This window comes from Chiloscyllium plagiosum, unplaced genomic scaffold, assembly GCF_037043375.1.
Source record: "Chiloscyllium plagiosum isolate Xiang-an unplaced genomic scaffold, Cpla_swu_hap1 HiC_scaffold_26, whole genome shotgun sequence".
Taxonomy (NCBI): Eukaryota; Metazoa; Chordata; class Chondrichthyes; order Orectolobiformes; family Hemiscylliidae; genus Chiloscyllium; species Chiloscyllium plagiosum.
Window position 1 is genome coordinate 8,652,789 of NW_028270164.1, and position 72,089 is coordinate 8,724,877.

The 72,089-nt window shown below is 43.8% G+C and overlaps 2 protein-coding genes across 5 annotated transcripts in view; both read left to right on the plus strand.

The window, feature by feature from the left end:
• Positions 1 to 710, plus strand: part of LOC122563051 (lamina-associated polypeptide 2, isoforms beta/delta/epsilon/gamma-like) — a 70,785-nt gene extending 70,075 nt beyond the window's left edge. For all 3 annotated transcript variants that reach the window (XM_043716390.2, XM_043716391.2, XM_043716389.2), the window contains exon 7: positions 1 to 710. This exon is cut by the window's left edge and continues 3,689 nt beyond it. The gene's annotated coding sequence lies outside the window, so the exon portion shown is untranslated.
• Positions 711 to 17,768: 17,058 nt separating this feature from the next.
• On the plus strand, positions 17,769 to 57,758 carry LOC122563050 (kelch domain-containing protein 8A). Of its 2 annotated transcripts, XM_043716386.2 has the most exons (7): positions 17,769 to 17,836; positions 45,667 to 46,164; positions 48,090 to 48,254; positions 50,924 to 51,139; positions 52,311 to 52,412; positions 52,697 to 52,756; positions 57,040 to 57,758. In XM_043716386.2, exons 2-7 carry the CDS (start codon positions 45,789 to 45,791, stop codon positions 57,231 to 57,233), a joined length of 1,113 nt encoding a protein of 370 aa, XP_043572321.2. In that variant the 5' UTR covers positions 17,769 to 17,836; positions 45,667 to 45,788; the 3' UTR covers positions 57,234 to 57,758. The 2 variants fall into 2 exon arrangements, with proteins under 2 accessions (XP_043572321.2, XP_043572322.2); XM_043716387.2 differs by lacking the exon at positions 52,697 to 52,756.
• Positions 57,759 to 72,089: the final 14,331 nt, after the last annotated feature.

A 72,089-nucleotide genomic window follows, 5' to 3' on the forward strand; every position in this document is an offset into this window, starting at 1 on the left:
TTTATTTTTATTTTTGCTATCCACGTTTATACCTTTTGAAAGATAGAACCATGTTTTATTTGGAAACGAGATGAGAATTAAGTTTTCTCTCCAAGTTAGAGATTTCAAGACAACGCCAATAGGAATCTGGTATTTAACTCTGGGGGTTCTTAGGATACAAATTTGCATTCTAGAAATGGAGAAAAAATTGCCATGATTAATCTGTGCTTCTTAAAATGTGACTTTTGGACACTTCAACTCTGGATGTTGGTCGACACCTGAAATGGACAACTGTTTCCAAATACACTGCTTCCATATTGTAAGCTTTCTGCAGTTGTTCCTGGTTTCAAAACTATTTTGAGCAGCTGAAAGATGCCTACTTTTAGCTCCAGTGGATAATTGGAAAGATATATCTTTGCAGACATTTAATGTATATGTTCATAACCTGAACTAAAGGAGCTCTTTTTTTAGGCAACTCTGTGGCTATGTTTTCTCCTGCTGTGGAAGTTTGGTAACCTCAAAGCCCACAGTCAGGATCTGTGAAATACCAACTATATCCATAAATGGTGTCCAATCGGCTCAAAGTTCTCATCTGTTTTTCTCATTTGGTGATGTTTCTGTCTCGAGTGCTCAGTTTTGAAACTCTTTAAATACTAGATCTTGTCTTAAATGTGCCTTATTTATTAAAATTCTTTATCCAAAGTTAAATAAAGTTTTGTATGTTTAAGGTGTACCTTCATTTTGTGTGTATGTATTTGATTTGATTATTATTGTCACATGTACCAAAACACAGTGGAAGGTATTGCTTTGCTTGCTAACCAGATAAATCATATGTTACAGAAGTACATCAATGTAATAGAGCAGAATGCAGAATATAGTATTACATCTATAGAAAAGGTGCAGACAAAGAGCAACTCTAATATGTGAGAGATCTGTTCATAAGTCTGATAGCAGGGAAGAAGCTTTTTCTAAAATCTATTTGTACAGGTTTTCAAACTTTTGTATCTTCTGACCAATGGAAACAGTTGGGAGAGAATTTAATCGGGCTTTGGTTATGCTGGCTGTTGTCCCAAGACAGTGGGAAGTGTGGAAGGAAAGTTGGTTTGCAGGATGGACTGGGCTGCATCACAACTCTTAATTTCTTATGGTCTTGGGTGGATATTTGCCATACCAAGGTGTGATGCATAGGATGCTTTTTATGTGCATCTGTAAAACTGGTAACAGTCATGTGGACATGCTGAACTTAGCCTGCTGAGCAAGTAAAGGCATTGGTGTGCTCTCTCTCTGCTGTAGTGTCGATGTGGACAAACTTAGACAAGTGGAAATTTTTCATGTTGTCATATTTTAATAATTTTCCTATATTAAGCATTTGTCAAAACATGGTCTGTGCTTCTGACTCCCACCCCCTACCTCCTGCTTGGAAGACTGATTTAAGCTGTCATGTTCTTTTAAAATGCTTTTGAAGTAGCCTTTATTTTGCATCATGTTTGTTTACTTAAAGCTTGACTGCAGGAAAGCTCACTTCTACTTGCCTGTCCTGTACTGTGCTTTATGTATTTGCTTTTTAAATAGCACAATAAAATTGATATGAACATGTAATTTTGAATAAAATTGGGGATTCAAATGATATTTCCCCTCCTCCCTTTTGCGTTTTCTTTTGCAATCTTTGCCCTTCACAGTTGCTGGAGATTTGACAGTTGTGCTCAAACTCCTAACAGTCCAAAATTAGCTAACTTTGCATATGCATAAAATTAAAATCAGGACCTTTCTGCTTCACATGAGCTACAGGTCTTGCTGTCTAATAAGTAAGATAAAATGCCTATGTAGCTAACAATATTGCTGAATTTTATGATAATGCAATCTTGCTTTAAAATTAAATCTGTGTAATGGGTTTATATGTAAGGCACAGTCTTTTAGTTCAACAGTAGAAAACTGAAAACACAAAATTGGCAAGCTTCCAATCATACAATGTGTTGAAAGAATGTTCTACATTTGAACTTGCCATGATCCAAACTCTTTAGATGTACTGAATAAGACGGAAACTGAAGTTGTTTAGTCCTGAATCATTCAAATGCCTAGCATTCTGAATATCACACTGAGCCAGGGAATGATATAGGACCAAAGAAGGGAAAGAAGTAAAAATTGATATGTGCTACAGTTAAAGCTAATATTAAAGTCAGGATTAATAGCTTTTTATAAAGAATTACTGGCCTGTCTTTTGGCATACAAACATTTCATATTTTCTTAAAAATGGGTGTCTAGGTGGCCTCAGCACAACCGTGTTTTTAAAGAAGTATGATAAGCTAGCATTTCTTGGTCTAATTGCTATTCAGAAATCTATTGTGAAAGTATAGTAGGTATCTTAATATTATTGGGTTAGGGCAGAATCAAATTTGATTCACCTCAATTGTTGTATGGCGTAACAACTCATTGAGGGTTAGATGTGATTGGAGCCATTCAGGTACGGTGGAGGATAATTAGTATCTCTGGAGCTGCAACCCGATAAAGGGTCAGCATCTTTAGGACAAGTGAGAAGTTTAAGTTCTATGTACCCTGACCACGTACATGAAAATCTCAATGCAGACTTAACCTCCATGCTTCTGGTTGCAGGGAGGATGTCACCCTTGTGCTGCCTGCAAGTTGATACGTTTGCAACCGACATTAATCAAGCTGTTGGGTTGTTACATTTCTCAGTTGGGGGTCCTAAAATCATGTCATTTTAGCACAAGTTCAAGCCAGCTGGTACTGTGTAAAGCCTATTAAAGAGGGGTTGCACTTTGGCTGTGCCTTTATAAATGATTCTAACCTGAGCGATGTGTAATGTATAACATGAGAGAATGCAATGGGGGCCTTCAAGAAAGGGTAGGAAATATTATCTATCCACAGCAGAATTCCAAGGCAGATGTCTCAAGCAACGGGACCAGATAATTGTAGTTGTTGATATCAAGATTTAAGACCCAAGCATATAAATGCAATTTTCCAATGGCTCAATGACTTCACCTGAGGTCAGGGCAAGTGCATGTACCTTAAAATGACCAACTCTACCAAATACATGACCAATCTCAATACTATTCAATGCATTACATATCTATCGTTCGTCTGACAATCAGGTTCATAGCTTCACTTTACCTTTTCAATAGTTACACACTGCAGTGAAGATTGTAAATTTGAATTGGCACAAATATGCACAGTGAAAAAATGGACCATAAAGATTGGTTTCAGAAGTTAGAAGAGAAACAATTTATAAACTCAAAATAATAAGAATTTACATAATTTAGTGCTGAGATTTTGTGAACAAACCAAGAGATGGGTATTTTTACAATTCAAGTTGATTAAAAGGAACAAATTGTGTGTATAACTTAATACTTTAAGGCTAATATGATTGTACAAACTAATTGCATTACAAAGATGTTGCCCTTTGCAAAAGTGAAACTAATTTTATGGGCTATAACTAATCTAGATTAATCAAACCAGTTAATGGTTTGGGACTTTTTAGCCAACTTGAAGGAATGTGAATTTAATCTAGTAATAGCAGTAATGAGGGTATATCTGGGAATGGAAAAATAATTACAGTGAAACTATAATTAGTAGAGCTTATAAAGATGAGAACTTTATTGTAATTATAACTTCAATGATCACTTCATTCTAAATTTTCTTTATTCATGTTATTTTAAAACTGACATTTGCCTGGGTTTTTTTTCATAATTCTACCCTCCGTGCAGTTTCAGCTAGGGCTAGGATCGATATATTAATGGCTCAAGCATTAATTTACTAATATAAAACTTATGTCATCTTACTCATTTCTCTACACTCCATGTTTCTGGCAAATGAGTAGCATTTCAAGAACAAGTTCAATATTCTTTGAGGGATTACTTTTCCCTATTGTACCAGGTTGCAACTTCCTGTGTCTTTCAAAAGATGTTCTACTTGGCCTGAGTATTCAAGATCCAACTTTCACCATCAACTCTTTCTCCCCCCCCCCCCCCCCCCCCCCCCCCCAACCGGTGACTCTGTGTTTTTTAATTTTCTTAAGATGTCTTCTGATCTGTTTCTTTTATTTCAAACAGAAGATTATTTCTAACATGCTTCTCCACTAAACAGTAATCTAGGTTTGTTCAATATATCATATCAGTTGCATGACACGATGATCTTGTACTGTAAATTCTGTGTCTTATGATCCAGCTCCACTAGCTACCTGACAAAGAAGCAGTGCTCAGAAAGCTATTATTTCTGAATAAACTTGTTGGACTATAACCTAGTGTTGTGATTTTTAACTTTGTCCAGCCAGTCCAACACTGGTACCTCCTCATCATCTCCACTGCAGTCATTGCTTTTGTTCAAACAAAAAAGCTGAGTCATTGGAAAGACGTGGAAACTGTAATTTCAGTAGGTTTCTAGTTGAGTTTCCCCTGGCCATCAGATCACATTAACCTTTCAGAACGGAGGTGGATGTATGACTTTATACCACTTTCTGGAATAAGTTAAAAGTAGTATTTCAAAACATAACTCTCAACCTCCAGCATTTTTAACAAAGGTTTTGGCCTTCTAAAGTAGCTGCTAAATGGAAACTGAATGCTTGATCAGGAGGCGGTCAGGTGAGTTAGCCTCCTATCATCTGTAATTGGAGAACACCACACTGATGAAACAGTTTTTACAAAATTACTCTGAATTGATCAATGTTACCATAATAATCTACAATATTTCAAATACGTATCTACTGACATCGCCATACTAAAGTCTCTATAGGCTCCCTTTAGTGGGGTGTACCTAATGGCGTAACTTGTTTGAATTAAAACTGTTTAATCAGGACATCAAATATTTTTGTCTTGGCAGTGGAAGAGTCTCTACCTACTTTTTAATGCAGTTAAAATAGAAGATCAGGGCTTGCATTTATGGTTTTGTGATATAAAAAGATTGTATTGCACTTGCTGTGTCTCCAGGGTAATTGTATTTCCTCATTTACAGTTGTTGCAGGTGCTAAGTCTAACAGAGTCCAGTAAAGTTATGGGGACTCTGGTAGTATGAAGCACTGTTTTTGTAATAAGTCAGAGTCCCTGCTGTGTAACTGGTTGATCTTTAAAGTGAGAGATAACACTGCATAGTATTTATCAATTTTTATTTTATTCTATCTCTCAATGTTACAATTTAAACAATGGAGAAGCCACAAAGCAATGGAAAGATTTAAAGAGAGATTTTCTTAGCGTGTAGGCGTCACAAGATATTGCATCTTAAACATTTGCAATTTGGCAATTTCCTGTACATTATGGTTTTACAGACAACAGCCTTTTTATTTTCATACTTTTAAAACTGAATTTAAATTCTCAAACCACCATAGTGGAAATTTAACTGATACTCTGGAACATTTGCCTGAGTCTAGGTTGTTCATCTATAATATATGCATTCCATCATGACATTAACTAATAAGATTTTATTTATTTATTGTCACATATAGTTACAAAATACAGTGAAAAGTGTTGTATAGTGTCAACCCTCTCCGGTGCCATCTTAAAGCACAGAAAAATAAGCCAAAACATAGAATAACATAGAATATAAAGGCCAAAAAATGAAGAAATAAAGTATCCAAAATGGATGCACAGGATATTTGCATTGAATTGGTGTTCAGTTTGTAAGTATTTTAAGCTTATATTTTACCTGGATTTCTGAAGCAGTGAATGTTAACAACAGATCAACTCTGGTCACAAATGCTGTCCTGTACATCTCTCCATTGGATCTCAGTAGCAAAGTGCAAATTCCTAGATACTGAGTTTCTCAAGCATTTCTTATCCTTAACCAGGGATTTAGAATTTTTTTTTTAAATCTCCCTTGAGATCATAATAAAACAAATTCTAACAAAAGTACAATTGGAATGTGACTTGTTGAATTTTGGCACCACACCCTTGGGAGAGTGCACAGATATTGAGCTCAATTATTCATGAAGTTGTCACAAATGTGAAAATGTAAATTACCAAAATACCTAACTTACCTTAGTGACTAATTTTAAAATAAATACCAGTTATGTTGTCAATGGTTTCAGTAAATAGTTTTTTTTAATTAAACTGATCATCTTAATCAGAAAAGTGAATTGCTATTTTAGAACGCATGTAAACAGACAAACAAAGAGAAATAGACTTGGCGTAAGTATTATGGGTGGAAAAAACAGTTTTGTTATCACAGGCCAATTAACAAAACTGCAAGGGTTATTTTCACAGTCCTTTCGAGTTTTTGATAATACATAAGTCGCACATAAATGGTCAGTCTTTAATTCACTGGTTGGTTGGTTAGACCTGGGGTCTTTTCCTTTGGATTTTAGAATTATTTCTTTCAATGTCTCTGAATGTAATTTTCCTGTTCTTTGGCAAAAGATTGAAGAGAGAAATGTTATAGAGAAAGTGGACCATGTAGCATCTCTGAGAGAGTGGGGTTTAATGTCAGTGTACCCAGTGAGTCCAAGACATTATTTACTAAACCATGTGATGATGTCAGATGCTAGACTGTGAGGCAATATATTCATATATTCACTGTTCTTATCTATCCAGTCATCATCAGATATCTTCTTGTTCCCTTATAGTAGATCTATGGTGGATCTCCCCCATAAGGATCTATCTGTCCCTTTTACTTCTCATCTACATGTTGTCCTTTGATAATTACATACCATATGTGATTATGACAATTTTGATTCACCTCACTGTTTTGGCATCTGCATTTTGGCTAGTCCTTCAGACTGTTGGTTCCACATCCGGTACTGGAATGAGCAGAAATTTTGCTCAACTAAATATTGGAAAGCCGAATTATAATCTGTCCCTGTCATAATGTCAGCACACTTGCTACCAACTCTATCCCCTTCCCTGGCAGCTGCCCAAGGCAGAAACAAACCATGCACAACCTTGGTAATTTCACTTCAACATGAGTTTCCAACCACATGTGCTCCATCATCAATGCCCCCAATTCCACTTCCATAATATTACCAACACCACCTGACTTTAACTTGTCTGCTAATGAAACTCATCAATGCCCAGATTCTCTCTCCACTCATGCAATGCACTCCCGACCAGGCTTACAGCACCTATCCTTCGTAAATTTGATCTCATCTGAAACCTGCCTATATTGTAACTTGCATAAATCCCATTCATTCATCATCCCTGCATTTGACAACCTATATTAATTGACTTGTATTCTGACAATATCTCAATTATTTTCTTTCAAACCTCTACATAGCCTCACTACTTCGATCTCTGCAACCTTCTTCAATTCTACAAGTCCTCTTATTCTGATTTATTGCATAATTCTGGTTTAATTTCTCCATTACGATAGATGTAACTTCAGCTGCCTGGGTCCCAATGACTGGAATCCCATTTCTGAAACTCTCTACCCTTCCTTCCTCCTTTACAACAGCCCTTGAACCCTTGTTTCTAACACCTTTGTGAATTACCTTTGTGCATTACCTTTATATAAAGGGGCTAAACGAACGTGAGTCATTCTGTGCACATTGGCAAAGACAAGTCAAAGGGAGGAGGTATTATCACGAGATTTAAAACATACCTACATACTAAGAGGTAGTGAGATGCTTTATGGGGAAATGACTGAAATGGGAGACTATTAAATGTAAATAACTAAGAGCTTGGATTAAATGGTGTGCACTAAATAGGACAAGAGGACAGGAGAGTTGTGAGTATTAAGGCACAATAAGGACAGGGAAACTTTAGTGATGGCAGTTTGATTTCCCTATAAAGGGGCAGAGAAAATGAGGTGCTGAATCTTATGATATTTTGGTGAGGTGTCAGTTTTGTGGAGTTGAATGGAGGATTTCTCTCCATGAAGCCTAGCGAGGTTTCCTGCTTTATCCCAAACTCTCCACCTTTAAAAGACCATCGTGCACCCAGACATGAGCATTGCCCTAGATGCGGCAAACATGGGGAAACTGGTGCTCTGGATTGCTGCCTGAAGGTCCTGACGGATAAGGTGGTGCAGAGAAGGATCGTCCTCCTCCAGAATTGGCAGAGGATGCCACAGTATCAGACCCTGCCAGTCTTGTCTGAAATTGCCACCTGAATCATTTAAGCTTCTGAAGGAATGCCCAGCAAAAAAGAGGGAAGGACCTTCTTTGCTCTACCAGGGTAAATACTAACTTCTTCTCTTTGGTCCTTGTATTCACTCCATCTCTGCTACTACACCACCTCCATCTAAGGTTCCTGTCCTTCCCCCATCATTGTTTCAAGCAACAATTGCCCACACTTTCTCTCAGCCATCCCAACAGCCCCTCTCTCCTAATCCTGCATGACCTCTGTGCTACCTGCGCTCACACCCGGGCCACCTCACCCATCTTTTCACCACAACAGCACCAGAGTAACAGGCACCCACTTTCATCTCACATGGTCCCAGCTGGAGAAAGCAGGCCACATTACGGCAGAAAGAGACAAAGTGGGTGATGGACTGCCCAACTTTTGACTCCTCACTCCTTACAAGAAGAACATCCTGAACTTGTTCACCCTAAATGGCTGATTGACAATGCCCAAGCCTCTGGATGGATATTGGAGGCCAATGTACCAGGTTGCTTGACTGAAGGCTGTCTCACTTGACTTGACTGCTGTCAATCATAACAAGCACCCTGGCTTTGTGTCTGTGCAAGGCAAGACAGAAGCACTGTGAGTCTGCTAGCTCTGAAGGGGAGGGGAGACATGTGCCAAAAGACAAGGTAAGGCAAGGCAGAGCAGGAATGCTGTGAATATGCAGATAGGCTCAATAAGAATGAGCACTATGAAAGCAAGCAGACAACCCTGAGATGCAGCCTGCTTTATAAACTTAGTGCCTGTTCCTTCACACAATGTGTCCCTATAGCAACATATCAGTGCTAGTTGCTGGTGTGCCCCAAAGTGTGTCCTGTTAATAGATCAGAAAGGTGCCCTGAGGGTCGTAGGGAGGCTGGCAGAACTGGATGCTTGTATCCGTGAATGAAGGTTCAACGCAGCGGGTGACCTGAGACATTGTTGCCGGTTGACCAAGACAATGATGTTGAGGAACAAGGTGAGCTGGAATTGCAGGTAGCCATTTTGACTCGTATGTCAGAAATTGACAACATCTAGTTTCCTTGCAGAAGTTGCAGGTCAGGGGAGGGAAGTGGTCAGAGCGGAAGCTGCATATTAATGAAGTGAGATTTGCAGTTACTGAGGCCAACAATCTCTGTTGATAGGTATTTCTCTCTCTGTTCCCTAGTGAAAATCTCATTTGACATCTAGAAAACACGAGTTGTTCTTGATGTTGAAAGGCCTCACCCAACTTCTCACCCAATTCTCCCAAATTCTCGACGTAACCCATTTCATTCAGGCCCATGTAAGATTTCACCTGTGCTTTCTGAAAGGTGTCAACTGCATTACTGGGGGAGAGGGGAATCTACCTGCATGTCGGTCAGTCCAGTATTGCTGTGATGCTAATATCATTTTATGCCTTTGAGAGGGTAGTTTGCGGGAATGTCAATGAGAGAGCAGACAGAAGCAGTAACATCAGCTGTCTGTATTCAAACCATTTCACAATTTCTGTCAGTCTTCCAATTTTCTAGAAATTCTGATGATTTCCAACATCTTTTTTCCTATTTATATCAGTTCTTTGGGTGGGGTGATGTCATGGGGGATGGTGGCATGTGGAAATTCAGAAGCATTCTGAAGATTTGTACGTGGACTGCAGAAAGGATGTCCTCTGTGATGTACGGTACTGTGAGCACTGCAATGTGGTAATGAATGTCAAGCAGGAGAAGAAAATGCAGCTGATCTGGTTATCCAGACAGCCAGAACAACCCATGATCTGTTATTTAATGTGTATGTAATGTAGTTGATGGTGGATAAGGTGTACAGGGCTTTCTCACTCTGGGTTCCAAGACATGAAGCATCTTTAGATTAGATTATTTACAGTGTGGAAACAGGCCCTTCGGCCCAACAAGTCCACACCGACCCATTCCCCTCATTTATCCCTTCACCTAACACTATGGGCAATTTAGCATGGCCAATTCACCTAACCTGCACATCTTTGTGACTGTGGGAGGAAACCAGAGCACCCGGAGAAAACCCACGCAGACACAGGGAGAATGTGCAAACTCCACACAGTCAGTTGCCTGAGGCGGGAATTGAACCCGGGTCTCTGGCGCTGTGAGGCAGAAGTGCTAACCACTGTGCCACCGTGCCACCCTTAAGTAAATTTTTGCAAAAAAATGTCTATCTCTGTAGTTCAGCAAGCTGATTGAGGAATCATGCATTAGTCACAGACTGATGATGGCTCTGCTCGTCATATAAGGGTATGGTCATTTTAAGAACTTTTAAAGAAATTTGTACCTAAGGTGGGACCAGGTTTATGCCAGACTGGTGCACATAATAGGGAAAATTCAGAGGAGGCACGGGTGGTGATAGGCTGGGAGGTGAGTATCTATCAATTACATTTTTATCATTTTGCTTTGTGCTATGCGGATCAGAAGCTGTTTGGAATTTGAATTGATCAATGATGGCTCCACAATGAGAGGATCCTGTAAGACAAGGTATGGCATCATCAAGGCTGATGTTATGTGGCATGGTGAGAGAAGGAACTAATGTAATAGCTTTGGCCCTGGGACTGGACTGGACTGGATTGTCAGCCTAAGGTTCCAAAATTAGAGCCCACTGAAACAAGTTGTCTAGATTCAATTTGTAATATTGGAAATTCGTGGGCTGACATCAAAGTACTGTTAAGATTGCAACTGCTTCACTAATGGCCTTCAGAGTGGGGAAACTGATCTCCCCCAATAGCTGAATGTCACAATGAGGGGGGGAAGAGAGATGTGTTTAAGAGTCACTCTAAATTTATAAGATAAGATGGGTAGAATGGCCTCCTTCATGTGTATTTAGTTTAGAAACTACTATGTATGTTTACTTTTGATTTCCTCATAATGCTTAGCACAAATAGTGTGTATTTTTACTTACAAAGACTGAACTATGAATTTAATTTATCCATTATTTAAGTAGCAGCATGGACTTATTTAAAGTAAATTAGTTAATGTCTGTTAAAATAGATGGCAAAGCAACTTGCTGCAAAGTATTAAGTGTTTGTACAGGAATAATGCTTTTCATCATTTTTGAGCTTGTGTAAATGTATGAAATAGTGCAAAGTCTGCCTGTTTGGAATGCATTTAAACATAGCTCCAAACTTAAGTATATTATCATATTCATACAATATTATTTCACGTTTTCCATGAGAAATGTTAATGAACTTCCACCCACTCTCTCAGAATAGCACTGACTGAGCTACTAATGGGCTGAGGATATAAGTGACTCTGATTCTTGGCAATATATGTCTCCTGGGATCTAGTTCAAGGGCACTGATTTGTTATGCTAGACATTCTTTTGAATCCTACTGTGCCTTAAGGCAGACAGATCTTAATTATATAGTGTCTAGCTTTCCTTTCCTATCCCCAGTCAAAGATTATTTATACACTTATTCATTATTTTGCTTTCATTGTTTAAACAAAATGAGCTCCTGTGTAGCTGAGCACCCTTTGTTTGTGGTTTGTGGTATTGTGTATGTGTTCAGAAGAATCCACACTGACTCAAAACGTTAACTCTGATTTCTCTCCACAGATGCTGCAAGACCTGCTGAGCTTCTCTAATAATTTCTGTTTTTGTTTCTGTGCGTTATATGATTTGGACTGTTATTTTAACTTCATCTGATTTTTGTTTCGAATAGGCAAAAGCAGAAAGGAGACTGGACATTGTCTTAATTGTGAAAGTAGCTTGCTCACAATTTGCCACATATTCCATTCATTAGATCGTTTTCCCCCACCTCTACAGCTCAACAGAATATTACATGGAGATTGCAGCAAGTCTGAGATGCTAACAGAGCAGTGAGAGGAACAGCGCATTGAGGATTTTGATGGACCTAATAGTGACATTTAAAGGTAGTTTAAGAAGCAGAAATATAATGGGGAAGAAAGTTTCAGTGAATAGAGTCAAATGCGTACAGAAAAAGAAATAAAGAGAGGGAAAATGGGATGGGCTCCTGACAAATGGTTCAGAGACGAGAGATGCTGAGATAGACTGAGAAGTTAAAACATGAGTATGTGGCACTGGAAGGCAAAGGAAGCATAGGCTAGACAAGAAAGAATTGAGCTGGGCAAGTTGTTGGAGGGAATCCTGAGGGACAGGATGTACATGTATTTGGAAAGGCAAGGACTGATAGGGTTAGTCAACATTGCTTTGTGTGTGGAAAATCATGTCTCACAAACTTGATTGAGTTTTTTGAGGAAGTAACAAAGAGGATTGATGAGGGCAGAGTGGTAGATGTTATCTACATGGACTTCAGTAAGACGTTCAACAAGGTTACCCATGGGAGATTGATTAGCAAGGTTAGGTCTCATGGAATACAGGGAGAACTAGCCATTTGGATACAGAACTGGCTCAAAGGTGGAAGACAGAGGGTGGTGGTGGAGGGTTGTTTTTCAGACTGGAGGCCTGTGACCAGTGGAGTGCCACAAGGATCGGTGCTGGGTCCTCTACTTTTTGTCATTTACATAAATGATTTGGATGCGAGCATAAGAGGTACAGTTAGTAAGTTTGCAGATGACACCAAAATTGGGGGTGTAGTGGACAGCAAAGAGGGTTACCTCACATTACAACAGGATCTTAACCAGATGGGCCAATGGACTGAGAAGTGGCAGATGGAGTTTAATTCAGTTAAATGCGAGGTATTGCATTTTGGGAAAGCAAATCTTAGCAGGACTTATGCACTTAATGGTAAGGTCCTAGGGAGTGTTGCTGAACAAAGAGACCTTGGAGTGCAGGTTCATAGCTCCTTGAAAGTGGAGTCGCAGGTAGATAGGATAGTGAAGAAGGTGTTTGGTATGCTTTCCTTTATTGGTCAGAGTATTGAGTAGAGGAGTTGGGAGTCATGTTGTGGCTGTACAGGATATTGGTTAGGCCACTGTTGGAATATTGTGTGAGGCTGAACAGGCTGGGGCAGTTTTCCCTGGAGCGTCGGAGGCTGAGGGGTGACCTTATGGAGGTTTACAAAATGATGAGGAGGTAAGTAGGCAAAGTCTTTTCCCTGGGGTCAGGGAGTCCAGAACTAGAGGGCATAGGTTTAGGGTGAGAGGGGAAAGATATAAAAGAGACCTACGGGTCAACTTTTTCACACAGAGAGTGGTACGTGTATGGAATGAGCAGCCAGAGGAAGTGGTGGAGGCGAGTACAATTACAGCATTTAAGAAGCATTTGGATGGATATATGACTAGGAAGGGTTTAGAGGGATGTGGGTTAGGTGCTGGCAGGTGGGACTAGATTGGGTTGGGATATCTGGTCGGCATGGACGAGTTGGACCGAAGGGTCTGTTTCCATGCTGTACATCTCTATGACTATGACTCTATGCAAGGAGCTCGAGAAATAAGAGAGATTATCTGAGGGCACTGATAGATTTGTGGGGTGCAATATTATAACTGGGTGTTTTCTGAAAAATGGGCAGGATTGGCAGCTCAGCGTTATTGGTAATAGGATATTCAGGACTGTTGTCTGGGCTTCTTGGAGGTGCACTGCAGAATATTGAGTCAAATCAGCTTGTCTCTCAGCTCTAGGTCTTGTCATCAAAGGGGCTGCTACTGCACAGAACCTATTGTCAACTACTATTGGCAGCTATTCATTCTCCTGCACTGACCTTTACTCAGTCCTTTGCCTGTCCCACTGTGTTTCTCTCTCTTTGGGCTCCATCCCCAATTATTGTTTCCTCCTCCCCCCAGCTCATCTACTGGAAATATACCAGCTTTTTCCTAGCTACCATCAGTTCTGAAGAAAGGTCACCGGACTCAAAATATTAACTCTGCTTTCTCTTCATAGATGTTTTTCAGCAACTTCTGTTTTTGTTTCTGATTTCCAGCATCTGCAGTTCTTTCATCTTTCAGCTCCTCATGCTAGCCCAACTGGATGTTTTGGTTTAACTAACATTAAGGCCACAGTACAAAAGACAGCCCTTTCAAAGCTTCCAACTTCATAGAATTTAAGCAGGAGCACCCAGGAAGTGACATAATGGAAAGGATTTGAAAATGATTTGTAACCAGTACCCATTGGATGAACACAAAACTTTATTTCTGGTTTCGGCATTGTGTCAATCCAGGGGAAAAGGTTGAAGGCTTCTCTACTTCTAAATCGTTCAGTTTATACTAGGAATTCACCATCAATGTAGTTTCTATAATCCATAATTTGGCAGGAAGAATAGAGGCATAGACTATTTTCTAAATGAGGAGATAATTCAGATGTCTGAAGTGCAGAGAGATTTGGGAGTTCTAGTCCAGGATTCTCTCAAGGTCAACTTGCAGATTGACTCAGTAGTTAGGAAGGCAGATGCAACTATGGCATTTATTTTGAGAGGACTTGATACAAAAGCAGGTATGTACTTCTGAGGAGAAAGTGAGGACTGCAGATGCTGAAGATCAGAATCGAGAGTGTGGTGCTGGAAAAGCACAGCAGGTCAGGCAGTATCCAAGGAGCAGGAGGATCGACATTTTGGGCATAGACCCTTCATCAGGAATAGACCAGAGCCTCAGGAAGGAGAAAGTGAGCACTGCAGATGCTGGAGATCAGAATCGAGAGTGTGGTGCTGGAAAAGCACAGCAGGTCAGGCAGTATCCAAGGAGCAGGAGGATCGACATTTTGGGCATAGACCCTTCATCAGGAATAGACCAGAGCCTCAGGAAGGAGAAAGTGAGCACTGCAGATGCTGGAGATCAGAGTCAGGAGTGTGGTGCTGGAAAAGCACAGCAGGTCAGGCAACATCCGAGGAGCAGGAGAATCAACATTTCAGGCATAAGCCCTTCATCAGGATCCTACACTCTTGACCCTGATGAAGGGCTAATGTACTTCTGAGGCTCTATAAGGCTCTGGTCAGGCCACATTTGGAGTATTGTGCACATATCCCAGAAAGGATGTACTGTTCCAGGCATGTTCAGAGGAGGTTCACAAGAATGATCCCAGGAATGAAAAGCTTAACATATGAGGAATGTTTGAGGACTCTAGGTTTATATTCGATGGAAGTTTAGAAGGATGAGGGGGGATTTAATTGAAACATACAGAATATTGAATGGCCTAGACAGAGTAGATGTTGGGAAGATGTTTCCATTGGTAGGAGAGATGAGGACCCAAGGGCACAGCCTTACAGTAAAGACCCTTTAGAATGGAGGTAAGGAGAAACTTCTTTAGCCAGACAGTGTTGAATCTGTGGAATTCATTGCCTCAGAAGGCTGTGGAGACCCAGTCATTGAGTTTGTTTAAGACTGAGATAGACATGCTCTTGAGTATATAGGGGATCAAGAGTGACAGGGAGAACGTGGGAGAATGGAGTTGAGAAACTATTCAGCCATGATTGAATGGCAGAGCAGACCTGATGGGCTGAATGGCCTAATTTCTGCTCCTGTGTTTTATGGTGTAATGGGATGATAATCCAACTCCCTATCCCCAGACCCACAAGACAGCCCATCTTACCACATTTCAGTAAATTGTCCCTGTGTCACAATTTTTGCAAACTTTGATTTCATATTGAAGATTTTAAACAGGAAGATAAAAATGGACAACCTCCAGGATTTATTTGACAGCAAATGTATCATTGTGAGAGATGTGAGTGCAGATCCATAACCAACATCCATCCTAATAGGAAAAATATAACATTGAAAAAATCACACCTCAGCAATGGAAATTCAGTGAAATGGAAACCATCCTGTGAATTCAAAACAGCCGGCTTGAAAATAAATACAGCACATGGGGTCAAATAGAGACAAAAATATCCAAGCTGATTTTATATTTATCTTTCAACATTCTCCAAAACTTGTTCAGTTTTTAAGAAGAGAAAATGCAGAGACCGATGCAAAATTAAGTTGGAGCTTAACGTGTAATATCTGTTATTGCCTTAATAAATATTTTAGCAAGTGTTTATGTCAGTATTTTCTTGCCTTGTTTGGACATGTTGGAACAATTTTCTTGCAAAAACAAATGATTTATTTTCTCTAATTTGTGTTTAATGTTCCTTTCCTTTCAGCCTTGCTGTAGGCTATCCATTGGTCCCCAGTGGAAAGATTTTAATAAAGGCTGGTTCATATTTCTGACTTTTAAATCTTCTGCCTCCGAGAGGCAGGTACTTTATCTTCCTCTTGTATAACCCACTTTTACATGATCAAAACTCCTTTGCAGGGGAAAGTGAAATTAGAGGAGGAATGTATGTTTCAACACCAGCTTTCACTGCCTCGTGATAACCAAAATCATTTACCTCATGGTTCTTTCATGGGATGTGAGTGTCATTGGCAAGACCAGTATTGGTTGCTCATTCTAATTGCCCGGAATTGAATGGTTTGTGGAGTTATTTCAGAGGGCAATGAACAGTCAACCACACTGCTGTGGGTCCGGAGTGACATGTAAGCCAGACCAGATAAGGATGGCAGATTTCCCTTCCCTAAGGAGCCTTATTGAATTCAATGGGTTTTTACCACAAGATAACTTCATGGCACCATCACTGTCGCTAGCTTTATACTGCAGATATATTTATTGAATTTAAATTCCACCAACTGTCATGTAAAAGACCTCCACAGAGGCTGGTCATCAACTCACCACTTATTTACAAATTCATTGTACTTGACACTGGTTCAACTAATTCAGACCAGCTATCAGAGTGAAGAGAAGATTTTCCTGTTCCTCGGATGCTGCCTGACTGGCTGTGCTTTTCCAGCACCACTTTAATCTAGACTCTGATTTCCAGCATCTGCAGTCCTTACTTTTGCCTAGAACCTCTGACACTCCCATTCCAGAGGAGATTTCAAAAGAGAGCTGGATATATATTTGAAAGGGATGAAATTAGAAGTCTGAGGATGTAGGGCAAGAGATTGGGATTAGTCGGTTAGTTCTTTCGGGAGTTGGTACATAAGTTCATAAGATATATAGGAGCAGAATTAGGCCATTTGGCCCATTGAGTCTGCTCTGCCATTCAGTCATGGCTGATATACTCCTCACCCCTGTTTTCCTGCCTTCTCCCCATAACCCTGCAACCCATTACCAATAAAGAATCTCTCTAACTCCTCCTTAAATTTACTCACCAGTCCCAGCATCCACTGCACTTTGGGGGAGTGAATTCCACAGATTTACAATCCTTTGGGAGAAATAGTTTCTCCTCAACTCTGTTTTAAATTTGTTCCCCCTTATCCTGAGACATGATGGGTCGAATAGCCTCCTTCTGCACTGTAGGATTCTAGAAATGTCAGGTGGAGCAAATGACTGCAGATGCTGGAACTCATACTGAGAACAACAAATGTTGGAGTACCCAGCCTTGTCAGGCAGCATCCATGGAGAGAGAGAAAGCTAACGTTTCGGGGCTAGATGACCCTTCATCAGAGTTGAGGTGATGTGGAAGGGATACCATATATGCAATGGCGGGGGAACGCTGGAGTGCTGGGGGGGGAGAAAGACTGCTGATAGTGCAGATTAAGCGATCAGAATATGATTCTCACTCTGCCTTTGTCTCCGCTGAGTTTCTCCAGCGATTTTCTGTCAACACTTCCTTAAATTTCTCCCTCTCTGGGATCCTCCCGATTTTCCTAATCTTTCAGTTCAGGGATGCACAACCTCTGAGCCCACAGCCCGTGCCCAATAGTGGGAGGAGGGTTGGTTCGGAATGATGGGCAGGAGTTGGACCGTCCCCCCCGTCCCCCCCAGTCCCTGGGCAGGGATTCTGTGAGATTTCACAGCTTGTGCCTGATAGGGTAGCGTCAGCCGTGAGGAAGCAGCCTCACACTGTGTGGACCAGAGAGAGAGAGAGAGTGTGTGTGTGTCTAAGACCAGGGCAGTCTGTCCTCAGTCTGAAGCTGCAGAACTTTCAGGTACGGAGCTATTTAAACAGATTTCTCCCGGTTACAGAGATAACATTCGTTTCATGAAACGGGCATTAATCCCTGACTGAAAGGAATGGAGAATGTATTTACGGGGTTATTGTCTCTGGGATGGGGAAGTTTTTGATTAAGACTGCGAGAGGTCTCTTGTTGGAGGGTGGAAATATTTGGAGGAGGGGGCGGCTGTGTTTCCCCACCAGCCCAGTCTCTATCCCCCACACCCCCACCTCTCTATCTCTCATTCCCCCTTCTCTCCCACACACCTCTCTCTCCTTCAAAATCCTCTCTCCCCCACAACCCCGTTCCCCCATTTTGCCATCTCACCCCCCTCTATCCCCACCCCCTCCCCCATTCTCCCTCTGTCAACCCCACCCTCCTTTCTATCCCCCACTCTACCCATTCCCTCTTCTGCCCCTTTATTACCCTTGCCCCCTCTATCCTCACCCCCTCCCTCCATTCCTCCCTCTGTCAACCCCACCCTTCTCTCTATCCCTCACTCTCCCCCACAATCCCCCCTCTGCCCCTTTATCATCCCTCCCCCTCTCTCTATCCCCTACTCTCCCTAATCACCATTGCCCCCCCCCCCCACCCCCCACCAGCCCCCTCTCTCTGTCTCTCCCCCAGACCCTCCCTCTCTCCAAACAATATCGGTCCCAGTCCCAGTCTGCAACCATTCCCCAGGAGCTGGGTCTCTGCAAAGTTCGCAGCTGCTTGTACGGGGCAGGAGGCGGTGATGGTCGTGTCCGTGTTTGGGGTATTCCCAAGGGTGGGCTTCAATCAGGAGAGTGGGGTATATACCCTCGGAGCCTACAGCCCGGGCACCCCTGTATTGCTCTCGTTGCAGAGTGAGGGTCACGACAGAGACAGCTCTCACCTCTCTAGTTCTGTTTAAAAAAGAAATACGTTCAAAAATATTACTGCACTATGTACAGATGTGGGACGTGAACCCAGATCTCCTGTCTCAGAGGCAGAGACACTACCACTGTATACAGCTATATTGTCAGCTTAAAGCAACAGTCAGCTACCAATGGGGAGTCAATTATTTTAGATTTATGCACAAGATTGTTTGTTCCCTCTCCCCAATTAGAATCTTGTTCACACGGTTTGATGCCAATGTTGTCACGTCGCATCGGGAAAATGGCACCACTAACAGTGCAGCATCCCCTCAGCATTACGCTGGGAGGCTCTGCTTCAACTCTGTTCTCAAGTGGCTGGAGTGGCATTTGAATGAGCTGAACCACCCACTCGAGCAGCAGAGAGTTAATAACCTGGTTTAGTGGTGAATCTCTGAACCGTGCCTAAAAACTGGGAATGGTTCAATGATGTGCTATCACTGCCTTGAAATGGAACAGGAGGTGGATGAGACTGGGATGCTCCAGCCCATGGGGGTCTAGCGCATATTTGCACTCAATGTTGAGATGCTTTTCTCAGTGTCAACACTCACCATTGCTTAATGTGTTGCAAGAACCTATTCACTTATGATTGTAAGGAAGTATTGCTGTAATTGTACAAGGTACTGGTGACATCACATCTGGAATACTGCATAGAGAGTGGATCCCCTTCCTTGAGGAAGAGTATAATTGCATTGGAGGCAGTTCAGCCAAGGTTCACTGGATTAATTCCAGAGATGGAAGTTTTATCTAATGAAGAGCGATTGAGCAGTTGAAGGCCTGTACTCTGTACATTTTATAAGAATGGGAGGAGATCTTATTGAAGTATGTGGGACGCTCAAGGGGATTGACAAAGTAGGCGTAGAGTGGATGTTTCCTCGTGGGACAAGAGATCATAGATTTTAGGATAAGGGGGTAATGGGTTTAATATAGGTGAGGAGAAATTATTTCTCTCAAAGGGTTTGCGAATATGTGGAATTCACTAACCCAGAGTACAGTGGGTGCTGGGACATTGAGTATTTTTAAGGAGTAGATAGATTTTTAATGAGTAATGTGTTGAAGGTTATGGAGAGTGGGCAGGCTAGTGAAACTGAGGCTGAGATGATGATCGTATTTGAAATAACTCCATGAAGACTGATATCCTATCATCAAATCACCCTGTATTTATACATGGAGAGGCCTTGACACCAATCCAGCTCCCTCAGAGCCAGCTCTCTCTGTGCAGAGCCCCTGACCTGCCTGATTATATCTGTCAGTCAGGGCTCCTTGATTGAGCCAGATTAACAGCCCCAATCAGGGAATTCATTCTATGAGGTTCACTTGGCTGACCTCGTTATAATCACGACAGTATAAAAAAGCAGAGCAAACTCGAGGTGCTGAATTGCCATCTCCTAGTTCTTATGATTGGCTTACACCTCTGTGCAATGATATTGTTGTCAATATTCTCCCCTCTGTTGAGTGAGATGACAATTCTTGGCTGAGTGTCTGGCTTCTGGCGGCATTTCACTCTTCACCCATGCTCCATGAACAACAGTAATGTTAAACAGACTATTTGACCATCTAAGAGACCACACCTGAGCCAAAGTCTGCCTTCATTTGATCTCTAAGCACATGTATTTTCTGGGGCAGAGGACATTAGATAATTATTAGAATCATAGAATCCCTACAGTGTGGAAACAGGCCCTTTGGCCCAACAAGTCCACATCAATCTTCAAAAGAGTAACCCACCCAAACCCATTCCCCTACCCTATTATCCTACACTTTCCACTTTCAGGAATGAAGGGCTCCTGTCCAAAACGTTGATTTTCCTTCTCCTCAGATACTGCCTGACCTGCTGTGCTTTTCCAGCACCACTCTAATTTTGACTCTGAGCTCCAGCATCTGCAGTCCTCACTTTTGCCTTGCAATTTAGCATGGCCAATTCACCTATCCTGTACATCTTTGGATTATGGAAGGAAACCGGAGCACCTGGAGGATACCCACGCAGACACGGGGAGAATGTGCAAACGCCAGACAGTCGCCTGAAGTTGGAATCGTAACTAGGTCCCTGGCACTGTGGGGCAGCAGTGCTAACCACAGAGCCTCCTTGCCAGTAATATTTAAGTGTCCCTCCATCCCCACCTAGCCAGTGTAAAAGCTAATCATTCTAGAACTGCTTCCTTAGTTATGCTCACCAGGCTGAAATAGATTGGTTGTTGATGTGCCTTTTATACTGCCGCACTAAGGAGTTTATTTTGATCATCATAGAACTGAACACAAAGATAATTCCTCCTCCGTTAATGTGCTGATTCAGACACACTCCTCCTGCCCAACAAGCCTACCATTCAGCCAGTGTATGGCATAGAAGCAGAGAGTGTCAGCAAGGAAAACTGGATTGAGAGAATTGCTAACTTTTAATGAGATATCATTTGAGTCATACAGCAGCAGAATTAAACAAGTCGTCCTCTTTTCCGAAGTGTGACCTGTAACTGTCATCCTATTGGAACTTATTACATTGGTTTAATTGATGGTAGGAAGCTGGCTCATTTCCTACTTTTTGTAAGCAGAGTATATCAGATGAGTGACACAAATTTGCTTCTCCCTCAGTAGGGACTGTAGAATGGAAACAGAAATTTGCAAGAGTTCCCGTATTCTAATGTGGAAGATAGTAGACTTTTAATAATCTTTTTTATTGCAATGTTAGCAGGAACCATAGAGAGACGGATCATAGGATCCCTACAGCGTGGAAGCAAGCCATTCTGCCCATCGAGTCCACACTGATCGTCTGAACAGCATTCCACTCCTCACTCTATTCCTGTAACCCTGCATTTCCCATACGCAATCCACCTAGCCTGCACATCTCTGGACACTATGAGCAATTAAGCATGGCCATCCACCTAACCTGCACATCTTTAGATTGTGGGAGCACAACAGAGAAAACCCACACAGATACAGGGAGACTGTACGAACTCCACACAGTCACCCAAGGGTAGGATTGAACCCAGGTCCCCGGTGCTGTGAGGCAGCAGTGCTAACCACTGAGCTACCATGTCAGCCCCATAGAAGTATAAGCTCTCCCTAATACTTAATGATATGAAGGTGCCGCTGTTAGACTGGGGTGGACAAAGTTAAAAATCACACAGCACCAGGGTACAGTCCAACAGCTTTATTTGGAAGTACTAGCTTTCAGAGTGCTACTCCTTCATCAGGTGGTTGTGAACACATAATTTATAGCAAAGGATTACAGTGACATACAACTGAAATGGTATATTGAATAAACCCAGATTGTTAAGTCTTTCATCTTTTAGAATGGTTTATGGGCTTTGGTTCACTAATATGTAAACCCCAGAACTTCTTTTTAAATTACCTTCTTGAGATAACTTTAGGCTTTACAACAAAAGGTGACATCTCAGCTCAGACAATGAATTAAAGGTGTGAGGTCAGGCTGTCTGTATCCCAATCTTGAGTCAGACTGGTTCTATTTCCAAAGTGGAATTTACAAAATATTATTATGGATTGACTGCCAGCAGATTGTGTGTTTTTGAGCAATATGCAATATTTCAGCAAATATAATTCTGCAAATACAAATGCACCCTATGGACTTATATGTGTGCATGCGTGAATGAGAGAGAGAGAGAAAAGAGATTGAATGTATACATGTGAGTGTGTGAGTATGAGTGCATGTGAGAGAGTGTGTGTTTGCGTGTGTGAAAGCTTAGTAAAGTGTATGTGTGGGCGTGATGGAGTATAAGCCTGTGAGAGGGTTTGTGCATGGGTGTGAGTGTGCAGGGTATTTGTGTGTGAGAGAGCGTGTGTCTGAGAGAGGATCTGCGTGAGTGTGTGTGTATGTATCGTGCAGTGGAGTCACCTATAGTGTGACATGAATCCAAGATCTTATGATCTTATACTCCACAACCACCTGATGAAGGAGCAGTGCTCTGAAAGCTAGTGCTTCCAAATAAACCTGTTGGACTATAACCTGGTGTTGTGTGAATTTTTAACCTAATACTTAACCATTCTGGAGGTGGACTCAACATTATGCTGTTTGGTTTGATAATGGAAGAAAGAAATGCCTTTATATAATTACTGTTACAACTACTGAATTACACAAAGGGCTTTAAAATACTTTTGAAGCTTAGGCACTGTTCTAAGGTAGGAAATGTACCACACAATTTGTGTACACCAAGCTATTACAAATAGCAACGTGACACCGACCAGATAATCTGTAATTTATCAATGTTGATTATGGGACAAATTTTGTTCAGAACACCAACCAGATCTCTTTCTTTTCTTCAAAACAGTGGAATAAAATCTTATGTCTGACTGAGAGGGCAGATATGGGAATCTGTTTAATATTTCATCCTTAAAACAACAACATCTCCAACATCGTAGTACACCCTCAATACTGCAGTGGAGGGTCTGCATGGATTACGTACTCATGTTTTCGTGTGGGATGATAGACTGACTACATTCCTGGGGAGAGTGTCATACAGACATCTGAAGTTTGCAAAGAACATTTTCCTAAGTAAAAATAAGGAAGGAAAGTTGAGAGGTTTCAACAACGTGTTTACTGAGTGTTATTGTGCTGTTGTGTGGATCCATTAGCTGACCTCACAGCACCTGCCAGAAACAGCATGAGTGACTTCACGGCCCAGTTCTGCTTCACTGCTAATGTCCTGTCAGTCACATTGCTAAGGTCTGTTGATGTTAAGGTTAAGACAGACAGTTACGTAGGAACATAGGAACAGGAATAGACTTTTCAGTCATCCATTTAATGAGATCATGGCTGATCTGTGATCTAATTCCGTTTACCTTCCTTTGGCTTATTTTGTAATTGTCTTTGTGGATATAGAAATATGGACCAGTTAGGTTGCAAGGTGACAGCTTTCAGAGTGGTCAAGTTAGTAAACACTCTCCACTAAGAAAAACAGTGTATTTTGGTTCTCAGCTCGCCAGCCTGCTTGAACTTTATTAACTGACATCAGTTCATACTGGGACTAAAATTGTAACTAAAGAAGATGTTGCATGGACGAGGCTTGTATTTCCTTCAGCACTGAGGAACAAGGGTTGATAGAAATCAAAATGTTTACGTTCATTAAAGCCTTTCATACAGAAAGAAACTATTTCTTCCAATGGAGGAGTCCACAACATGGGGGTATAGTAAAAATTAGAACAAGTATTCTGGGGTGATGTCTGGAAACTTATCTTCGTGTAAGTGGAAGTGGAAATTCAAAAAGCAATTGAGGTTCTGAGGCCAACTGAAAATTTCAAAACTCCAATTGATAGGATTTTACATTTTAGGTTCAGTGACCATCCTTCAGTACCTTCCGATGAAGTGTCACGGACACAAATAGTTAACTGTATCTCTCTCTTCAGATGCGGCCAGACCTGCTGAGGCTCTCCAGCAATTTTTGACTCAGTTTTCCCATTTCCAGCATTCACAGTTCTATGTTTTTTATTGACAGTTGATTGTTACGCAAGGGTATTGAGGTCATGGAAGTAAGGAGGATAGATGAACAGGCCCAATGAGCTGATTGGCCTGCATTTGAGTCAACCCATTAATAAAATCCTTCAGCAGAAATAACAATATTCAATGGTTTCTGAAAATCTTATCCTCGTTAAATTATGGTTTATAATGTGTATAGGTAAAAGGCCCTTTGAAACCAGTTCTCTATAATTGGGTTAAATCCACATTCAGTGACCAAACACTGAATTCAGTTTGGCTTCAGAGCTCTGTGTCCCTTGACAACTTCCATGATGTATTTATCCTCCCGTTATCCTTAGGGGAGTTTCCCAACTTGAGCCAATGTGCATTTATACAGCACCTTTTACATAGAACATATATGGTGCTTCACAGCAGTATTAAAAATTTTTGACATTTGGAGATACTAGAACAGGATCTTGGTCAAAATGGCAAGTATTAACAAGTATTAACAAGTGCTTTAAAAGTGGACAGGGACCTTGCTCATTGACAGGATATGAGGATTGTGGAAAGGCCAATTTGGTCTGTTCCCAGTTGCTCTTGAGAAGATGGTGGTAAACCGGCTGCTTGAAGACCACTGAGTGAACTTACAAGGTCATTTCAGTTTGGACCACATTGGCTGTCAGACTGGAACCATCTAAATGCCATATCTGTGTAACGGTGTTAGTGAACGAGGTGCATTTTTACAGCAAATAAAGTGGCTTTATTGGTATTGCTCTGAATAATAACTTGTTATTCCAAGTTTACTTTATTGCCTGAATCTACATTCCACAGCTGGTGGTGAAATTCATTTTCAGACCATTGACCCAGGTGACCAATCCAGTAATAGAACCACTATGCTACTGTGCCCAATGGAACTTATGATGTGGAGGTGCTGAGGTTGGACTAGGGTGGTCAAGGTCAGAGATCACACGACACCAGGTTGTACAGATTTATTTGAAATCCCAAGCATTCAGAGCTCAGTGTCGTTTGACACCTGACTTTTGTCGATCTCAGTCCAACAACCAGCACATTCCATAGCACTGCTCCGAGAGCTTGTGATTTCAAATATACCTATTGGATAGTGTAGTGTGATTTCTGGCATTGGAACTTAATGACACCACAATTGCCTAGTTAGGTAACTCATTTAAAAATCACACAACACCAGGTTATAGTCCAACAGGTTTAATTGGAAGCACTAGCTTTCGGAGCGTTGCTCCTTCATCAAGTGGTTGTTGTGAAAGAGCAGCGCTCTGAAAGCTAGTGCTTCCAATGAAACCTGTTGGACTATAACCTGGTGTCGTGTGATTTTTAACTTTGTACAGCCCAGTCCAACACCGGCATCTCCAAATCATGGGTAACTCACGACTGACTATAGGCAGTATGGCAAGAAACAGTGCACACTCTGGACAAAAGTTATTCCAAAATTACAGCAGAAAGTACTGGAAAAACTCAACCAATCTGGGAGCATCTGAGAAGAGAGAGAGAGCGAGATACCGTGAGTTCTGATGCGAGGTATCCGGTTTGTACATTAATTTATTTCTTGCTTTGCAGATGCTGCCAGACCTGCTGAATACTGCTAGCAATTTCTGTTTTTATTTTAGAGTCCCATTGTATTTAGCTTTCTGATTTTAAAGTTACAGTTTTTTTTTAAATGTTGCTGTTCTACCAGCCAAGGTAGGAAAATGTGAAACTATTCACCTCAACAGAGTAGAGTATTACTAAATGAAGAGTGACTGCAGAATTCTGAAGTGCTAATGGATCTAGGTATTCTAGTACATGAAACACAAAAAGGTAGGGTGCAGATCATCAAGTGATTAAGAGACTAATGGATGTTATTTTTCATTGTAAGAGAAGCTATGCTTCAGTTATATGGGACATTGGTGAGACCACATCTCAGAAACTGTGTGCAGTTTTAATCTATTTAGTTAAGGAACTGATCTAAATTCTCTGGAGATGGTTCAGAGGAGGACTGCTCCCCAGAATGAGTGGGTTGACTTGTGAGGAGAGGTTGGAAAGACTGAGTTTATTTCCACTGGAATTTGGAAGTTTAAGGGCTGACTTGAATGATGTGTTCAAGATCCTGAAAGGTCTTGACAACTTGGAAGTGGAAATTGTGTTTCCTCTTCTGGGTCAGTCCAGAACATGGGTGTTGTGTTTTAGACTCAGAGGTTTGTCCTTTAGAATCCCTACACTGCAAAGAGCAGGCCGTTCGAAAGGCATCCTTACCCTACCCCTTTAATTCCTAAGACTAATTCAACTACTCTGCACACCTTTGGATACTGTGAGCAATTTAACATGGCCAGTCCACCTAACCTGCACATCTTTGTGACTGTGGGATGAAAATGGAGCACCGAGAGGAAGCCCACACATTCACAAGGAGAACGTGCAAACTCCACACAGTTGCCTGAGGTGGGAATTGAACCAGAGTCCCTAGTGCTGTGAGGAAATCAGTGCTAGCAACTGAACCACTGTGCTACCCAGGATAGAGTAGGGGAGAATTTTTATTTTCTCTTGTGCAGCTTTGGAACTCTGTCTCAGAAGGAGGTGGAGGTAGGATCATTGACTATTTATGTAATGGAGTAGATAGATGCTTGTTCGGCACAGCTCATCAGGAGCTCTGGAATTCAAAACAACAAACCGACAAGTCACAATCTTATTCAATGGTGGAGTTGGCTCGATGGGCTGAATGTTGCTTTTAATTCATATTTGTATATTGCAGTTTTGGAATAGAGTTTGACTTGGAGCGATTGCTGGATCCCACACAATAAGGTTTCCCATCCTAGAGCACAACAAGTGAGGCTGGGGGCGAATTTTAACAGCTTCTGTATTGCATGACTAAGTGGTGTTGGGGATTGAGAAAACAAGCTAATCCCTGAACAGTATTTATCAGCAATGATTTACAGCAGTGACATTATTTACATGATTTTCCTGTAATCCAGCTGCCACCACACTCTCTTCAATGATGCCTTGGATATTTATTTACACTGAGGAATCTGAACAAAGACACTTTTACCTCAGTCCTCCTTTGAGTCGGTTCCCAAATGTTACACCCAGTGCAAACAGACAGAGACATGTGGAACTTATCCAGGGCATCCCAAAGTGTGGTCGCAACCCCAAAGCCAAATATTTGATGAAGTTAATCTTAAACTATTGAAGTATTATTTACCCTGACAGTTTAATTTATTTGGTGCAGCTGAACTATTTCTGTGGGCAAAAGTGAGGACTGCAGATGCTGGAGTGGTGCTGGAAAAGCACAGCAGGTCAGGCAGCATCCAAGGAGCAGGAAAATCGGCGTTTCAGGCAAAAGTCCTTCATCAGGAATAGTTGATGAAGGGCTTTTGCCCAAAATGTCAATTTTCCTGCTCCTCGGATGCTGCCTGACCTGCTGTACTTTTAAAGCACCACTCTGATCTAAACCCTGAATTATTTCTGTGTCATGTATTAATTTCACAGAAACTGTTGCACAAACGGTCAATGTCTTGGATGATGGCTTTTCTCATTTCGTAGAATCCCTACAATTCAGAACAAGGCCATTCAGCCCATTGAGTCTGCACCAACTCTTGGAAGTGTATCCTCCCCACACCCAGCACCCCCACATTTCCCATGGCTAACCCACCTGGACTGCACATCCCTGGACACTCTGAACAATTTAGAACGGCCAATCCAAGTAATCTGCACATCTTTGGATTGTACGAAGTAACTGGAACATCTGAAGGAAACCCACACAGAGATTGTGCAACACCACACAGACACCTGCCCGAGGCTGGAATCCAACTTGGGTCCCTGGTACTACAAGGCAGCATCGCTAACCACTGAGCCATCACGCTGCCAACTTAAAAGTCATTTCTCACTAGCTGAAGCCAGCAACAAAGTATTTGAGGTTTCTCTTTTCTCTTTTTAGTTTATTTTAATCCTTTTGTGGCATGTGGGCAATTCCTGACCGGGCCAGCATTTATTGTCCCTTCCGAATAGCTTTGAGAAGGTAATGGGAGCTGCCCTTGAACTGCTGCAGTCAGTTTGCTAACGGAACATCCATAGTGCTGTTGTGGAGGGAGTTCCAGAATTTTGATCCAGCAGCAGCAAAGGCACATCAAGCCAAGATGGTGCGTGATTTGGAGGGGAACATGCAGGAAGTGGTGTTCCCATTCATCTGCTGTCCTTGTCTTTCTAAATGGTTGAAGTTGTAGGTTTGGAAAGTGCTGTTGAAAGTGAGTTGTAACAGGCAATATCAAACAAAACCATTGCCAATGGAATGGGTAAAATTTTATGAGGTAATATTAACTAACAACCCATTAGAGAGACACAAAAAAGAATAAATTATGTGTACCTTCTTGAACCTTTACGTTCTGGCGAACCTGGTGGCTTCTTACAACCATCAGCCAACTTCATGCTCACTTCCACTAATGCCAGTTTGATCTGCAGGTTGCTTTTTTTTTTGAAAATTGGTTTTAAATTCTTCAATTGTCATGGTTTAAATTTGTATTTTGGTGGGTGACAGAATTATGACTTTGCTGAATACATTAACATTAACCAACCTCTGCTATAAGCAATTTGCTGTCCCTGTCAGAAACCAGGATGGCAGGCAGTTGACAACAGGCTCAGACATAACCCGTGATGTGTCCCGTCTCTCAGGCAGATAAGCTCCCTACATTCACATGTGTGGACGTGTGATAATTGGTTCATGGAGCTAGAGGACACCCATCAGCCTGTGGGACTGCACAAGGTTCTGGAGAAAATTAGAGTCATGATTTCTCTCTCGTTCCTCTTTTGTTTGTTTTCATGTGTTATAATTCCCAGGATGCAGCCCCTTAAAATATGTAACTGAAATGGTAAATGTATAAAATTCCGCACTACCTCGTGGGGCCAATCCTTATGACCTGTTCATGTAAAATCCAATCCAGTGCTGCCTGACTGCTGTGTTGTCTGAGGCAGACTTCATTAAATGCTGCTCTGGAAAGAGGTTGAGAAGTTCAGATCTTCAGACACGGCAGAGTCAAGGTAGAAACTGCTGTCACTTTCTGCATTTTTCATCTCCTGGAGGCGAGGGCAGCTTGCTGCAGATGAGTTGCATATGATCCTGTACAGACGTGACAGTAAAGGTTAGTAAAGGCAGGATGGAGGGGTGGGAGAATCTGTTGCCTGGCTACAGTAGCTCACAACGTCACATCAGCTGTTGCCAGAACTCCTTATCATTGCTGAGAGTAACTGAAGAGAACAGGAGCTTCCTGGCACTTAACCCTGACTCTCCCATAAGAGAAAACAACAGCAAGAATATGGGACAACTTTGGCTCACACCTAGACTAGGTGCTTTGGAAATCTGAACTATTCAGCAGCATGCTGAGGGAATGAGATTAGTGGGTGTATATCTGGTCATCTCTTATGAATATTGTCCTCTGGTTAGATGTTTATGGTGGACTATACAACCCTAGGTTCCCACAATTAGTTGATGGTATTTAGAAACAATGGCATGTTTTATTGGGGTGAGGAACGGGCATTAAATTCTGCGGAGACAAATATTTCAGTGAGCGAGTGGTCAATCTATGGAATAGACTCCCCAGGCATATAAAGTAGACAGAGCTTCTCTCAAGAAAGTGACAGTCTGGGACACCTTAACATTTGGGGAAATGCGAAATTGTCCACTTTGGCTAGAAGATTTCAGAATTTAAATCTGTTATTTAAATAGTGAGACATTGTAGAGCTCTGACGTGGAGAGGAATCTGGGTGAATCACAGAAGGTTAGTATGCAGGTACAGCAAGTAATCAGGAAAACTAATAGAATGTAAGTGTTCATTATGAGGGTAATTGAATAGAGGAGTAGGGAGGCTATGCTTCAGTTATACAGGGCACTGATGAGTATTATGTACGTTATTGATCACCTTATTTAAGGGAGACTAAATGCATTGGATGTAGTTCAGAGGTTTACGAGACCAATAACTGGAATGGGTGGGTTGACTTATGAAGAAAGTTTGGATAAACCAGGCTTGGATCTGCTGGAGTTTCGAAGAATAAGATGTGAATTGATTGAAACATAGAAGATCCTGGGAGGTCTTTGCTGGGTGGTTGTGGAAAGGATTTTACTCCTCCTGCTGAATCGAGAACTAGGGTCACTGTTTAAGACTAAGGAGTCACCCATTTAAGACAGAGGGAAGGAGCAAAGGATGTTTCCTCATTAGTTGCAGATCAGGGCAAGTTGATCAAGCTCTGTGGAGTTGGGAGAAAAAAAGCATGTTTGAAGAAAAAGAAAAGCTCTGCCAACCAGCATTGCTGGTTCCCAGGCTCCACCCAACCTCTCCATATCTCAGACACATGTTTCAAGGATGTGGCTGCAGCAGGATGTGCTGTATCGAGAAGCAGCAGATATTGGATTGAATCCCTGCAATGTGAGAGGAGGCCATTCAGCTCGTTGAGGTAAAAACAGAGGTAAAACATTGGGGAGACTGGGCGCCTCCTAGCAGAGCGCTTTAGGGAACATCTCCGAGACACCCGCACCAATCAACCAAATCGCCCAGTGGCTCAACATTTCAACTCCTCCTCCCACTCTGCCGAGGATATGGAGGTGCTGGGCCTCCTCCACCGCCGCTCCCTCACCACCAGACGCCTGGAGGAAGAACGCCTCATCTTCCGCCTCGGAACACTTCAACCCCAGGGCATCAATGTGGATTTCAACAGTTTCCTCATTTCCCCTTCCCCCACCTCATCCTAGCTTCTAACCTCCAGCAACTCGATCCCCTGACCTGTCCGGACTTGTCCGACCTGCCCAGCTCCTTTTCCACCTATCCACTCCACCCTCTCCTCCCTGACCTATCACCTTCATCTCCTCCCCCACTGATCTATTGTACTCTATGCCACTGTCTCCCCACCCCCACCCTCCTCTAGCTTATCTCTCCACGCTTCAGGCTCTCTGCCTTTATTCCTGATGAAGGGCTTTTGCCCGAAACGTCGATTTTGCCTGTCTTCGGATGCTGCCTGAATTGCTGTGCTCTTCCAGCACCACTGATCCAGAATCTGGTTTCCATCATCTGCAGTCATTGTTTTTACCTCGTTGATTTTAACCCTACTGCGAATCCTCTTGCAAGGATGCCTGCCTTGAAGAAGTTTTCCTCCTCTCTCTACAAGAATCTCAGGGAGTCTCTCTCTCACTGCAACTCCCAGGTCATTTCCTCAGCCCTGAAGCTCTTCAACCATGTCCTGAAAGAAACTCGCTATCACAGCCACATTTGCTTCCTCAGTGCCTGTCTCCGTAACCAACTTACCCCACACGGACTCCGGACCACCTTTAAACCAGCAGAGTTCGGACCCGAACAGGACAAACAGTACAGATTACAGATTCAAAAACACCAGCAAAGGTTCTCCATCAAGATCCTCCGCTCCACGCTTGCAGCAATGCGCCGGTACCTAACCTCTCTACAGTCTGCCCTGCCTCAGCTGAGGGCCATACTCTCTCAGAATTGCAAAGGACCCACTCTGTACTACATCCTCAGGAGAATTCATACTCTCAACAAACAGTATTTCAATTCCATCTCAAACATCAAAAACTGAAAGTACAACAAACTTTTATCTACCCAGCTCCATAACCAGCGCTCCTCGAACATTCCAGAAGATTCCCCTGGCCTCGGAAACACCATTAGCCATGCGGCTGATGCAGCTACCACCCCCACGCTGATTGATGATGTCACTTCTGCCCCCATCATGGCCACTCCCACAGCCACTTCCGGCCCTCACATCATCGCCGATGCCACACGCTCAGTGACTTCCGCCACCCCTACTGCCGTGTCTGCCACCACTTCCGACCCCACCAGCGCCACTCACCTGCATTCTGCTGACACGCCCCCCACAGACCCCACTGTCACTATCCCCACCCCCCAGAACCCCGAGGGGAACACTACCCCTGCTCATGACTCTACCCCCATTCCCCCCACCATCACACCCACTCCAGGTACTGGCTCCGACCCCACTCCCAGCTCTACACCCACACCAGCTCCCAGCTCCCAGCCCTGCCGAGTTTTCACCATCCCCCCAGACCTCCCCCTCACTGAGGACGAACGATCAGTCCTCAGCAAAGGACTCACCTTCGTCCCCCTCCGTCCACGCATCAATGAATTTAATACACGCCGTGACATCGAACAATTCTTCTGTCGCCTCTGCCTCCGAGCTTACTTTCATAATCAGGACTCCCGCCCACCTTCCGAGGACCCCTTCGCCCACCTCCAACACACTGCATCCACCTGGACACCCCGCGCTGGCCTATTACCTGCCCTCGACCTCTTCATTTCCAACTGCCGCCGGGACATTAACTGCCTCAACCTGTCGACCCCCCTCCCCCACTCCAACCTCTCACCCTCACAACGCGCAGCCCTCCAATCCCTCTGCTCCAATCCTGACCTCACCATCAAGCCAGCGGACAAAGGGGGTGCAGTGGTAGTCTGGCGCACTGACCTCTACACTGCTGAAGCCAAACGCCAACTCGAGGACACCTCTTCCTACCGCCCCTTTGACCATGACCCCACCCCCCATCACCAAACCATCATCTCCCAGACCATACAGAACCTCATCACCTCAGGAGATCTCCCACCCACAGCTTCCAACCTCATAGTCCGGGAACCCCGCACTGCCCGGTTCTACCTCCTTCCCAAGATCCACAAGCCTGACCACCCTGGCCGACCCATTGTCTCAGCATGCTCCTGCCCCACTGAACTCATCTCTACCTACCTCGACACTGTCCTATCCCCCCTAGTCCAGGAACTCCCCACATACGTTCGAGACACCACCCACGCCCTCCACCTCCTCCAAGACTTCCGTTTCCCCGGCCCCCAACGCCTCATCTTCACCATGGATATCCAATCCCTCTACACCTCCATCCGCCATGACCAGGGCCTCCAAGCCCTCCGTTTTTTCCTCTCCAGACGTTCCCAACAGTACCCCTCCACCGACACTCTCATTCGTTTGGCCGAACTGGTCCTCACCCTTAACAATTTCTCCTTTGAATCCTCCCACTTCCTCCAGACCAAAGGGGTAGCCATGGGCACACATATGGGCCCCAGCTATGCCTGTCTCTTTGTTGGCTACGTAGAGCAGTTGATCTTTCGTAATTACACCGGCACCACTCCCCACCTCTTCCTCCGCTACATTGATGACTGCATTGGCGCCACCTCGTGCTCCCGCGAGGAGGTTGAGCAATTCATCAACTTCACCAACACATTCCACCCTGACCTTAAATTTACCTGGACCATCTCTGACACCTCCCACCCCTTCCTGGACCTCTCCATCTCCATCAGTGACGACCGACTTGACACTGACATCTTCTACAAACCCACCGACTCCCACAGCTACCTGGATTACACCTCTTTCCACCCTACCTCTTGCAAAAATGCCATCCCGTATTCCCAATTCCTCCGCCTCCGCCGTATCTGCTCCCAGGAGGAGCGGTTCCACCATAGAACACACCAGATGGCCTCCTTCTTTAGAGACCGCAATTTCCCTTCCCACGTGGTTAAAGATGCCCTCCAACGCATCTCGTCCACATCCCGCACCTCCGCCCTCAGACCCCACCCCTCCAACCGCAACAAGGACAGAACGCCCCTGGTGCTCACCTTCCACCCTACTAACCTTTGCATAAACCAAATCATCCGCCGACATTTCCGCCACCTCCAAACAGACCCCACCACCAGGGATATATTTCCCTCCCCACCCCTCTCCGCCTTCCGCAAAGACCGTTCCCTCCGTGACTACCTGGTCAGGTCCACTCCCCCCTACGACCCACCCTCCCATCCTGGCACTTTCCCCTGCCACCGCAGGAACTGTAAAACCTGCGCCCACACCTCCTCCCTCACCTCTATCCAAGGCCCCAAAGGAGCTTTCCACATCCATCAAAGTTTTACCTGCACATCCACTAATATCATCTATTGTATCCGTTGCTCCCGATGCGGTCTCCTCTACATTGGGGAGACTGGGCGCCTCCTAGCAGAGCGCTTTAGGGAACATCTCCGAGACACCCGCACCAATCAACCAAATCGCCCAGTGGCTCAACATTTCAACTCCCCCTCCCACTCTGCCGAGGATATGGAGGTGCTGGGCCTCCTCCACCGCCGCTCCCTCACCACCAGACGCCTGGAGGAAGAACGCCTCATCTTCCGCCTCGGAACACTTCAACCCCAGGGCATCAATGTGGATTTCAACAGTTTCCTCATTTCCCCTTCCCCCACCTCATCCTAGCTTCTAACCTCCAGCAACTCGATCCCCTGACCTGTCCGGACTTGTCCGACCTGCCCAGCTCCTTTTCCACCTATCCACTCCACCCTCTCCTCCCTGACCTATCACCTTCATCTCCTTCCCCACTGACCTATTGTACTCTATGCCACTGTCTCCCCACCCCCACCCTCCTCTAGCTTATCTCTCCATGCTTCAGGCTCTCTGCCTTTATTCCTGATGAAGGGCTTTTGCCCGAAACGTCGATTTTGCCTGTCTTCGGATGCTGCCTGAATTGCTGTGCTCTTCCAGCACCACTGATCCAGAATTCAGCTCGTTGAGTCCACACCAACCCCTGGAAGAGCATCCCACCTATCCATGTAGCCCTGCATTTCCCATGGCCAACCCACCCAGCCAGCATATCTTTTTTCTGTGTGAGGAGACCTAACCAAAGACAGGGGGAATGTGCGAACTCCATACAGTTACCCGGGGAGGGGTTGGGGAAGGAGGTTGGGGTGGAAGGTGGGATTGAACCCACATCCCTAGCATTGTAACCACTAAGCCACCATGCTAAAACTACATTGGTACAGGTTAACTGGTATCTTCCAATTCCTCTCTCAGCATCTGGAAGCAGTTGTGGACCAGGAGACCAGACCAGTGCTTCTAGGAGACAGCATAATGCTAGGCTATAGGAAAGATTGTTTGGTTCATTCTTGGGATATGGGTGTCACGTTTCATGGTCCCCATGATTTTAAATTAAAATCCAGCTTTTATTTTCTGAAGTTCACTGTCTGACACAGTGGGATATAAACCCATCTCCCCAGAATGTGAGCCTGAGGTTCTGGATTACTGCCCCAGTGAATTTGCCACCATGCCACCACTTTCCCGGTGGAAAATTAAGCTCGTCCAACTAATGGTAGCTGTGACAACTATGATTAATTGCTGTAAAAAGCAATCTGGTCCACTTTGAGAGAAGGAAGTCTGCCATCCTTACCCAGTCTGACCTAAATGTGACTCCAGGTCCTGAGCAAAGTGCCTGAAATAGACTAACACACCACACAAGGAAAATAGGGATAGGGATTGAATGCTGCCCTGGTCAGAGACATCCAAATCCCTTAAAACATTAAAGACAAACCAAGTGTCTCCAACAGGTTTGGCAGCCTCTTTAGGATCAACAGCAGCCAATGACCTCCCTGCGGACAAACTCAGAGACCACATGCTTCATCGGGGCAATTAGGGATGCCCAAGAAATGCTGACCCAGCCACCGACACCCTTATGCTGGAAAGAAAAAAGCAAGTTCCCTCCAAAATTAATGAATTGTCTGAAAGCACACTGCACGCTTCCCAAGGATGAGATGCCAGCAACTGAAAATGCAGATTCACTCTCTCATTCCAGGCTGTTTCAGCACAAGCTTTATATATATATATATTTAATGAAAAAAAAAAGGTTTTTGGGTTTTTTTTTACAAAGTTACAAAACTAATACAAAATAGTGTAACCACTTTACAACATAATAACAGCATGGATATAAATTAAGAAAACTAACTAATAAACTACTCTACAGACTACTAAAACACAAAGTAAGATAAAAGAAAGAAGACTATATATATTTTTAAAAACTACAGTATAGTACATGACTAACACCAACAAAAAAGAAAAATGTAAATAAATAAATAAGCATTCAAAATAAAATTATATCAAGTCATAAGAAGACCTGCATTTATACGGGATTCCTCCTCCCAAGGGCCCCAAACCGACAAACATCATCCTCACGGCTAAACAAAGGCCCCAGACAGTATGGCTGATACATCTGCATCGGTGTAGCTCAAGAAGGGCCGCCACATTCTAAAAAACAATTCCATTTTTTGGTGCACAATATTCGTAAGGAAGTCCAGGGGAATATAGAGTCATAGAGATGTACAGCATGGAAACAGACCCTTCGGTCCAACCCGTCCATGCCAAGCAGATATCCCAACCCAATCTAGTCCCACCTGCCAGCACCTGGCCCATATCCCTCCAAACCCTTCCTGTTCATATACCCATCCAAATGACTCTTAAATGTTGCAATTGTACCAGCCTCCACCACATCCTCTGGCAGCTCATTCCATACACATACCACCCTCGGTGTGAAAACGTTGCCCCTTAGGTCCCTTTTATATCTTTCCCCTCTCACCCTAAACCTATGCCCTCTAGTTCTGGACTCCCCGTCCCCAGGGGAAAGACTTTATCTATTTACCCCATTTATGCCCCTCCTGATTTTATAAACCTCTATAAGGTCACCCCTCAGACTCCAACGTTCGAGGGAAACAGCCCCAGCCTGTTCAACCTCTCCCGATAGCTCAAATACTCCAACCCTGGCAACATCCCTGTAAATCTTTTCTGAAACTTTTCAAGTTTCACAACATCTTTCCGATCGGAGGGAGACAAGAATTGCACGCAATATTCCAACAGTGGCCTAACCAATGTGCTGTACAGCCGCAACATGACCTCCCAACTCCTGTACTCGATACTCTGACCAATAAAGGAAAGCATACCAAACGCCTTCTTCACTATCCTATCTACCTGCGACTCCACTTTCAAGGAGCTACGAACCTGCACTCCAAGGTCTCTTTGTTCAGCAACACTCCCTAGGACCTCACCATTAAGTGCATAAGTCCTGCTAAGATTTGCTTTCCCAAAACGCAGCACCTCACATTTATCTGAATTAAACTCCATCTGCCACTTCTCAGCCCATTGGCCCATCTGGTCCAGATTCTGTTGTAATCTGAGGTAACCCTCTTCGCTGTCCACTACACCTCCAATTTTGGTGTTATTTGCAAACTTACTAATTGTACTTCTTATGCTCGCATCCAAATGGTTATGTAAATGACAAAAAGTAGAGGACCCAGCACCAATCCTTGTGGCACTCCACTGGTCACAGGCCTCCAGTCTGAAAAACAACACTCCACCACCACCCTCTGTCTTCTACCTTTGAGCCAGTTCTGTATCCAAATATCTTGTTCTCCCTGTATTCCATGAGATCTAACCTTGCTAATCAGTTTCCCATGGGGAACCTTGTCGAACGCCTTACTGAAGTCCATATAGATCACATCTACTGCTCGGTCCTCATCAATGCTCTTTGTTACTTCCTCAAAAAATTCAATCAAGTTTATGAGATATGATTTCCCTTGCACAAAGCCATGTTGACTATCCCTAATCAGTCCTTGCCTTTCTAAATACATGTACATCCTGTCCCTCAGGATTCCCTCCAACGACTTGCCCACCACTGAGGTCAGTGCTCACTGGTCTATAGTTCCCTGGCTTGTCTTTACCGCCCTTCTTAAACAGTGGCACCACGTTAACCAATCTCCAGTCTTCCGGCACCTCACCTGTGACTATTGATGATACAAATATCTCAGTAAGAGACCAGCAATCACTTCTCTAGCTTCCCACAGAGTTCTAGGGTACATCTGATCAGGTCCTGGGGATTTATCCACCTTTACCTGTTTCAAGACATCCAACACTTCCTCCTCTGTAATATGGACATTTTGCAAGATGTCACCATCTATTTCCCTCCAGTCTATATCTTTCATATCCCTTTCCACAGTAAATACTGATACAAAATACTTGTTTAGTATCTCCCAATTTTCTGCAGCTCCACACAAAGGCCACCTTGCTAACCTTTGAGGGGCCCTATTCTCTCCCTACTTACCCTTTTGTCCTGAATGTATTTGTAAAATCTCTTTGGATTCTTCTTAATTCTATTTGCCAAAGCTATCTCATGTCCTCTTTTTGCCCTTCTGATTTCCCTCTTAAGTTTACTCCTACTTCCTTTATACTCTTCTAAGAATTCACTCAATCTATCCTGTCTATACCTGACATATGCTTCCTTCTTTTTCTTAACCAAACCCTCAATTTCTTTAGTCATCCAGCATTCCCTATACCTACCAGCCTTCCCTTTCACCCTGACAGGAATACACTTTCTCTGGATTCTTGTTATCTCATTTCTGAAGGCTTTCCATTTTCCAGTCGTTCCTTTACCTGCGAACATCTGCCCCCAATCAGCTTTCGAAAGATCTTGCCTAATACCATCAAAATTGGCCTTTCTCCAATTTAGAACTTTAACTTTTAGGTCTGGTCTATCCTTTTCCATCATTATTTTAAATCGAATAGAATTATGGTCGCTGGCCCCAAAGTGCTCCCCAACTGACACCTCATTCACCTGCCCTGCCTTATTTCCCAAGAGTAGGTCAAGTTTTGCACCTTCTCTCATAGGTACATCCACATACTGAATCAGAAAATTGTCTTGTACACACTTAACAAATTCCTCTCCATCTAAACCCTTAACATAATGTAGTTCCAGTCTATGTTTGGAAAGTTAAAATCCCCTACCATAACCACCCTATTATTCTTACAGATAGCTGAGATCTCCTTACAAGTTTGTTTCTCAGTTTCCCTCTGACTATTAAGAGGTCTATAATACCATCCCAATAAGGTGATCATCCCTTTCTTATTTCTGCGTTCCACCCAAATAACCTCCCTGGATGTATTTCCAGGAATATCCTCCCTCAGCACAGCTGTAATGCTATCCCTGATCAAAAATGCAACTCCCCCTCCTCTCTTGCCTCCCTTTCTATCCCTCCTATAACATTTGTATCCTGGAACATTGAGCTGCAGGGAAATTTGAGCCATGATTCTGTAATTGCTATGATATCCCAGTCCCATGTTCCTAACCATGCCCTGAGTTCATCTGCCTTCCCTGTTAGGCCCCTTGCATTGAAATAAATGCAGTTTAATTTATTAGTCCTACCTTGTCCCTGCCTGCCTTGACTGTTTGACTCACTTCTGTTCTCAACTGTACCAGTCTCAGATCGATCTCTTTCCTCTCTATCTCCCTGGGTCCCACCCCCTCCCCCCGCCCCCCCACCTTACTAGTTTAAATCCTCCCAAGCAGCTCTAGCAAATTTCCCTGCCAGTATATTAGTCCCCTTCCAATTTAGGTGCAATCCGTCCTTCTTGTACAGGTCACTTCTACCCCAAAAGAGATTCCAATAATCCAAAAATGTGAATCCTTCTCCCATACGCCAGCTCCTCAGCCATGCATTCATCTGCTCTATCCTCCTATTCCTGCCCTCACTAGCTTGTAGCACTGGGAGTAATCCAGATATTAATACTCTCGAGGACTTCCTTTTTAAATTCCTGCCTAACTCTCTGTAATTTCCCTTCAGAATCTCAACCTTTTCCCTTCCAAGGTCGTTGGTTCCAATGTGGACAATGACCTCTTGCTGGCCCCTCTCCCCCGTGAGAACATTCTGCACCCTCTCTGAGACATCCTTGATCCTGGCACCAGGGAAACAACACACCATTTTGTTTTTTCTCTGCTGGCCACAGAAACGTCTGTCTGTACCTCGGACTACAGAATCCCCTAACACAATTGATCTCTTGGAAGCTGACGTACCCCTCGTTGCATTAGAGCCAGTCTCAATACCAGAAACTTGGCTGTTCGTGCTACGTACCCCTGAGAATCCATCACCCCCTACATTTTCCAAAACAACATACCTGGTTGAAATGGGTATATCCACAAAAGACTCCTGCACTAACTGCCTACCTCTTTTACCTTTCCTGGAGTTAACCCATCTACGTGACTGTATCTGAGCCTTTCCCCCCTTCCTATAACTGCCATCCATCACATATTGTTGCTGTTGCAAATTCTTCACTGCTTCTATCTGTCTCTCCAACCGATCCATTCAATCTGATAAGATTCGCAGCCAACAGCATTTATGGCAGATATAATCCGCAGTAACCTTAAACTCTCTTTAAACTCCCACATCTGACAAGAAGTGCATATCTCTGTGTTAAAGGCCATTTTTGCTCCTTCACAATCTACAGATCCAGAAAATAACACCGTCTTATTCCTCTACAAACCGAATATGTTCCATAACTATCCTATTGCCAATTCAAAAGTCTGGGGAACTTTCCAATACCCAGCTTGCTAAAATGTTTTTCCTTGCATAAAAGGAGAGGATTTTAGTTTCTTCCCATGTGCATTTAGAGAAGGAAGATTTGGAAAGCACAAGCTTTTTAATTCTAATGACAGGTCATTACCCTGAGACGCATGGTTTCTTCTCCACAGAAGGTGCTGAGTGCTTCCAACATTTGTATTTTTATTTCAGATTTCCTGCAGTATTTTGCTTTTGCAGTGTTTTTTTTTAAGTTTACTGTGAATCATTTTACAATTTAGTGAAGATGAAGATATTTGTGATGTCGAAGTGGTTAGCCAGTAATTTCACAGTGGTACAGTTCTGGTCAATTTGTGGTCACATTACAGCAGTGTGTAACATTTTCCTACACTTTGCCAGCGCATTCTTCTTGTCCAACGTGTGATGCTGAGCATTTGGCAGATTTCCTTGCTGTGGTTATAATTTTCGGCTGAGTACCACAAGTGACATTAAACAATTCACAGATTTATAGGATCCACTCCAGGTTATGCTGTCTGACGGAAATAGGGGAAACAGTCCCAGGATTTTTAAAAATTGTTTGTTCATTGATGTGGGCATTGCTGGTTGCCCTGGGTTTTATTGGCCATCCCTAATTGCCCTATAGAATATCATAGTGGGCTGCCTGTCAGAACCACGACAGACATTATGGGTGTAGGGACATTCACAATGCAGTTAGGGAAGGAATTCTTGGATTTTGACCCAGTGACAGTGAAGAAATGGTGATATATTTCCAAGTCAGCATGGTGAGTGGCTTTGGAGTGGAACTTGCAGGTGGTAGTGTTCCCATGTATCTGCTGTCCTTGCCTTTCAAGATGGAAGTGGTTGTGGGTTTAGAAGTGCTGTCTAAAGGATCTTTGGTGAATTTCTGCAGTGCGTCTTTTCGATAGCATACACTACTGCTGCTGAGCGTCGGTGATGGAGGGAATGGATGCTTGTGTATGTGGTGCCAATCAATCTGGGGTGGCACAGTGGCTCAGTGGTTAGCACTGTTGCCTCACAGTGTCAGGAACCCAGGTTCAATTCCACCCTTGGGTAACTGTCTGTGTGGAGTCTACATGTTCTCCCTGTGTCAGTGCGGGGTTGCTCTGGTTTCCTCCCACAGTGATAGAGACAGAGTCATCGACATATACAGCACGGCAAAGTATCCTTTGGTCCAACTCGTTCATGCAATCCAGATATTCTGTCGTTAAACTTGAAGGGTTCAAAAAAGGTTCACAAGGATGTTGCTGGGGTTTGAGCTATAGGGAGATGCTGAATAGGCTGGGGCTATTTTCCCTGGAGTGTTGGAGGCTGAGAGGTGATCTTATAGAGGTTTATAAATTCATGAGGGGTATGGATAGGTTGAGTAGCCAAGTCTTTTTCCCCAGGAGAGGGGAGTCCAAAACCCAGAGGGCATAGGTTTAAGGGGAAAGATTTGAAAGGGATCTAAGGGGTAACATTTTCACACAGAGGGTGGAGCGTGTATGGAATGAGCTGCCAGAGGAAGTGGTGCAATGACAGCACTTAAAAGGCATCTGGGTGGATGTATGAATAGAAAGGATTTAGAGGAATATGGGCCAAGTACTGGCAAATGGGACTAGATTAATTTAGGATATCTGATTGGCATGGATGAGTTGGACCAAAGGGTCTGTTTCCATGCTGTACATCTCTATGACTGCATGACTCTAAGAGTTGTGTTTGTTATCACATTGCTCTATGTGCGAGCTTGCTATTAATACATTGACTGCCATGTTTCCTGCATCACAACAGTGACTATGCGTCAAAGGTACTTGTCAAGTTCTTTGGAACAACAGGAGGCCTTCAAAGGTGTTATCTAAATACAACCCTTTGCTCTTTCTTGAATTTTTATAAAACAGGAATTGGTTTTCATCCAATTACATTCAGTCTACAACACAGAAACAGGTCATTCAACCCAGCTGACCCATGCTACTGCTCCAAACAGTCTTCCTCCCACCCCTCTACATTCCACATTATCTTTCTATTCCTTTCTCCGTCTATGTATCTTTAAAAGTGGCACACTGGTTCAGTGGTTAGCCCTGCTGCCTCACAGTGCCGGGGACCTGGATTTGATTCCAGCCTCGGGTGATTGTCTGTGTGGAGTTTGCACATTCTCCCCGTGTCTGCGTGGTTTCCGTCCAAGCACTCCAGTTTCCTCCCATCATCCAAAGGTGTGCAGGTTGGGTGGATTAACCGTGGTAAATGTAGATTGACAGGGATAGGGCAGGGGGGGGTCTGAGTGGGGGTGGGGTGGGGTGGAGTGTAAGTGCAGAGTCAAAGGGCCTCTTTCTACATTGTAAGATGTCTATGATTCTGTCTTCCTTTTAAATGCCTTCTGTGAAATTTTCATCAAATAATCTTTGTTGTAACAGGTTCAACATTCTAACAGTTCACTAGGTAAAGATGTTTCTCCTGAATTCCCTATTGAATTTGTTAGTGACTGGTACATTGTTGGCCCCTCTTTATTGCCTGCAAGTGGATGTATCTTCTTTATGTCTTGCTGATCAAATCCTCTTATAATCTTAATGACCTTTCTCAGGTTGCCCTTTATTGGTCTCTTCTTTTGTGAATCCTTTCCACCCCCTTCTGCATACATTACAAACAAGGAACAAGAGCAGGCCACTCGGCCCTTTGAGCATGCTCTCCCATTCACTAAAATCATGGTTAATCTGATTTTAACCTCAACTCTACATTCCCGCCAATGCCCAATAATCTTTCATCTCCTCGGCAATCTAAAAATTTTTTGTTTAATGGTTCTGCATCAACTACTTGAAGGGAATTACAAAGATTCTCGATGCTGTCAGAGAAAAATGTATTTCCTCATCTCTCTCTTAAGTGGTGCCTCTTTACTTTTAACCTATCACTCCTAGTTCTAGATTCTCCCAAAAGGGGGAACATCCTTTCCTCAGCCACCGGATTAAGTCCCCTCAGGATCTCTTGTTACTCTGTCTCTTTGCAATATGGAGACCAAAACAGTGCACAGTACTCCGAATGTGGTCAGCACTTGGTTCGGTACTATTTTAACATGAGACATTAATAGTCTGCAAGTTCAACTAGCCTTTTCCAGCATTAGCTTCAGGCAAAAGGATTTGTACAGAAAATATTTAGAGAGACATTCCTTTCTCATGGAAATAATTTAAACCAGATGTGAGCAACTATACAGGAAAAGGGTGTAAATGTTTTCCTCATTGAACGCTGTTGGCGCACGCTTTGACAGCACAGCTCACCCTGATGACTCTGTGGTCTGTCCAGCATGCAGGTCTGCCCTAATAGTTAGGGAAGTGACAGACTGTAACCTCATCTGCACTCAGTTACCTGAACTGGCTGTGAGAAAGCCTGATCTCAAAGCCTAAAAAATACGACCAAATCCCTACTCCTGTAGTAAAATACTGCAAATCTGAAATAAAAACAAAGTGCTGGAGAGACTCAGCAGGTCTAGATGCCTCTGTGGAGAGAGAAACAGATATGCTTCCCTTTCAGAAGCCAAGATATGAAGAAGAGTCCTATTAGACTGGAAATATCAACTCTGTTTCTTTACTTTTTAAGAATGTATTCCTGAGATGTGAGTGTCACTGGCTGGACCAGTATTTATTGCCCATTTCAAAATTGCCGTTAAAAGGTGGTGGTGCTGAACTGAATTCTTGAACTGCTGTAGTCCTTGGGGAGTCAGGACACCCATGACCCTTTAAGGAGGGAATTTCAAGATTTTGACCCAGCGACAGTGAAAGAACGATAATAAATTTCAAAGTCAGGATGCGATTTGGAAAGGAATTTGCAGGTGGTGGTTTTCCCACATACCTGCTGCCTTGACATGTTTCTCCAGCACTAGCTCTTTTTTTTCATTCCTAATTTCTGCTCCAGGTGGCTATTTTTCAGCCAGGCTGTAAACTGTGTGTTTGTATCTATCTGTCCACTGTGTTATGATCCCAGATGATGGTAACAATGGGCAAGGTGGATCCCAGAATAAATCTGGCTTGATAGATCATTTAATTTTGATTTTAGGCAACATGACAGTCATTTACTGAAACATAATCACACACGACTACACACTATAACAACAGAACAGGAGCTTATTACACAAAAAGTGAAAACCAAAGGAAGGACAATTGACATAGAATATAGTGTGAGAGATTGTAAAACACACATCAAAACAAATGTTCATCAAAGATGGCTACCAGCTTCTGGCCATACCTCACCCCACCCCCATCAACCCTTACAGGTCATCATCCCTCCCCTCCCCTTTCCTAACCCCCACTTCACCAACTTGGTGGCCACAGCCCTCATGTCAATGCTTACCCCTTTGGCCTCTTTCTCAACACACCACTTGCTGTGCCACCTACTGGTGCATTGACAATAAATGTTGGTTTCACCAACACCTTGCGATTTAAACCAGAAGAATTACCCCCCCCCCCCCCATATCAAGTCTTTAAATTCCACAAAGCTGATCCTTCCAGTTATTTCCTGTAAATTGTAACATCTTCATACATCAATACTCACAAAACTGAGAGCTTAAATTTTCTCAGCTTTTAACAACTTGTAGATTTCTAACCAAACTCTCCTGGTAACTGTGCTTACCCTGAACTATTCTGTACTCCTTTTCTAGGAGAGAAATTATATTTGCTTCTGACCCCAGTTAGATGTCCTCCAAATTATCCAAAAACTTCCATTCGCTGGGTTTTCTAAACCAAATCAAATTTTCATTATCCTGAAGCAATTCTGCACAGGCCACCTGGTGTGCCGATGCATTGACTTCCAGTTTCGGAAGTTGATGTTGTGCACAGACCTCAGCACTCCGAAAACCGAATTCGAGGGAATATTGCGAATAGCCTTCAATGTTTATCCCACTGTCTTAAACCAGCAAAAATAATCTTCCATGAACACTTAGATCATTCTTGCCCTCTTACTGCTACTGGATTGGGTGACTGTTACAGAAGGACTGGCTGACCCAATTATTTCTTTAAACTCTTCAGAAAAATAGCCAACCCTATATGCCGCTCCCTCAAGATCCAAGCTGATACGATATTACTATTAAAATTATGTTAATGTATGCATGGATCAGAAACCTTTCAGCACAATCATGAAGATAGACTTAGCAGTGATGCCTCACACAATCGAATAGCTAGCTGCCATTCACTGTCTCCCAATTGGAGATCGGGGACTTGGATAAGGTTCTGAGTGGCTTTTTCCCCCCAGGTTTGTGTTCCAGAATGAGTCAGGGCGGGTGAGGAAAATTGGAGGTTATTGTTTTACAGCTTTATTTGTTTCTAATTATTTCAGTAGTGCCACCTTCATTTTACCATCTTGTTTTTCCTGTCTTCATATTGACAGACCTTGTGCCCAGTTGATGCAAGAAATCTGGAGATGGAGATGGTCTTCAAAGTCTGACATTTCAGAGGGCTGTATGTCAGAAGGAGGAAGTGAGATCCTGCCAGCACACACAGTCAAATGCCATGGCTGTGCCCAGTGCCAAGTTTTTCCATTGGCAGTCCCTGGCATCCTTACCTGTCAGTCGGGTGTACTGCACTCCTGTGGAGAGTGGGGACCAGCTTTATGTTATTGGAGGCTGCGATGAAGATGGAAACCCCATCAGTAACTGTGAGGTTTACCACCCAGAGGTCAATCAGTGGACCACCCTCCCTCCCATGCCCACAGCGAGAGCGGGTGTAGCTGTTGCTGCTCTGGGCAAACAGATATTGGTGATTGGGGGAGTAGGAGTTCATCAGAATGCCCTGTCGACAGTGGAAATGTACAATGTGGACGAAGGCAAGTGGGAGGAGAAGAGTTCCTTGTGTGAAGCTGCCATGGGAGTGTCAGTGACTGTGAAAGGTAACTTTGATCCTGACTTCAGTTATCGAGAAAGACAGGTGAAGCTGAAATTGTTCTCCAGAGCAGAAGGGGTCAGGGGATCTTCAATAGAGATGTTGGAAATTATGAGGGAATTTGTTGGCAATGTACACTCCACAAATGTCAAAGATGGCCACCAGCTTCTGGCCATACTACACCCCACTCCTCTCAACACTAGGAGGGTCTTTGCCCCATCCACACCATCACTACCCAACCCCCATTTCACCAACTTGTCCCTTTGTCCAATGCTAGTCCCTTTGGCCTCTTTCTTAGCACACCACTTGCTATGCCGCCTCCTAGTGGCATTGACAATAAATGCAGCCTGTTCTTGGAGGAAGTAAGAAGAAATGAGGTCCAGCGTTTGTAAGTTCCTTTACTGGGCATAGGGTGTCCCAACGCATTTTACAGTCAGTTGAGGTGTAGTCCCTGTTGTAATGTAGGAAATGGGGCAGGCAATATTTGCTGTATGGGTTCAAGGGCCTCTATCTGTGTCGTACAATTATACATTCCAATTGAAGAATGCTAGAATGAGTTCCCATTGAAACACAAATAAGCCTAAAATGTTGGGTCAATGTTACCCTCCAACAACTTCCCACTATGTAGCAGTTATTGTTTGTTCTCTCCTGGAAGTATTGATTTTTAATGATGATAAGAAAAGCCAAACAAGTTGGAAGCCTTGCCATCTAAAACCTCCATATTAAAACATAACTGTTATAGTATATAGTGACACCCACACCACTCTCTCTGGTGAGCTAGTATTTCTGCATTGACTTGCTCAGTCTCACAATCTGCATCCAATATTCCCAACTTTCCCCCAACTCTGCTCAAAAATAATTAATTGCCGCAACCTGTTCCTCTTGACCATAACCATGACATTAACCAAACTTACCAATTTGATTGATGAGGTATTGACATCCCTTAGGAGGAAGCTATTTGGCCCATCCTATCCAACCCATCTCTTTGACGAACAGATCCAAGATTAATTCCATAGGCCTCCTCAGTCCCCCATATGTTGCACTTTCAGCTGTCAGCTGTGTTTCAGTGGGAAGCAATCTCAGGCCTGAAGCAAAGTGGGTCAAACTTCACCCCCGCCAAGAAATCTCAGCACAAAATTTGTGTTCACGGTCCTAGTGCAGTGCTCAGGGAGCAAAGGTCACTTCCCAGAGATCCACTCTCATTAGAGAGAGAGAGAGAGAGAGACAGAAACGATTGGTGGGGAGTTTAATCTGAGGGTCACCGTGTCTCAGCCAAGAGGTGAGGTTGAAAAGGTGGGACCTTTCATGCTGACTTCAGCTGGTATGAACATTGAACCCGCACAGCTGGCACACTCTGTGCTGCAAACTGCCCATCCAGCTAACTGAGGGAGTACTACAGTGTCAGAGAGGCACCATCTTTTGGATACAGTGTTAAACCAAAGCTCCACTTACCTTCGGGTAGGTGAAACTATTTTGAAGAGTCAGAGGACCTGTCCAATACTTATCATGAAAAAAAACCAACATCACGTAAAAAAAGAGGTTACCTGGCCAGAATCACATTGTCGTTGCTGTGTGCAAATTGGTTGCTGCATTTCCTGCAGTACCACAATGAGTACAACTCCGAGGTGCAGCTCTGGCTGTAGAGCAGAATGCCGAGATCATGGAAGACACACAGAAGTGGGCAAACTTTTTTATCTTCTCTGTACAATGTGAACATCAAATATAGGTTAGGCTGGATTAAGTCTGTGGCTCAACCGTCTAAGTTCAGGTATGAATATCGTCCATTAGTGGGGGAGTGGGGAGGAGGCATGGAGACTGTACCAACCACCATTGGACATCTCCCCCAGAGAGTGGTGTGGGAATGTTGTCTAAATTGAACAATGAATGCTTGGATTGAAAATTGCTTTGGTTCCCTGATTTGTCTAATTTCAGACTGTCGGGTCTATGCAGTGGGTGGAATGGGATCAGACATGTATCCACAAGCTAATCTCCAGCAATACGACATTCTGAAGGATGTCTGGCTCTCTCTTCCTGCCATGCCTACCCCAAGATACGCAGCCAGCACCTTCCTTCGAGGTAGCAAGATCCACGTATTTGGTGAGTCCTGAAACATTAGCAAAGGAAAACTTGTTATTTACAGATGAACGTCTTGATTAACCTCAGGGCATCTCAAAGTGCTTCAGAGCTAATGAAGTACTTCTGAAACATCACCACTGTTGTGATGTAGGAAATGCACACAGCAAACTCCCACAATTAATAATGGGATATTGGCCACATAATCTGTTTTGGAGGATGATGCTTGTGCTGTTTTTAAAAAGGATGGGGCTTTTCCATCCACCTAAAAGAGCAGGTTGAGCCTTGAAGTAAAGTTTTGACCCTTTAGTACTGTGGCTGACCCTCGGTGCTGCATCATGAGCCTAGATTATGGTGTTCATTAACACATGGTAGGCCTTCTGCAATAGTCAGGGACACTTCCTTGTTAATACTGCGGGTATATTCTGGGACCTCTTGAGTGTCGCCAGTTCTTGCTTTCTCTTTCTTGATTCTAGTAGTTTCTTCTCTAACCATGGCTGCTAGGGTGGCATGGTGGCTCAGTGGTTAGCACTGCTGCCTCACAACACCAGGGACCCGCGTTCAATTCCAGCCTTGGGTGACTGTCTGTGTGGAGTTTGCACATTCTCCCCGTGTTTGCGTGGGTTTCCTCCACAATCCAAAGACGTGCAAGCCCGGTGAATTGGCCATGCTAAATTGCCCATCGTGTTAGGTGCATTAGTCAGGGGTAAATATAAGGAAGGGGAATGGGGTCTGGGTGGGTTGCTCTTCGGAGGGTTGGTACGGACTTGTTGATCTGAAGGGCCTGTTTCCACACTGTAGAGTATCTAATCTAATTTGAATCAGACCAGGAAGTAGGTATTTCAACCTATTCCATCATTCAATGAGATCAGGCTTGTCTGTACCTGAACTGATGTGTTTAATGCTGAAAATATTTTAAAGTCATTTTAATCCAAGTCCTTTGGAAAACTCTTTGCATCTCTCCAATCTTTACTCCATTTTCTCAATGGGCAGCTAAACCAGTCTCCGAAAGATAGCAGGGTCCTTCTCTCAATCTGTAGGTTGGGCCCTTACTGTAATTTTACCTCTAGCCTGAGCTGAGGGATACCTCTAAGGCTTCCCACTTGAGATATTGTGAGCCAGAGAAAAATGGAGAGGCATAGAGAGGGTTTTTATTAACCTTTTGCAGAGCTATGAAACAATGGGATCTCATCTCCCTGACCCAGGTGCTAAGATAAAACAAGGAACTGGATTCTAGAGATCAGGAACAAGAGCAGAAATTGCTGGAGAAACTCAGTAGGTCTGGCAGCAGCTTTGGAGAGAAGAAATAGAGTTGACATTTCGATCTAGTGACCAGTAAGAATCAGTTCTGATGAAGAGTCTCTGGACTCGAAATATGAACTCTGTTCCATCCTTTGTAGATGCTTCCAGATCTACAGAGTTTCTGCAGCAATTTCTATTTTTGTCTCATGAGAAGTCTCGGTCTCCCCTGCCTGAGATTCTCCCCTTCTTATCCATGAGATTCTGGTGAAGACTTCTTCCCTAACCCTGATGGCCGGGGACCACCTGATTCTCTACGTTCAGTGGCTATTGTCCACCGACTTCAGATTCAGGAATTAAAACAGCGGCAATACACTGGTAACATTTGTGGTCTAGTGATCCAGAACTGCAGGCTAATGTTCTGGGGTCGTGGTTTCAAATCCTACTGAAGCAGATGGTGAAATTTCAGTTCAATAAAACATTGGAGTAAAGAGCCAAGCATTATAACCACCTCTGTTTGTCGTAAAAACCCAACTGGTCCACTGCTGTCTTTCAGGGAAGGAAACTGCCATCCTTACCTTGGTTTCCTGAAGAAGGGCTTATGCCCGAAACATCGATTCTCCTGTTCCTTTGATGCTGCCTGACCTGCTGCGCTTTTCCAGCAACACATTTTCAGCTCTGATCTCCAGCATCTGCAGTCCTCACTTTATCCTTACCTGTTGTGGCCTACATGTGATTCCAGACCCACAGCAATGTAGTTGACTCTTAACTGCCCTTGGGGCAATTAGGGAAGGGCAATAAATCCCAGTGACACCCGTATCCTGTAAATGAATTTTAAATAGTCTCAAATTTTCAGCAATGACTATATTTCACACTCACACTGTCTTCCCTAAAAAAAATGTTAAAAATGACTCAACTCCAAAAGCAAGTGCCTCCAAATAAACCTGTTGGACTATAACCTGGTGTTATGTGATTTTTAACTTTGTCCATCCCAGTCCAATACCGGCACTTCCAAGCCATTGCCAATAACTAATATAATCGGGGCAATCATGGCTACTACGCTCCTCTACTCTTTTTCAAATTGTGCCATAGTATTTTTACATCCACCTGAAAGGAGAAACAGGTCTTGTTAAAGATAGGGGATAGGAAAGGGTGTGGGTGGGTTACTCTTCAGAGGGTTCGGTGTGAACTTATTGGGCTGAAGGGCCTGTTTCCACACTGTAGTGATTCTATGATTTTATCCTAAATAGCAGCATTCCCTCAGTATTGCTTTGGGAATGATTAGTTTAAGTTGCTTTTGACCAGCTCTGACCTTCATCTCCCCCCACCTTTCTCTCCCCTCCTTCTGCTGGAGATGTGCCTGTTTTGAGTGCTGAGGCTATGGAGTCCTGCAGCCTGACCAAGTGACGGAACAGCTCACACCTTATTGTTTCAGTTCCTTTCTCCTGTGGCAGGTGGGAGACAAGCGAAGAATCCGGTCACTGCCTTCGAAGCCTATGACATCGAGGCCAAGTCATGGAGCAGGTTCCCGAGCATTCCCGGCCGGCGAGCCTTCTCAAGCTGCGTGATGACGGAGAAGAATTTCTTTAGTCTCGGAGGCCTACAGCAAGCTCGAGGCTACAAGAGACCCAAGTTTGTCAGGACGGTGGAGGTGTTTGACATTGAGCAGGGTAGGTAAGGGCTGCTTACAGAGCAGAGTGTACAAGTCCTGCGAGTTGCCCAGTCCAGCCTCAGGGTAAATGTAACTGTGTCTGTACCGAGTAGCTGGAGATGATATGGTGCTTGGGGTCCTGCTGTTGGCAAGTACCCAAAATGGGTTGATTTAAGCTCCAGCCTGTTCTTTGATAAGCTCGTGGACACAAGTGATACTTATTTAGTGTAAGGGGTTGACCATAAGACCATTAGAAATAGGAACAGGAGTAGGCCATTCAGCCCCTGGACCCTGCTATGCCATTCAATAAGATTATGGCTGATCCAACATCCCTCATGTCCACTTTCCTGACCTTTCCCCATAATATTGATTCCCCTGGCTGGTTATAAATCTATCTATCTCAGCTTTAAATACACACAAGGACTCAGCTTTCTGTGGCAAGGAGTTCCAAAGACGCTCAACCATTTGAGGGAAGAAATTCCTCCTCATCTCAGTCTTAAATTGGTGCCCCTTTATTCTGAGACTACGCCTCAAGTCCTTGGCTCTCCCATGAGGGGAAACATCTTCTCAGCATTTACACTGTTAAGCCCTGTAAAAATCCCATGTGTTTCAATGAGATCACCTCTCATTCCTATAAGCTCCAGTGAGTAGACTCCCTACCTGTTTAGCCTTTGCTCATAAGACAATCCGTCCATACTGAGGATCATCCGAGTGAACCTCCTCTGAAATGCCTCCATTTGAATGATGCCTTTCCTTAAATAACGAGACCAAAACAACTCACAGTCCTCCAGATGTGTCTCACCAGCACCTTGTACACTTGCAGTAAGATTTCCCCACTCTTATACTCCATGCTGCTTGAAGTAAGGGCCAACATTTTGTTAAACATCCTGATTCCCTGCTGCTCCTGTGTGCTAGCTTTCTGTGTTTCATGCAGAAGTTCCCCTAAGTCCCTTTGTGTTGCAGCGTTCAGCAGTTTTCATCCCATCGAGTAGAAGTTCAGCTTTTATCTTATTGTCCGGCTAAATGGATTTGAGATACTTATGTGCTACTCCTCCTCCTAATTCTAATGTTCTTAAATTCTCTCTTACCATTTGTCTGTATTTTATTTTCCCTTCTCCCTCTCTCCCCTGCTATGTTTTAATTATGATTTGGTTTCATTTGTTCTTTGTCCTTTTCCATTTCTTAACCAGGAGGTTGGATGAAAACAGGGCGTCACTTAAACATGAGGAAGAAGAGAGCAGACTTTGTGGCTGCATGCCTCCAGGGCAGGGTGATCGTGGCTGGAGGTCTAGGTAAGACAATCCCTCGGCCTACTGCAATATTGTTCCACTTTTTGTCCAATGTTAAGTTGCTTTCGGTATTTCCTGTTGACAGCTTGAGTTGGCTTGTGCTGACCTCGTCTATTGTTTTGCATACGCCCAGCCACCAGATGGCATTTGAGTTGAGTTTTGTCTATTGCTGTCTCAAAAATAAAGTGTTTGGATTTCACTCTGCATCTTTTTCAAAATTGTCAAGCTTGGGATTCTTTTTTTTTGACAATTTATTCTTTTGACATTTATTGCCCATTGTTTTGCAGAATCAGCTAATGGTTGGAATGAAGTGCTGCCACCAATCCTTCTTCCTACTGGATCTGAAGGTCTGTTTTGTTGACAGTGGTACAGAATAAACCACTAATGAGTCTTAACAGGAAGAAGCACTTGTCTGCACAATAAAGTTTCCTCAGGGCAATGCCTTCACTAATCAGACTCATCCTATCTGGTTTAAATTTAAACAAAGCTTGGCAGTTAACTGCCAATCATCACCTGACTGGTGCATTCTCCATCTCAAAGCCTTTAAAATCAGAGTCCATTTGCTGACCAATCAGCAAACTCTGCTCATACTGTAAAGCCATGTTGAGGGGCAGCAATGTGGCTCAGTGGTAAGCACTGCTGCCTCACAGCAATAGGGACCCGGATTTCATTCCACCCTCGAACAACTGTCTGTGGAGAGTTTGCACATTCTCTCAGTGTCTATGGGTGCTCCAATTTCGTCCTACAATCCAAAGATGTGCTATACTATATTGCCCATAGTGTGCAGGATAGGTTAGCCTGGGAAATACAGGGTTACAGGGATCGGGTAGGGCGTTGAGTCTGGTTAGGAAGTTCTTCAGAGGGCCAATGTGGACTCAATGGGCCAAAACCCCACACTGTAGGGATTCTATGTCAGTCCCCTTTACACTGGTATTCTTGTGAATTGTCCTGATGTTTGCAAGATGAACAGTTTCAACAAAATGTGTCTTTTTTCAAAAAAATAAGTTACATTTCTGTTACACTTTCCATAGACTCAGGACAGCCCAGCCAACCAATTTTGAAATGTAGTCACTAATGTAATGTCGGAAATGTGGCAGTAAATTTGAATACACTTAAAAAAATGTGATTCTAATCTGATGAAGGGTCACAGTGCGGAAACATTAACTTGTTTCTTACTCCACAGTTACATCCGGACCTTTGAGTATTTCCAGCTTTTTCATATATTTATTTTACAGATGTTGGTTAAGGGATAAGTCTTGGCCAGAAGATGGAGACAAGTGGCCCCCTCACTGCTTTGAAATTGTGCCATAGGATCTTTTACATCAAGCTCCGAGAGCAGTCGGGGGCCTGTATTGAACATTTCATTTAATAAGTGGCAGCTCAGACAATGTAGCACTCCCTCAGCATTGACACCAGGAGCGTTAGGCTGGACTGCTCACACCTCTGAAGTAAAATTCAAATCCTTCTCCTGACTGCATTGTGAAGATGCAGCCACTGTGCCACAGCTGACACAAGCTGTCAGTATTGGAATATCTGCAAGAGAATTCGAAAGGTTCAGTAACTCCTGGTCCTTTCCAACTCTGCCCCTACGTTCCCTTCCCAAATGAGAACGCAATTTTTTTTTTTAGCAGACCCAAGAAAAGTGCAACATACAAGGAAGGACTTTTGAAATTAACACAGAGAATGCTGGAGAAACTGAGCCAGTCTGGCAGCATCTGTGGTGACAGAAACAGAGTTAACATTTCAGGTCCAGGATGAGTCATCTTCAGAGCAACGTGTCCAGTTTTGGTTCTTTTACCTGAGGAAGCACATGTTACCCCAGAGGGAATGCAACAGGGGTTAATACTGTGGATGCCGGATATCTGAAACAAAACCAGAAGTTGCTGGAGGAACTCAGCAGCTCTGGTAGTATCCGTGGAGAGAAAAATAGAGTTAATGTTTCTGTACAACCCCTCTTCAGAAAGGCAGTTGTTTTTTTAACCTATTTTCTCATCAGTCTGCTCAATGAACCTCTTGAACATGCAGGACTTGAACCTGCACCTTCCTGGCTCACAGGCAGGGATAATACCACTGTGACACTGCCCCTCGAAAGGCAGTTTGTAAGCTATGCAGTTAATACAGTAAGTGCCAGAGATACTCATCAGATATGAAGACGATTCATACTGGACTTGAAATGTTAGCTCTGTTTCTCTTTCCACGGATGCTGCCAGACCTGCTGAGTTTCTCCAGCATTCTCTGCTTCCCTTTCCAAAGAGACCATCCTTGGCCTCCTCCATTGCCAAAACAAATCTCAGCTTCTATTGGAGGAACAACACCTTATCTTCCGCCTGGGTACAGCCCGGAGGACTCAACATTGAGTTCTCCAGTTTCAAATAACCTCCCTCCCCATCCCCCGAATCTCTTCCCAGCCTCTCCCCCTCCCTTCCACTTCTCCCTGCCACCAACCAGATTCATTCCTCCCATTGAGCAACCAGGTCGTACCTTCTATCTGTCTTCACCTGTCCCCACTTCACCACCCTTCCCCCGCCACCCCCTTTATCTGTAGCTCCCCCTACTCCTGAAGAAGGGTTACTCCCGAAACGTCGACTTCTGCACCTCCTGATGCTGCCTGGCTTGCTGTGTTCTTCCAGCCTCCAGCCTGTCTGTTTCAGATTTCCAGCATTCATAGTATTTTGCCATTAAGGAAGGAGACCTTTCTCTGTTTTACTTTGAATGTGCACTCCTCAAGTATTGCCAGCAGAGGATGCCACAGGCAAAGCAAAGTAAAATAGTGGATGGGATGGAGAAAGGTTGTGTTTACCAGAAATGCAGTCTGGTCTCCATTGCACAACATCTAACTGCCTGCTAAATTGCATCAGAGCGAATGTTTCGAATGGCCTACTAGGGATTTACTTTGAACTGTTGATGAGTTTTTGAAAGAATGAAAAAAACTTACAAAGCTACAGCACATTTCATGACTCTCAGGTCATCTCAGAAAGGTACTTTAGAGCTAAGGGTAGCCATAGCTAACATATAGGAACTGCAGGCTCTCACAAAACAACAAGGTGATCATAGCCATTTGTATCATTGAGGTTTTGAAGGATATTCCCCTTTGAGTAGTTTTTTTCTGTCCACCCGAGAGAGTAGATGGGACACTCCTAAAACACCACCTCCAGCAGCGCAGTATTCCCACCGCAGGGACAGCCTGGATAATGGTCAGGGAGAACATAAGGACTGCAGATGCTGGAGAGATCAGAGTCAGAAAGTGTGGCACTGGAAAAGCACAGCAGGTCAGGCAGCATCCGAGGAGCAGGAGAGTCGACGTTTTGAGCATAAGTCCTTTATCAGGAATGTGTGTGTGTGTGTATATGTGTGTGTGTGAGAGAGAGAGAGGTGGTTGGGGGGGAGGGGTGTGTGGGCCCTGGAGGGGGGTGGGGGTGGGGCTGGGGATAATGCCAACCAGGGGTGGGTGCTGAAGTTGAGAGTTGAGGGCATTGCCAAATGAGCCACAGTTGCCAGTTTGAGTGAGGACAAAACCCCATTTCAACAGGTTTCACACAACGCACTCATTTCTCAGACATTTTAGAAAGTTCAGAACCAACTGGGTTAGTGGGGGATTACTGCCACATACTCACTTCAATCAAGGACTAACTGGTCGAATTTGTGACTTCTGTCGCAAAGTGGTTCAGCTCATCCAAACTAGTGCCAAACGTCGTCCTCCTTTCCATAGAGGGGCTGGATTGTCAGGGTTGTGCCCAGCAGTGCTGCAGGATGCAGGTCAGTGACTGCTGCTGAGGACAGGCAGAGGGGAAGGCATAGGGCAACAGTGAGGAGAGAATAGGAACGGGGTTCCAAGAAAGACACCAGCAGGTAGGAGGGTAGGAGTAGTTAGCAAACAGTAGAGGGAGGGGGGGATGTTGGGGAGGTGGGTGGTGGCGGGGAACAGGGTGGTGTGGAATTGGCCTTCCTCATGTACATTAACACTTGTTCCTAAGATGGTCACCTGAAAAGGTCTTGGTGGCAGAGGGCACTGCAATCAATCTGAGTGACCAACAGCCGGGCAAGGGTTTTATATAGGATTCCTGATGAAGGGCTTATGCCCGAAACGCTGATTCTCCTGCTCCTCAGATGCTGCCTGACCGGCTGTGCTTTTCCAGCACCACGCTCTCCATTCTGACCTCCAGCGTCTGCAGTCCTCACCTTATCATAATTACTTTCTACTGAGTCTGTCAAATCAAGTGCTCTTCAAAGAGTGAGAGGAAGAGTTTGTGATGCCTCTTGCAATTGAATAGTCTGCCAACACACATTGCCTAAAATCTCTCACATGAAAAGTGTTGCATTATCATGGGGATGGCAGGTTTCCATGGGGACCACTACCCAGTGAGAACCATCGGATGAGGGGAATAAACCAAACACCCACATTTGGGAGCAGGTGTAGGCCACTTGACCCTTTGACTCTACTCTGCCAGGCAGGAGGACAGAACAAATTGATATTGGATGCCAGGGTAATGCTCACGGAGAAAATACATACCTTCCCTGTGAATTTTTACTCAGATCCTTTGAGCCTATTATGTCTAGCTAGGGGCTGAGTGAACAGGGATGCTGCCTGAGGGCTGGGTCAAGCTGTATTACCATTGTGTCTGTTTTCCAGGAGACCAGCCAGCAGTCCTGAGCTCAGCCGAGGCCCTGCACCCGACCAAGAATAGGTGGGAACGGTTGCCACCCATGCCCACTGCCCGCTGCACCTGCTCTAGCATCGTCTTCAAGAACCGCCTGTTAGTCATTGGTGGAGTGTCGCATGGACCCAGTGACGCTGTGGAAGCTCTCTACCTGAAGGACTCATAGACGTTTGAGACTTGAAGGAAAGCTCAGCTGGAGGCCTCTTGCTTCACGGTTTAATTATCTTTTGCTTCTGGCTGTTGAACCTGAAGGCTGTTGCGTTCTCCGGTCAAACCCAACGAGATGTCGGGATTGAGGAAGGATTTAAATCTCCTCCTTGCTTCCTCTCAGTATGTGGCAGACAAGTATTTCCAACTCTTGTCATTTTCCTTCTGTAAGTCGGTTCAGAGCATTTTAACAGGGCCTGTGATCCACCTTCTCAAAGTCCCTTCTGTGTGGAATGTGAGGCTGCCACAGGATGTCCTATCCCATCCACATCTTCCTCCACAGCGATCTGGTTCCAGCGTTCAGGGACATGTATCCCGGAGTGTTTCACCTTTCACTTCCAAATCCGAGCCACTGATCTACTGGTTGTCCCACTGATGGAGCGTGTCTGTGTTTGAGGGGCTTGTCTGAAAAGTTGAATTGCCAGTGTTGGTCACTCACTCACGCACAAGGGCATGAAGGTTCGTTAGCTGACTCAGTGAAGCAGTCAGGTTGATCTCTTCACCTTGATTCTACACCTTGACTGGGAACCTTGGCCTTGCCTCTGACAAACTGCTTAGCAACCCTGAAAAGAAAACTGTGACTAATTGAGACAGAGCCCCTGAGCACAAGTTCAGTTCAGATGGACGTTTTCGATCAGCTTTCTCTCCACGCATACTGCCAGACCTGAGTTTTCTCCAGCAATTCCTGTTTCTGTTTTAGATTTCCAGCATCTGCAGATCTTTGGGATTTGCTTTTGTTATCTTCTGGACCATTCTGGATGTTGAAAAGGTGTTGGGTCATTAACCAACAGGACATTCCTCTTGAGTACCACCAGTATATGCAGACCTTGATTGACTTTGGAAATAGACACATAGCGGGAGTGAATTCCAATTGGCACCTTCCGGCTCTTGCCCAGAGCACTGCTGCACTACAGTAGCCATGGTAAAGGGTACATCGGTTTGGGGTGCAAGGCAGTGAGACTATTAACCAACAAAGTCAGTGGCTTGGATGCTCCAGTTAACAAATATTGTAGGAAACTGTGAAGTGTATGATGTGGCTGATTGGTCCCTCATACTGCAATAGCATGGGTATGATTATAATGTTAATTGTATTTAGTATAGCTGCACTGTTCTCTGCATTGTGACTGTGGATGATGTAATTAGCAAAGTTACCACACATATACGGTGGCACACTGGTTAGCACTGCTGCCTCACAGCGCCAGAGACCTGGGTTCAATTCCCTCCTCAGGTGACTCTCTGTGTGGAGTTTGCACATTCTCCTGTGTCTGTGTGGGTTTCCTCTGGGTGCTCCGGTTTCCTCCCACAATCCAAAAATGTGCAGTTTAGGTAAATTGACCATGCTAAATTGCCTGTAGTGTTAGGTGAAGGGGTAAATGTAGGGGAATAGGTCTGGGTGGGTTGCGCTTCGGTGGGTCGGTGTGGACTTGCTGGGCCGAAGGGCCTGTTTCCACGCTGTAACTAATCTAATCTAATCTAACCTCAACCCTTAGACATCAGAATCACAGACTCACCACAACACAGTGGGAGGCCATTCAACCCATTATGTCTCTGCTAGCTATCTGAAGGAATTCACCAATGCCAAATCCATGGTTTTTTTCCTGTAGCCCTGCACGTTCTTCCATTTCTAATAATGATTTAATTCCCTCTTGAGTACCTCATGAACAAGTTTCCATCACACCCTCGAGCAGTATGGTGCAAATTTTATCATTACTGTTTGTCAGTTTGAAATATCATCGGAATTAACTGTTTTAAGTACTTGGAATCAGGTACTAAGCCTGAACAAGTACATTAATTAAAGGGAATAGTACTCATGTAAGGAGGTTGTTAGCATCTATGTTCTGGTTTCAAGTCCCATCCCAGGACCCGATGGTTAAGGAAGGCACAGACATAAACTAGCCAAGCAGATTAAGTCTCAACATCTTAAACCCTCCAGCAACAAGAAGTGGGAAAGCCTCTTTACCAGCCACATGCTGACTTAGAGTCATAGAGAAGTACAGCACGGAAACAGGCCCTTTGGTCCAACTCGACCATGCCAACCAGATGTCCTAATCTAATCTAGTCTCACTTGCCAGCACATGACCCATATACCTCTAAATGCTTCCTATTCAGAAACCCATCCAGATGCCTCTTAAATGCTGTAATTGCACAAACCTCCACCCCACCTCTTCTAGCAGCTTATTCCATACATGCACCACCTTTTGTGTGAAAATGTTGCCCCTTAGGTCCCTTTTAAATTTTTCCCTTCTCACCTTATACCTATGCCCTCTAGTTCTGGACTCCCCCCACCCCAGGGAAAAGACCTTGTCTATTTATCCTATCCATGCCTCTCATGATTTTATAAACCTCTATAAGGTCACCCCTCAGCCTCCAACGCTCAGGGAAAACAGCCTCAGCCTATTCTCCAAACTACCACAGACATTGAATGGAAAAGTGGGCTGAAGGGCCTGCTCCTGTTCCAGTTTTCAATGTGCACAAAATTATATGTTGCCTTAGCAATTCAAACTTCAAAAGGGGTTGGCTCAATATGGTGGGTGTCTGTTGTCAACAGTCTGGGTTCAATCCTTTTCCTGGCCGGGGCTGAGTTTGGGACCCAGCATCTTGTGAGGAAGTTCATGGTGCTGTAGGTCAGATCTGCATTTGAAAAGAGAAGGAGTCATATACATTTCCTTCTGCACTTGAACATTTTTTGCCTTGTTGATCAGGAATGTTGCTAGGGCTTGAACATTACAGCAAGGTGGAAGTGGATACTGCAGATGCTGGAGATTAGAGTCAAGATTAGAGTGGTGCTGGAAAAGCAGAGCAGGTCAGGCAGCATTTGAGGAGCAGGAGAATCGACGTTTCGGGCAAAAGCCCTTCATCAGGAATGCCCAAAGCGTCAATTGTCTTGCTCCTCGGATGGTGCCTGACCTGCTGTGCTTTTCCAGCACCACTCTAATCTTGACTTGAACATTACAGTGATGAGGCAAGATTGAATGGGCTAGAGATGTTTCGTTTGAGTGGCCCAAACGTTAGTATCTCAGCAGGGTGTGATGGATTAGTCCCATGATGGTTAGAGATTCAATAAGCAGCAGGGTAGAAGCTTAGTGGTCAATATTCAGCCTCCTTGGGTGTTAGTTAGCTCAGTTGACTGGATGGCTGGTTTGTGATACCAACACATGGGTTCAATTCCCACACCGGCTGAGGTGACTCCAAAGGATTCTTCCTAACCTGTCCCCTTCCTGTGATGTGGTGACTCTCAGGTTAAATCACCACTCACCCCTCTCTATTTAGAGAGCAGCCTACAGTCTGATAAGACAATGGCAGCTTGGCCTCCTTGTAAATGTAGCTGTATGTAGTCCTATCTCCACATAAGGTCTGTTTTATCCTTGTGTACACAGGGTATGTTTATAGCAAAAGGAAAAAAACCGAGAATATATGACTGTCCCACCTCTCTTCAGCTAACCCTCTCATGTCTTCCTGGTAAAGGTATTGAGCTACCCCTTAAAAGTAACAATACTATAGTGAAAGTCCATTAAAAGCAATATCCAAAAACTGAAACCACATTGTACTTGGACCACATTAACTCGCAAAATGAAGGTTTAAATAAAGATTTAACTCTTTTGGGAGTCATAAGACCCCTGCACTGTAACTCAATATTAAACCACAGCCATTCACTGTGCATTTATTTCATCCAGCAGGAGGTTCTACATTCTAATCATTCTCTGGATAAAAAAGGGTTCTCCTGAACTCTGTATTGGGTTAATCAGTGATTGTCTTATTCCTACAGTCCCTTGTTCTGTCTGCAACAAAATGAACAAACTCCAGCCTGTTCAATCTTTGCCATTGGGCACAGCCTCTCAGTTCTCTGATAAACTGTAAATTGCAATGAGGCCATGCAGATGAGAAGGAAAGAGCCAATGGCTGGTATATTTAATTAAGCTGCTGTTGAGATTTAATTGTTGACTAATTAGTTATTACAGTGAGGAGAATCATTCCCATTAACATGGGAGCTAATTTCTCATTAACATGTTGTCTTCCTTTAAAGTATTAATACAGTTGGCAATGAAATTAGTGATGTTTACGGTGTATTTATCAATGGAGAGTTTTCAATGTTGTAATTTACAGCATCTCTTGGAATAGATTTGAAAAGCAGATATGGTAAAGTGGCTGATTTCAACAAATCAGAGATGGTAAAGTCATGTCACATCAACACCCACCCTCCCAGTATGTTATGGAGCATCAGTTCAACTCGACATATTTTCTCCAATATACAGGGAGTTGAGGTTGGGAGGAGATTTGGGGGTTGTCCCAGTAACAATAGCAATAGATCAAACCGGTGTGACATTTGGAAGCAAGATAGCTAAGCATAAGATGTGGAGAAACTTCTTTACTTAGAATTGGTGGGGTTTGGAATGTGCTGCCTGGGAGAGAGTGGTGGATGTAGATTCCACCAGGGTTTCAGAAGAAAGCTGGATATATATTTGAAAGGGATGAATTTTGAGAGTGACAGAGGTCGGTCCAGATAAGTGAGACTAGCTGGGTAGCTCTTTCAAGAACGAGTACAGACAAGATGTAAAATTCTGTAAAATTCTATGATTCTATTTACAACATTCACCAGCTGACTGTTCTTCCTAGTGAGGAATTTTTGGCTAGATCAATAATTCTAGCCTCTGGATTACTAGTTTAATAATGTTACCACTGTCTAACCATAACCTGCATGTCTGACATGTTCAAGGTGCTGATGATTTTGATTGTAAAAGTAACTAGTCATGTTCCTTGTTTTAAACTTGAAATGAGGACATCAGTGAATCTGGTACTGAGCATCTTATTGTCCTGAGTGCGGCTGCACTTGGAGAAGTACAAGGAGACAGACAGTCCCCTGATTCGGAAATGCTCAGAGGGGGAGGTTGAGCATGTAAAGGTGTGAATGAAATTAGTTAATGTGTTAGTCCAGAGCAAACAGTGACAAGAAAAGCATTCAGACCAAAACTTTGAGAAAAGGAAATTAAGAAAGAAAACATGAACAGAATTAAAGACTAACATGATGTCTTAACAGTCTTTCAACTTGGGATTTCAGTGACATTGTAGCTATCTATTTTATCAATACCCTTGCATTTAATCTTGCTGGAGGGCAGAATAATGATTACTGAACATCACAGTTAAGATCCTAAACCTGAAACCAGATAGTGTTTGAGCACTGAACCAAGATGATCATATTGACTCACTTCCTTGCCGATATCCAGATAGACACAGAAACCACAGGATACTGATTGAGGCTAATCCTCCCATCTTCCTTCATACCAATGCCAATTCTAATATCCCAGCTCATACAACACAGGACCTTTGGGCCATTCTACTTCTGCTGGCTCTTTGAGGAAGATAACTAATTAGATCCTTTGGTCTTTCCCCATTACCTTGTCTGCAAATGTTGATTATGTTTGAACCTTGAACTCTGCGATTAATATTCTAATGCTGCACTCAGGTAAACAGAATGCTTAACTCACTGAAGACCAAGGATTGAACCAGGGACTATCCCACTCAGGAGTGGACTGTCAGTAATGGACTATAGATCTCCAGTGAGCACACATTAGAAACTTAACTGATGTGCTTTATTCTAACCCCCGCAAACTCTCAGACACCCCCTTGTGCATTTAAATTAAAATTCTCATCCTTGCTTTCAAATCTCTGGATGGTATTACCCTCCTCTTAGTCTCTGCAATCTCCACCAGGTCCATTACCCCTTGAGATATCTATGCTCCTCCAATTCCAGTTTCTTGTACACCGCTGATTTTAATTGCTTAACAATTTGTCGCAATGCTTTCATCTACCTAGTTCAGCAATTCCTTCCCTAAGCTTCATAGTCACTGTTCCCTTTTTTGGACCAATGAATGAATGATTTATTGTCACATATCCAGGGAGATACAGTGAAATGAGTTCTGTCATCATAATCTGGCACCATTTTGAGGTACAAAAAAAAAGCAAGTACTTACATAGAGTTCATCTTTGTTGGGCAGAGTCCCAAACACAGCTCCAGGTTTTCCGCAAGATCCCCCCTCCGGGCTGCATCAAGGGCCCCCTGCTCCGTGCCTACCGCAAGCAGGGCCCCCCACTCCGTACCTACTGCAACCAGGGACCCCGCTCCGGGCCTACCACAACCAGGGTCCCCTGCTCTGGGCCTACCCGCAACCAGGGACCCCCCGCTCCGGGCCTACCACAACCAGGGCCCTCTTCTCCGGGCCTATTGCAACCAGGGCCCCCTGCACCGGGCCTACTGCAGCCAGGGCCCCTGCTCCAGGCTTACTGCAGCCAGAGACCCCCAATCCAGGCCTACCATAGCCTGGGATCCCTGCTCTGGGTCTAGTCCCCACTCTAGGCCTACCGCAGCCAGGGCCTTCCGCTCCGGGCTTACCACAGCCAAGGCCCCCCATTCAGGGCCTAACACAGCCAGATCCCCCTGCTCCATGCCTACTGCAGCCAGATCCTTCTCCAGGCCTACCACAGCCAGGGCTCCCTACCCCAGGCCTACCACAGCCAGGCCCTACCACTCCGGGCCTACTGCAGCCAGGGGTCCCGCTCTGAGCCTACTGCAGCCAAGTCCCCCCTGCTCCAGGCCTGCCACAGGCAGGGATCCCTCTCCGGGCCTACCACAGCTAGACACCCCTGCTCTGGACTGTCAATAATCTGCTGCTGCCAAAAGAGTCCACGCTCTGACCTACTGCAGCCAAGAGTCCCTACTCTGCCATTACTGCAATCAACACACCACCACCATTCCAGGTGTCAACGCATCGGGCCTATGAAGCCAGGAGTCCCAGCCAACACAGCTCCGGCCACCCCAAGACATCCCGAAGATGAAGCAAAGCAAAAGAAAAATGACAAGAAGGAGAGAGAGAAAATGAATGCAGCTGGCCTGGAACAGATGGGCTCAGCCTGATCACTACCTACTGTCCAGAGCCGCCATCTTGAAGATGAAATTTTTTCAGACTCATGACAGCCTATCTCTTTGACCATGATATTGACCACCAGTTCTAACCTTTCCTCATGTGGCCCGCTGTTAAATACTACTTTAACTTACCAGTGAAGCTCCTTGGAGTATCTTACAATGTTAAAAGTACAATATAAATGCAAGCTGTAGTTGATCAGAGATCTATCTATTGATTGTGAGCCTGGTGAAGCCACCAAACAGGACTACTTGCATGCCAAACAGCATAAGCAGCAAGTGACAGACAGAGCTAAATGATCCCACAACCAATGGATCAGATCTAAGCTCTACAGTCCTGCCACATCCAGTCGTTAATGGTGGTGGACAATTAAATGACACACTGGAGGAGGAGGCTCCACAAATATCCCCATCCTCAGTGATGGAAGAGCCCAGCACATCAGGGCAAAAGATAAGGCTAAAGCTTTCGCAGCAATCTTCAGCCAGAAGTGCTGAGTGGATGATCCACCCTCAGCCTCCTCCAGTGGTCCCCATCATTACAGAAAACAGTCTTTAGCCAATTCGATTCACTCCACGTGATATCAAGAAGTTGCTGGAGGCATTGGATATTGCAAAGGCTATGGGCCCTGACAACATTCTGGCAATGGTTCTGAACACTTGTGCTCCAGAACTTGCCACTCCCCTCGCCAAGCTGTTCCAGTACAGTTACAACACTGGCATCTACCTGACAATGTGGAAAATTGCCCAAGTATGTCTTGTACATAAAAAGCAGGCTTTGAAAGGTGCTGGATAAATGCAAATTATTTTATCTGTCACATCTTAATGGTGCTTTCCATGGGAATACACTGTATGGAAGGATCGTGCAATGAGTCTCACAGGTGGTACAAACATTCAGAAGCTGGATGTACTCAGCAAAAAATAACTCAACATGATGCAAGTCTGCTGTGTGTGCAATGAAGCTCGAAAGGTCAAGATTAAGGCCAAGTGAATATATAATGATCAGCGCACATTTTGTTAAGCACACATCTGCAGTTTTACTGTTGATGATTCTGATGTTAGAAATCTTTAACTGGGCAACAATCCTTCTACCAATCCAATTGAAAAGGGTTTTTAACCTGAAGACTGTTTCCGAAATCAGAAAGGATGCTTCACCTATCCCAAAATGGGTTAATTTAAAGCAAATAAGGAATAAAGAATAATTAACATTATATTTTCAGATGTAAGGACCTGCCTTTGCTCACTGACTTGACTGTTGTTAAAAAGAGAATTCTTTGGGATGACGCCAAAATATTTTGCTTTTTTCAAAAGGAGACCTAAGGGGCAACTTTTTGACAAAGAGGGTGGTGCGTGTATGGAATGAGCTGCCAGAGGAAGTGGTGGAGGCTGGTACAATTGCAACATTTAAAAGGCATGTGGATGGGTATATGAATAAGAAGGGTTTGGAGGGATATGGGCCAGGTGCTGGCAGGTGGGACTAGATTGTGTTTGGATATCTGGTCGGCATGGACAATTTGGACCAAAGGGTCTGTTTCTGTGCTATACATCTCTATGACTATATAACTACTTCCATCTTACAACTGCTGTCTTGTCAGACTTATTCATTTACTCATTTCTGATTTTCTCCCTCTCTCCTTGGCCTACCATATCCTGGGATACCAATTCCCATGCACCAGTCTCCTGTTCACACTTTCCCAAATGGAAAATTGTCTTGTATCCATAGAGTGCGATTTTTAAAATCTTTTGATGGGTGATGGGCATGACTGGCAAGGCTAGCATTTGTTGCCATCTCTGAGTGGTGTGATAGGCCATTTCAAAGGGCACATTGCTATGAGCCTAGACTAGACCAGGAACCCTCGTAGCCATGTGACAATGCCGCTATTAACTAATTACAGTAATAAATCTCTGAGGTGTAGTCTACAAGACACCCAGCCATGAAGTGCAGGTTTCTGGGAGCGATAGATCCATGTCATGCATTCCTCTCAAGCTTGCTACGCTTCACAATGACAGCAATTGACCAGCATAATCAATAGTCAATTTGGGGCGGTATAGTGGCACAGTGGTTAGCACTGCTGCCTCACAGCGCTAGAGACCCAGGTTCAATTCCCGCCTCAGGTGACAGACTGTGTGGAGTTTGCACATTCTCCCCGTGTCTGCGTGGGATTCCTCCGGGTGCTCTGGTTTCCTCCCACAGTCCAAACATATGCAGGTCAGGTGAATTGGCCATGCTAAATTGCCCGTAGTGTTAGGTGCAGGGGCAAATGTAGGGGAATGGGTCTGGGTGGGTGTGCTTTGGTGGGTCGGTGTGGACTTGTTGGGCCGAAGGGCCTGTTTCCACACTGTAAGTAATCTAATCTAATCTAGTCAGGGACAGGAGTAGCAGTAGGCGGAGGTGCAGGTGGAACTGATAATATCACTGGAGAAGTGTCCTGGAGACCAAGGTTCGATTCCAACCATGGCAGATGGTAGGATTTGAATTCAATTTAAAAATCTGGAATAAAGAGTCTAATGATGACCATGAGTCCATTGCCAATTGTCAGGAAAAGCCCATCTGGTTCACTAAGGTCCTTTAGGGAAGGAAACTGCCATCCTCATCTAGTCTGGCCTACATGTGACTCCAGACCCACAATGTGGTTGACTCTTAACTGCTCCCTAGGCAAATGGAAGGACAATAAATGCCGGCCTAGTAAGTGACACACTCATCCTGTGAATTAATTTAAAAGTAATCCAGAAACCCAGGCAAATATCCTGAGCACATGGAGTTTGAATCCCACCAGAGCAGATGGTGAAATTTGAAATCAATGAAATTCTGGAATAAAAGATTATGCTTAATGGTGACCATGTATCCCACTGACAAGTCTAAAAACCCACTTGGTCCATTAATGTCCTGTAGGGAACGAAATCTGCTCTCCTTCCCTGGTGACTCCAAAGCCATAGCAATGTAATAGACTCTTAGCTGTCCTGTTGGCAATTAGGGATGAGCAATCAATGCTGGCCAAGCCAGTGACACCCACACCTCATTAACAAAAAAAGAAATCTATGACTCCACAAATGATAAATCTTAACTCCTCAAACCTGCTCTGCCATTTAATAAGTTAATTGCTGTTCTTCCACCAAACCAATTTACTGCCTCACATCACTCTATTATTGCACAAAGAACAATTAGTTTTCTGTCTTGAATATACTTAGCAACTGATTTCAACATCCCTCTGTGCAAAAGGATTGCTGATGTTTCAATCAACATCATACAGAGTACAATTCCTCTGTTTTTGAAACGTGTATCATCAATGTGTGTGCTAGTCCAATGACTAGAATTCCCTCTCGATAAGCATTGTGGGTCAACCCACAGCAGATGGGCTGCAGCGGTTCAAGAAAGCAGCTCATCACCACCTTCTCAAGGGCAACTAGGGGCAGACAGTAAATACTGGCCCAGCCAGTGGTGCCCAGATTCCACAAATGAATAAAAAGAATGAGATGAGACACAAGCTTGGCACAGTTGGTGCCGGTGTGGAAGTGTGCCTCAGCAGTGGGAAAGTGGAGGACACAGGCGAGGCATTTGTAAGACAAAATTGCAGGTTCTTTTTCTCATCTTTGGAACTCTCTTCCCCAAAAGACAGGGGAAACAGAGATTTTAAAATATGTTTACAACAGAGATAGATGCACACTGATAAGCAAAGGAGTGAAATGCTATTGGGGACAGGGAGAAATGAGAAATAATCATATCAGTAAAGATCCTATTGAATGGTACAGCAAGCTCAAGAGACCAAGTGGTCTCCCCTGCTCTTTATGAGGTGACATGATTGAAACATATAAGATTCTTATGGGGCTTGACAGGGTAAATGTGGAAAGATTGTTTCCCCTTCTGGGAGAGACTAGAAGCCAGAGAGCAAAGTCTTAGAATAAAAAGATGCCGTGTTTAAAAAAGAAATGAGGAGGAATTTGTTCTCTCAGTGGGTATTGGATCTGTGGAATTCTTCACTGCAGAGGACTGTAGAGGCGAGATCCTTAAGTATATTCAAGGCTGAAATAGATTTGTTAATAAGTGAGGGAATCAAGGGTTATGGAGAAAAGGCAAGAAATTAAAGTAGAGGATTATCAGAAATTATCAGAGGTTCTGATTTCTCTCCATAGGTGCTGCCAGATCTGCTGAGTTTTTCCAGCAATGTCTGTTTTTGTTTCTGATTTACAGCAGCTTGGTTTTTATTCAGAAGATTATCAGATCAGCCATGGTCTCAATGAATGTTGGAGAAGACTCAATCAGCTGAATGGCCCAGTTTTGTTTCTACATCTCATGGTCTTAAGGTTTAACTTGCATGTTTGCCTGTAATAACGGAGACTGTAAAGAGAGTGATTTTTCTCAGGAGAAACTGCTTAGGCATGTCCTGGAGTGACCTGGTGATTTTTGGTCTGAACAGAAGGTGGCAATTAAAGAACGACATCAATAAAACGACATTAGCCACTGAAGAGATAATACCCAGACAGCCACAGCACTGAAACTAACTATCACACCTTGCCCCACTTAAACAGCCCTTGAAATCCACATTGATGAAAAGGATGGTAATCCTCATGTTCAGAGGCATTGATTGAAGCCATTATCAGTCTCCAAACAATGGGGTGAATCGCATTGGGGATCTATTAGAAGCAGGTATGTACATAATTAGCAAAGGTTGACACAAGGCCACACACACACTAAGCTGAATCCATAGCAGGCGCTTGTGTATTGGAATAATTGCAAGGGAATCAAATAGGTCACATTGAGAGCTTGTTAGTGTACACTTTAAAAATTCATGACTAGTCCATTTTTTAAATGTTACCAGACTTTCACCACCAGCTTGGATGATTCTTCATGGTCTGTCTGTCTTCAATGTTTTTAAAGACAATAATAAACCATAATGTTCAAAGGAATAAAAACAATGTTTATTAAGGCTGCTAAGATTTCATTTCCCTCTGTGTTGCTTACAGAAGTGTCGTGGAGATTAATCTTTAAATCCAGGAGACTCTTGGTAGTTTGGCAGCTGTTCAGGCCTGACTTCACTCCAGAATCGGTACTTGGCTATTCTCCACCATTCGTCACAGGGTGGTAACTGGGGAGAGGTGTCTGGGACCTAGCTCGACAGCTGGATAATCAGGGACATGCTCAGGAGATCTGCAGCCAAACAACAAAATACTTCTAAGAAGTTAAACATTAGTTAGTGAGGACAAGAGGAGTTGGGACTCAGTGAGTAGCAATTGCATGTCTCGTTGCTGGAGAGTCATGCATTCATGCCCCACTCCAGAGACAACCGTGCATGATCTGGTCTGGCAGCTCAATGCAACACTGCAGGGCTGCTGCACTGCCAGAGGCATTGTTTTACAAAACAGAAATCAATCCAAGGACCATGTCTTGTCCTCCCATTGTATGGAGGTGCTGGTGTTGGATTGAGGTGGACAAGGTCAGATGTCACACCTTACCAGGTCACCTGATGAAGGAGCAGCGCTTAGAAAAGCTTGTGATTTCAAATAAACCTGTTGGACGGTAACCTGGTGTGGTGTCACTTCTAACCTTGCCCTCCCAGTGTAAATGAATTAGCACATGGCTATATTTTGAAGAAAAGCAGAAGTGTTCACCTACACAATCTTTATTCCCTCAACCAATGTGAATAAAACAAATTGTCTGGTCATAATCACATGGGTATTTGTGGGAGCTTGCTTTGCACAAATCGTTTGGTGATTCTCCGACATTGCAACAGTGATTACATTTCAAAAGTACCTCAGCGATTGAAAAACACTTTGGGAGATCTTGGAGATGTGAAGGGTGCTATATAAATGCTGGTGCCCATTTCTTATACAATCCCAGGCTTAATTCTACACAGAGTAGTGTTAGTCATTTCAAATTGCAACATAAGAACAATGAATAAATGAAGGGCTTCATTAAGTGTGCAGCTATCTTCCTCAGTAAACTTTACAAATTGTGTAGAAATTCAGATGATGATAGCTCATCATTAAGATATTTTGATTTATGGCCAAAATGTAAATGTACAGACAATTGGAGAATAGTTTACAATTCACAATCTTTTCTATATCTCAATGAATGTGATTGTTTCTTTGTCTTTGTTTTGTGTGGGTGTATTTAGCTATCTCATTGAATAAGTCACATGGTGGCTGATTAGTCCTTGCCAATAAATATACATGGATAGATAACTAGATCTCTTTACCTTGAAATGAACATTACCCTCCCTTCCTCACAGAGCATGAATTTTGAATGATCACTCTCCTAAATAGTCAATCATTCTATTTCTACCTCAAGATAACAGAGCATGCTTTTCATTCAAGCTTGAAAATGCTAAACCTCAACTATAGAGAGGAAAATACTCTGAATTCCTCAAAAATTACGATGCACTCTTGACCAGTCTGTGTTGAGATTGACCCTCTATATGAGCTGTAACCTTCGTCCCACGCACTCACTCTGTTCCCAATTTCCTTTATACCACTCCCAACTCTCTTCCTTCAAACATCCATTACCTATTGTTAAAGGCTGACATGGTGTCTTTTTTCGATCACTAGCTTCTGGAGCAAATTCTGTCTCACAATATAAGAAATATATTGAAGGCCATTCAGTCCAATCAAGCCTAAATTTTTTTTATTAACCTTATGTTTCTAACCAACCTGTTCAATGATTCTGTGGCTGCGTAGGGTGCTGGTGAGACCACACCTGGAGTTCTGTGTGCAGTTTTGGTCTCCTTACTTAAGAAAGGCTGTACTGGCACTGGAGGGGGTGCAGAGAAGGTTCACTAGGTCGATTCTGAAATTGAGGGGATTGGCTTATAAGGAGAGAGTGAGCAAGCTGGAACTATATGCAGTGGAATTTAGAACCATATAAAATCATGAAGGGATTAGATAAGATAGAAGCAGAGAGGTTGGCGGGTGAAACTAGGGACATAGCCTCAAAATAAGGGGGAGTGGGACAGAGCTGAGGAGGAATTTCTTCACCCAAAGGGTTGTGAATCTATGGAATTCCCTACCCAGTGAAGCAGTTGAGGCGACCTCGTTCAATGTTTTTAAAATGGATAGATTTTTTAACAGCAAAGGAATGAAGGGTTATGGTGAGCGGGCAGGTAGGTGGAGCTGAGTCCATGAAAAGACCAGTCGTGATCTTATTGAATGGCAGAGCAGGCTCAATGAGCCAGAGAGCCTACTCCTCCTCCTTATTACACACCTCTGGAGTAGGTAGGACTTCCCAGTCCTCCCAGTCCACAGATAGGGATGTTACCACTGTGCCACAGAAGACCTATGCCACCATTCAATAAAATAATCTTATACCTCAACTCCAATCTTATGCTTTGTACTCACATTGCCTAATTCCCTCAATATCCAACAATTATCAGTTTTAGTCCTAAAGACAATCAACAATTGAAAACCACAGTTCTCATGGGCAGATAATTCCAAACATTCATAGCTCCAATTTTAAAGCAACCTCCCATCTTAGACCTAAATTGTCAACTCTATATTATGGAAACCCAGCTCTCTGCCTTTGCTTTGAACCATTTTTATATTGTACCATTGTTCCAAACACTAACATCAGGAACGTATCCACAGATTCACCTCCTCCATAATACCAGGTTCTTGTGCTCTGAGTCCCACAGCCCTCATTTTTAATCTAACATCTGTGTTCCTTGTCTGTAAATCTTTCAACAGCCTGTTTCGCTCTACTCTGTCCCATCTCTTCACAAATCAAACTCCTATCAAAGTACGCTGTAATTTCTTCTGTAATAACAAAACAGTGACCTTCTTCAGAACTGTATTTTTATGAGGAACATGCATCTATCTCAGACATTACTGCATTGTTTCTTCTCCATGGTTACCAATTTTGAGACTCAATGCAGAAAACAAGAGGAGAGTTTTTCTCTCAATGAGTTGTGATCC

What these genes read in the sequence shown, in the direction of transcription:
- LOC122563050 (XM_043716386.2), top strand. Translation starts at nt 45,789, where the DNA reads ATGGCTGTGCCCAGTGCCAAGTTTTTCCATTGGCAGTCCCTGGCATCC. An exon ending in GATCGTGGCTGGAGGTCTAG is followed by an intron (nt 52,413 to 52,696) that starts GTAAGACAATCC and finishes ATTGTTTTGCAG; the next exon opens with AATCAGCTAATGGTTGGAAT. An exon ending in TCTTCCTACTGGATCTGAAG is followed by an intron (nt 52,757 to 57,039) that starts GTCTGTTTTGTT and finishes TCTGTTTTCCAG; the next exon opens with GAGACCAGCCAGCAGTCCTG.